Source organism: Coptis chinensis, chromosome 3 (genome assembly GCF_015680905.1).
Source record: "Coptis chinensis isolate HL-2020 chromosome 3, ASM1568090v1, whole genome shotgun sequence".
Lineage (NCBI taxonomy): Eukaryota > Viridiplantae > Streptophyta > Magnoliopsida > Ranunculales > Ranunculaceae > Coptis > Coptis chinensis.
In genome coordinates, this window is record NC_141458.1 from 84,624,658 (window position 1) to 84,692,689 (window position 68,032).

The 68,032-nt window shown below is 39.8% G+C and overlaps 5 protein-coding genes and 3 pseudogenes across 7 annotated transcripts; 5 read left to right on the top strand and 3 right to left on the bottom strand.

The window, feature by feature from the left end:
* The first annotated feature begins 3,639 nt into the window (after positions 1-3,639).
* Positions 3,640-4,239, top strand: LOC147511209 (uncharacterized). The gene has a single exon (XM_086598395.1). It carries the CDS (start codon positions 3,640-3,642, stop codon positions 4,237-4,239), a length of 600 nt encoding a protein of 199 aa, XP_086454521.1.
* Positions 4,240-7,126: 2,887 nt separating this feature from the next.
* Positions 7,127-8,968, bottom strand: LOC147511210 (polyol transporter 5-like; annotated as a pseudogene). Its single transcript, XR_015219277.1, has 2 exons — positions 8,725-8,968; positions 7,127-8,619 (listed from the first exon to the last, which is right to left on the bottom strand). The product of XR_015219277.1 is annotated as a polyol transporter 5-like (transcript).
* Positions 8,969-9,066: 98 nt separating this feature from the next.
* On the top strand, positions 9,067-9,928 carry LOC147511211 (large ribosomal subunit protein eL37-like). Its single transcript, XM_086602960.1, has 4 exons — positions 9,067-9,198; positions 9,283-9,418; positions 9,493-9,594; positions 9,687-9,928. The coding sequence occupies exons 1-4, from the start codon at positions 9,196-9,198 to the stop codon at positions 9,731-9,733; spliced, it is 288 nt and encodes a 95-aa protein (XP_086459086.1). The 5' UTR covers positions 9,067-9,195; the 3' UTR covers positions 9,734-9,928.
* A 6,741-nt stretch (positions 9,929-16,669) lies between these two features.
* Positions 16,670-17,098, top strand: LOC147511212 (uncharacterized). Its single transcript, XM_086598396.1, has one exon. The coding sequence runs from the start codon at positions 16,670-16,672 to the stop codon at positions 17,096-17,098; it is 429 nt and encodes a 142-aa protein (XP_086454522.1).
* A 2,796-nt stretch (positions 17,099-19,894) lies between these two features.
* Positions 19,895-20,233, top strand: LOC147511213 (uncharacterized). The gene has a single exon (XM_086598397.1). It carries the CDS (start codon positions 19,895-19,897, stop codon positions 20,231-20,233), a length of 339 nt encoding a protein of 112 aa, XP_086454523.1.
* A 7,188-nt stretch (positions 20,234-27,421) lies between these two features.
* LOC147511214 (G-type lectin S-receptor-like serine/threonine-protein kinase SD2-5) lies at positions 27,422-31,262 on the top strand (annotated as a pseudogene).
* A 3,991-nt stretch (positions 31,263-35,253) lies between these two features.
* LOC147511215 (P-loop containing nucleoside triphosphate hydrolases superfamily protein) lies at positions 35,254-43,045 on the bottom strand. The gene is made up of 4 exons (XM_086602961.1): positions 42,432-43,045; positions 36,847-36,916; positions 36,133-36,295; positions 35,254-35,779 (listed from the first exon to the last, which is right to left on the bottom strand). The coding sequence occupies exons 1-4, from the start codon at positions 42,901-42,903 to the stop codon at positions 35,561-35,563; spliced, it is 924 nt and encodes a 307-aa protein (XP_086459087.1). The 5' UTR covers positions 42,904-43,045; the 3' UTR covers positions 35,254-35,560.
* A 251-nt stretch (positions 43,046-43,296) lies between these two features.
* LOC147511216 (uncharacterized) lies at positions 43,297-57,781 on the bottom strand (annotated as a pseudogene). The gene is made up of 11 exons (XR_015219278.1): positions 54,514-57,781; positions 48,489-49,218; positions 47,596-47,748; positions 47,400-47,451; positions 46,722-46,995; positions 46,370-46,579; positions 45,832-45,919; positions 45,441-45,519; positions 44,845-44,923; positions 44,638-44,678; positions 43,297-43,633 (listed from the first exon to the last, which is right to left on the bottom strand). The product of XR_015219278.1 is annotated as an uncharacterized LOC147511216 (transcript).
* Between the last annotated feature and the right edge of the window lie 10,251 nt (positions 57,782-68,032).

Sequence of the window (68,032 nt, forward strand, 5' to 3'; positions counted from 1 at the left end):
CAATAGTGAAGGGGACATTGTTGGAGCAGCAGTTCGGAGATTCAAGGCTCAGGAAATTAGGGAAGCAGAAATGTAGGAGCTGCTAAAGTGGCAATTTTATTGGCAAGGCAACTCAGATATGATCATTATGTTTTGGAGGGTGATAATTTGGAAGTGATGAAGGCGCTCCAAGGGTCAATCTGTCCATGGCCTCTGGAAATGTTGAAGTCCTCCATAAACTCTTTAGTTCTGAATTTTAGTTCTTGTAAGTTTAACTGGATCAGTAGGTTTTCAAATGGGGATGCAGACTCCCTAGCAAAATGGGCTAACCATCAGCTGGGAAGTTCTGATCTTCCGAAGTGTATGGTTGACAATCTTTGTGTTCCTGTTCACCTTTAGGTGGTTTAATATAAGTTTAGAAGTTTTACATCGAAAAAAAAGTTTAGCATACATGAATGGCACGGTATTGGTATTGGTATTGGCACCCCACTTCATAGGATTGGCATCTTTTGGCAAAAAAGTAAAACAATAATGGCTATTCCTTATATGTCCTTTTACACCCCACATGCCCGATAGTTCTACGCATCATATTGCCGCAAGATCCCATATCCCATGGCAGGCAGTTGCCGTAGAATATTTTTTATGTGTTTTTTGGTTTTTTTTTGCACTTTAAATTTTGCGTATTGAACACACACAACATGAATGAATTTTTTTTACAGCTTATTTATACACTCCAAGAACAACACCAAAACCATGAAAATGGAGTCTTTGATTGTGTTAATTATTAAAATTCTTCTTCATTAATTTGATCACAAGTTTTTTTTATAACATATGAAAATATTTGCCGTGAGATAGCAAAAATTTTATCAAAAAAATTTCATGGTTTTTATATATAACACATTATATATATATATATATATATATATATATATATATATATATATATATATTAATGTGTTATATATAATATATGAAATTTTTTTGATAAAATTTTGCTATCTCGTGGCAAATATTTTCATATGTTATAAAAAAAACTTGTGATCAAATTAATGAAGAAGAATTTTGATAATTAACACAATCAAATACTCCATTTTAGTGAACACAACCATCTCGCGGCAACTAACTTTTTTTACGGTAGCTATTAAAAAAAATTTAAAAGAAAAAAGAATCCACGGAAACCACCTTCCGTGGGATATGAGATCTCGTGGCAACCCCAATGCCGTGGAGTATTCGATCTCACAGTAACTTCTTGCCGTGAGTGTTTTTCATGTGATTAATGGAGGGGTGTTAGTACATTTGAATTGGTCAAAAGGGTGCCAATTCCATAAAGTGGGTTGTCAATACCGCGACCCTACATGAATATACATAAAAATATGTAACAAATAAGCATCTTAATATACATGTTTGGGTAAACTAGTGTTACCCCCCACTAGATGAGCCAATTAGAATTTCCTCCCACTAGATAGGAAATTAGGGTCTCCCTCCCAAATACACAAAAAAAAAAAAAAAAAAAAATTGGGTCAACCCAATTTGATTTTTTTTTTTTTATTTAAGGGGGACCCTAATTTCCTAGTGGGGGAAATCCTAATTGGCTCATCTAGTGGGGGTAATATTGGTTAACCTTTGGTTTTACATCTAACATACCATAGCCTAGAAGCATTGAATTGGTTGATGCCGAGAGAGATACACCTAAAGTGTACTTAGCTTATTTAAACCACCCCTTCGACAAGAAGGACTTTCAATTGTTGTTGTTTTGTGCTGTTGAGCTTCAATGGAATCAATATCTGCTACAACCATTAACTATTTCGTTGGTTTTAGCTCTTCAACATGCAATGAAGTTCAAAGAGAAATAAACGGTTCTGACTCCGTAGATTGGGAAGCTATGGAAGTTATTCTGACGGATTTAGATTCCCTAGTCTTTTTGTGGAATGGATCAAGATGTGTTTCACGACACCAAGCTTTTCTATTCTGGTAAATGGATTCCCACATGGCTACTTTAAGAGCACAAAAGGATTAAGACAGGGAGATCCTCTATCTCCCTATCTCTTTGTACTCATCATGGAAATCCTAGGGGGGTTACTAAAACAAGCAGCGAATAGAAAAGACATCGAGTACCACTCTAGATGTAAAAGAGTACAAATTATGCATTTGAGTTTTGCAGATGATGTGATGATATTCTGCAAAGGGGAAGGTGCTTCCATTTATGGTGTGAAGGAGGTTCTCTCCTACTTCTCTACTCTTACAGGTCTTAAACTGAATGTAAGAAAAACTACTCTTCTCTCTGGTAGTCTCAGTCCATCCGCAAGTACCACCCTAGCAGATATCCTGGGTGTGGAGTTGATCTCACCACTAGTCAAGTATTTGGGTTTACCTCTCACTGCCTCGAGACTAGGCATCAAGGATTGCCTACCTTTAGTGGAGTTGGTTACAACAAGGATCTCAAATTGGAAGAATGGTTTCTTGACCTTAGCAGGAAGGCTTCAACTGGTACATTCTGTGTTATCATCTTTTCACAATTACTGGGCCAAAACATTCATACTACCAAAAGGTGTGATCAACAAAATCTCTAAGATTACAAATAGGTTCCTATGGGCAGGCCCGACCATGCAGAGTAAGGTTCACAAAGCCATCCACAGTACTATAAGATATAGTAAGAGTGAAGGAGGCTTGAATATTGTGGATACTAAAGTTTGGAATGTTGCTACATACTGTGGTTTGATTTACAAGATTGCAAGCAAAGAAGAAACTCTATGGACCAAGTGGATTTGGGAATATCAGTTGCAAGGCAAGAATTTCTGGACAATGAAGGTACCTTTAGATTGCTCATGGGTGTGGAGATTGATTCTTAAACATAGAAAAGAGGCTCTCAAATTTACCAAGTACATCATAGTAAATGGTGAGCAGACCAGCCTTTGGCACCACCCTTGGTGCTCACACCAACTCTTGTATGAGAACGCAGAAGCTAAGGTAGCATTTCAGCTGCCTGATAGTGCAAAGGTGTCAGAACTCATTTCTGACCAAAAATGGAACTCGAGAGTGCTGAACCTACCATAAAGTGAGCTCAAGAAAGCTATTCTGAACATAGAGATTCAAGATATGATGCAACAGGACTTCACAGTATGGACAGAAACAGCTACAGGCAAATTCTCCACTAAATCAGCATATATGAGTCTCAAAAAGATTAGAGAGAAAGTCAAATGGTATAAACTTGTTTGGGGGAAACTAAGAGTTCCCAAGCGCTCTTTCATTGCATGACAACTGTTCAGTGGTAGCCTCTCCACGCAAGACAGGCTCATGAAGAAGAGGATCCTACACCACTCTCAGTGTTGTTTGTGTATGCAGGGTAGAGAGAATTCTCACCATCTTTTCTTCGACTGTCGGTACACAAAAAAGGATATATGGTCTGAAGTAAAGAGACGGTACACAAAGGATATATGGTATGAAGTAAAGAGACACCTAGGATTAAACCCTACAGTTATGGAATCTAATCATGAGTGGTATGATATCATGAGGATCACAAGAAACAACACTACTGCAGCTAAGATTATCAGAGCTATGGTGTGTGCTGTGGTGTATGGTATCTGGAACGAAAGGAACAACTGAAGATTCAAAGGAAAGCAACACACTGCTCTTCATGTTGCCCATGACACTTTGAAAAAGATGAAAAACTACTTGCAACAAGTTCTCAGGAAGACACCAGATTCTGACGAGACTAGAAGAATGGTGAGCTTGTTGGGGTTACAAATTGTATGGATCCCCAGAATGATTAATCAATGTGTTTGGCATAAACCTAGCTCTTTCATGCTCAATCCCGATGGAACTCTGCAACCACACTGTGCTGGATACGGAGGAGTGATTAGAGATAAAGATGGAAATGCACTTCTAACATATAACGACAGCTCCAAATACAGGTCAATCTTGTTTCAGGAACTACTGGGCATCAAAGCAGCAAGCATGATAGGTATAAGGCAACTGAAAATCAACTCAGATTCCAATCGAGCAATCAGCATACTAAAGGGATTAGAACCAACACCCTGGTTATGTCTTAATGTAGTTGAGACTATCATAGTCCAAATGCAATGCTTTGAGAGGATTGAACTCAACCACATCTTCAGGGAAACTAATAGAGCTGCTGACTTCATAGCAAAGACTTGTAACATGAGTAATCATAGTGTCAACTATAGTATAGGGACTTTTGATCAGAGATTATCTGTAATATTAGCAGATGATGTGAATGGTACAATATACAATAGATTCTGATATTAATGGAGGTTGAGGTCTGCCTAACCTCTAAACATAAAAAAAAAAAAAAAAAAAAAAAAAAAAAAAAGAGAGAGAGAGAAATAAACGGAGCTAAGGTAGAAGTAGTAATCTTACCCCTATTTTGCGCAAGAATTAAGAGTGAAAGACTCCAATGGGCAATATCTATTTATGGAGATTTTTAGTTGGGACAAAAAGTGGATGTGATAGGATGACTTGGCAAAAGTGACTCTGGATTTTACATTTTATCCAAAAGTAGTTAGAACTTGGTCATGTATCAGAAAAACCTCCTGGTCAGACTGGCACGCATGGTGATTGAGCATTCCACAACTACAGATAGGGAGAGACCACCAAGTGCATGAGTCTAGTTTTGTGATCCCATCTCCACCAATATAGGCAACTTAGGATTAAAGGCTTCCTTCAGTCTGTACAACACAATTAGACAACGATAAAATAAAAAATGGTAATAATAATAATAATAAGTAATATGAAAACAAAATTAGACTTGCCCCCCAATTTCAGGGAAATTACACTTGCCACCCCCCCCCCCACACCCCCCAAAACTCACACACCGTCTCAGTCAACGCATTTTGACCATTATCTCATGGTGAAATGTCCCAACTACCCTTTGGTATATTTAGATATTTTAGGTATTTGGGTTTTATAGATCTGCACCCCTATTTGAAAACAAAATTAGACTTGCCCCCCTCCCCAAATTCAGGGAAATTAGACTCCCAAACTCGCACACCGTCTCTGTCAACACATTTTGACCGTTATTTCGTGGTAAAATATCTCAAATATTTTTAATCTCATTGTGAAGCCACGAGATTAAAAAGGGTAGTTGGGACATGTGTGATGATTTTTCATAATCTAGAAACACAAATATTTTGTTAATGATCAAAGAACAATAAAAATATTCTACGTATCCTAGCTGTGAGTATCCTACACTTTAAGCTTAACGCTCGGGTATTTTGTCACTTGAGCTTCTTCACAATAAGATTATCCTTATATAAATATCTTGGCTGTGAGTATCATACATTGTATGATACTTAAAGTGTGTTCTGGTACTTTCTACCCACACTAAGACCATACTCGAGAGTTAAGAAGATGTTGCCACATGTCACATATTCATTTGCTAAAATATGTAAACACATGACATTTCACCACGAGATAACGGTTGGTGAGGAGATTGTCCGAGGTTCAGGTGGGGGGCAAGTCTAACTTTGTTTTCAAATAGGGGTGCAGATCTATAACTTTGTTTACACATAAAAAGGTAGTTGGGACATTTTACTACGAGATAACGGTCAAAATCGTTGGACCGAGACAAGATGTGAGTTTTTTGGGGCAAGTCTAATTTTCTTGAATTCGGGGAGGCAAATCTAATTTTGTTTTCAAATAGGGTGCAGGTCTATAAAACCCTTTTTTCCCTAAAATATTTCTTTTGGCTCATGGACAGAAAAGATCTATATAACAAGGAAGGGTGGTGTGGGGACCGCAAGGCCTCCATCCTGTAGTCCAAACACCTTCTCAACATTTCATGCTGCCCGTGTGATATGGCTAATCCAAGGGTTTCAAGGGTTTGTGCAATTTGTTAAACTAAATCAGTACCATGGGATCTATCAAAAAATCACCCAAAAGTCAACAATTGCGGGCAGGCTTCTAAACTGTTGGGCCTCCAAATTTGACATGGTACTGCACAATTGGCTGGATTTTTTAGGTGGACAGTTGGGTTTTTTTCGTTGGGCTTCTACTTGGATGCGTGTCGGGGGCGGATGTGCGTCAGGAGCATCGAAGGCACGCGTATCTGTGTCGTACGGCATGGGCAAATACTAGTCTATATAACAAAGAAAGGTGGAGTGGGTTGACAAATTCCACCTTATAAAGTGATATGTGGTTGTGCCACCCCCATACTCACTAAAATATTTTTCTGGGGTGAGTTAACAAGTTTTTGTGGGATGAGTTTAAAAGTTTTTCTTACCTCATCCACCCCACACAAAACTTTTATGGATTATTGGGCTCTGGAAACATGAGTATAGGCTCATTTAAAGAAAATTGGGGAGCGGATGCCGATGCTTGCCGGGAGCGCTGAAGGCGCGCGTAACACTGGCAAATATTAGTATAGTATATGGGAAAGAACACGCCTTGAATTGGTGGCTTTGAGGGATTAATTTTAAGTTTATATGAGAAAAAGCTGTTTTCCAACTTTGACTTATTTAGAGAATAAAGATATGCTTAAGAGAATAAAGATACTGCTAAATCGGGGTTTTTTTTTAAAAAAAAAATGTGCTAAGAGTTCAATTGAGAAACAATACTTGTATAAACTTGTTTTGTATTATTTACTCTACAATGAACTTCAAGAAGCATTAACTCAAGCTTCAAACGCATGTCATACATCAAAGAACATACTGCCTTTTGTTTAGAACTTACAAATTATGTATAAATATAATGCAGCATGTGTGCCAACTGTTTCAAATGATCATGAAAAACTTTTTTTACCATTTATTTCCCCAATTAATCGTGTGATTTAGAGTAAGCCTGTTGAGGAACCATGAAAACAGTCTTGGCTCGCCAAACCTGGGGCTGCTGGGCAATCTATCACATACATCAGTATATGTCGCCATTTAACCAACGTTCAGCTGGGTGTGATATTTTATCTGAAAATCCATGTAAGTATCTATCCATTACTGTTGATGTGAGATTATTGGGTTTCAGTCCGCCAGAACGACAATCATTGTCATGTGAGAAACTCAAAAATTATGATTCTAGTCAGTTACATTTGGGAGTTGATCCTAATCATCTAACTGATTACATGGCTAATTTGAGCACTATTAATCTGTTGCTCTCTGTTGCTCTAGGCTCCCAAGGTTAACGTTGGCACACACAGAATATACCATGCATGGTGTCACTTGGTCTGACTAGCTAAATTAAGTCAAGAAGTTTTTCCTTTTTTGTTTCATTTGGTACTGAGAAGAGTGTAGTATAATTCACATCAATGAAATTTCCGAAAACAGGGGAAATGTATGGAATTCATCTTTCCCTCATTTCTGCACTCTCAATATCTTGTCTTCTACTCTCAAATAGAGCATGAATTTCTTCCAGACTCTTTCCTTTAGTCTCAGGCAAAAACAGATAAAAACACAACCCCTAGTGTTGTTATCCCAGCGAGCACGAAAAACACTCCAGCAAAGGTGATCTTCTCTGCTATGGAAAGGAAACTCATAGAAACTGCACCGCTAACCAACCGATTCACCGAAACAGCGATACTCGTACCTTGAGCTCGCAATCTCATTGGAAATATTTCAGATGAGTAAACCCATGTAATTGGCCCAAGTCCAATCGAAAAGAATGACACATCTGCACAAACTGCCACTACACACAATGCTATAGCCCACACTGGTTTTTCTACTGATCTGTGGAGATATATTGAACCCAATCCCAATCCAGTTAACGATACAACCATACCAGAAGCGCCCAATAGCAGCAGAGGCCTTCTTCCAAACCGGTCCAAATACAAAGCTGAAAGCAATACAAATAACGTCTTAAAAATTCCCATGATCACAGTCACAAGAACAAGCTGTTTTCTTTTATGAATTCCTGCTGATCTGAATACCTCTGGAGTGTAATATATTACTGCGTCATTCCCCGAAGCTTGCATGAAGAAATTGATACCAATAGCGGCAATTAGAATTCGTTGCACAGCTGGAGTTGGTCTTAAAAATAAATCCTTCCATACACCCTGACCTTGAAAATTTTCATCACTAGATGTTGATGATGCTAGTAGTAGTTGCAACCTATATTCAGCTTCTTCGACACCTCCTTCTGATGTTTTAACTAGCACTTCCTTTGCTTCTACTCTTCGGCCTTTCATTACAAGCCAACGTGGGGATTCTGGCATTACTAACACACCTAATATAATAATAGTGGAAGGAATTGCTGCAACCCCAAGCATTATCCTCCAATTTATATTTTCAGGCAAATCTGATAAAATGTAGTTGAAAACATATCCAAGTAGAATACCGAAAGTTATGAAAACTTCAGGAAATGAACCAAGTAATCCTCTAGTAGCAGCTGGTGATATTTCTGCGGTGTAAACGGGAGCAATCATGAGTGAATAACCGACACCAATGCCAGCCACAACTCTTCCAGCCATCAAGAATCCAAAAGAAGGGGCTAGACCCATGAGAAGTGCTCCAATTAGAAATGTGATTGCTGCTAATATGATTGTGTAGCGTCTGCCTATCCAGTCTGAGGTCTTACCAGAAGCTAGTGAACCAATTAAGGAACATACATTTAATGATCCAATTAAAATTTCTTGTTGTATAGATGTGAGCTTGAAATATTCCTTGATGTATAATGCAGCCCCACTCATCACTCCGATGTCTACATGTACACGTACAACATGCATAATCTTAATCCATTAAATTCAATGTATACGAAATTGTGGGAGAATTAACATATAAAAAATGTTCAGAGAAATTAACTCACCATAGCCCAAAAGAATTGAAGTGGTCGAAGCCAAAAGAGCAACTGCTAAAGTGAACCTATTTAAACGACCTCTGCGGCTAGCAATTTGTTGTCCGTGTTGAGTTTCAATGTCCCTTTTGATTTCTGGTTCAGCCATTTCTTGGATATAAAAAGTTAGGAAAATTAGCTAAAGAGAGTTTATCTGCTACCTATATATTATAGGTTCAGATGTTTGGCACTTGGCTAATTAGCAGACACTGAGTGACTTCGCTAATAACGAATCACTTGGCAGAGCAGAAAGGCAAAAATTTATAGGAGGGCCGGTTCACTCTAGAAAGCCCAACCCAAGAAACATAAAACCCTGGCCGAGCCCATTAATCGATATATGAGAAAAACCCTAAAGAAAAGCCTTATTATATATATAAACCAAAAAACATCACAACTTTAGAAAACCTCTAAATCTAGGGTTCCTCTTCGCCGTCTCTGAGAGCCATGGTAAGTGAAAGATCCATTCTCATTTCTCTTTGAATCGTCATAACCTCATTTTATTATACTAATGTAATAATAATAATAATATAGGGAAAAGGAACAGGAAGTTTCGGAAAGAGGAGGAACAAGACACACACACTATGTGTCCGTTGTGGTCGTCGTAGTTTTCATCTTCAGAAGAGCCGTTGCTCTGCTTGTGCTTATCCTGCTGCCCGTATCCGAAAATGTAAGTCTTTATATATATTTACTGTTGGGTTTTAATTGGACCACTAAAAAAAACTAACTTATTGAATGTTGAAGATAACTGGAGTGTGAAGGCTATTCGAAGGAAGACGACTGGAACTGGTAGGATGAAGTACATGCGTCATCTTCCCCGTCGTTTCAAGAGCAATTTCAGAGAAGGTAATTATTAGTTATTTTATTTTACTGTTTTATGTTTTATTGTTGAAGGTTTATGGAATGCGTTGTGAAATGGGTTTGGGTGTTTTTATTAGGTACTGTGGCGGCTCCAAGGACTAAGGGTGTTGCTGCAGCTTCTTAGATTGGGAGATAGACTTTGTGGATCAAGCGGGTCTTAATTTGGTTCAGTTATCATTTTGATTTACTTGTGTTTGAATTGAGTGTTGAAGTAGTGTTGTTATTTTTAGATGAAGTTTGTGATGAATCTTGTTATATTGGATGGCTATTGTGTTGGTAAAAGTTTTTGACCACTTTTATTTTAATTAACTATTTTTAATATCCGTTTACTAGATTATTGGTAGTTTGGGTAGCAGCTTCCGTTAGCTACTATCAAGGATGGTAGTGAAGCCCTAATGGTTTTAGTGATTCATATTAGCTATTTCCATTGCCCAGTGGCATTAGTTATGTTGTAAGAGTAAATTATATGGCTCTGAAACTTTATATGTTTATCACATTTCGTGGTCATTTACAAATTTCTTTGAAAGTTATGACCCATGTTAATTGGAATGAAGATTAGGAAGAACTGAGCAGTCCAACTTTAGATAGAACTGTGGGACTTAAGTGTGTTCATTTAGTAATTTCTTAGAGTGGTTTGAGTGTTTAGTAATGAATCCTATTCTGTAAGTGTTGTGAATTGTGTTTCCCACGATGGTGATTTAGGAAGAACTGAGCAGTCCAACTTGAGAGATAAGACTGATAGACTTCGAGCGGGTGTTCATTTAGAAAAATTTTAGTGTGTTTCGAGTGTTTACTATTTTATTTTGAGAGGGCTCATTGAGATGAAATCTTATTTACAATAGTTATGGGAAGAGGACCTTGAGCTTGTGTGTGCAAGGATAAATTTGCTCTGTTATTATGGTTTCACTGATAAATTTGTCTTTTGCATCGGTTCTTTACCGAATAGGATTTTTATTTATTGCTTAGGTTGGTGATGTCCTCTGTTAAAGATTTGTTTAGGCGCACGTAGGTAACAGGAGGCGTGAGGTTATACTGCATTAGTCTAAACTCTGTTAAACCCATTGGGGGTAGCAAACATTAACGCTGAAGAATGGGTTGTCTCCCAGCTGCAAGGCAAAAGGATTCAAAGTTTGGTTCTGATGGTAGAATTGAGCCTTGGCTTTGGCCCTTAGAGGCTTTGCATTTTTGAATGCTTAGCTGTTAACTAATGACCTGTTGTTTTTAGTGGGTATGTCCTTAATATCTTTAGATTGGATTGCTGGAATTTTTAGTAGTTGTTAGTAGTAGTTTTGACTGTATTCAGATGCGTAGTCTGATGCTAGCTAACATGTGTAATTTTTTGCTTGTGTTCTTGACTTCTTGCTGTGGAGTTTGTTATTCCCTGACTAAATACCATGATGCAAGAATCTTATGATGCTCCAGTCAGTTCTGGACTCATGGTACACTGCACTACTACAGTGATAGTGCCATACTTGACATTTTAAATGGGTCTGCTCTAAATTTTCTGGGTTGGGTTACACAAGTTTTTTTTAGTAGAGCTGTAAGAGAACCCTTGCTCGGTAGGATTGCTAGGAAAACGCTTCACTAGTTCTTACTTGTGTTTTTGCCTCAGGTTTGTTATGCTTTTCCTATGTATGCAAGAATTATCTGTGGCTTGCTACATATTTATCTTACTGCTTGAGAAACTGAATGCCTTGTTGCATTGAAAATTTGTTTGAAATATTATTTGGTACTTTTCTTCTGGAGATTGTAAGCACTACAGTATCCAGATCTTGTGACGGAGGTTGCTATCTACCCATTAGGTAAATTTTGTGGAGTGCTAGATAATTAAATAATTATAGAGCAAGCAGCTATGTTGCACTTCCTTGTTTCTTTTCTGTAGTCTGTACGATGTATAGGGATTTGGCTAATATAATCCCATTAAAAGTTGAATTGCATATGGCTCTCATCTCTATGAAGAATGAAGCATCTGTGATTGGAATTGACCCCGGAATTGAGTAATGTCTGTCGTGCCCTGTCTAATATTTTGTACAGATCCATTTCCTTCTATAATGTCGTTCCAGCATTTGTATTAGCTATTACGTTATCTTAGTCCTCTTGGGGTGATAGATCAACTGATCAAGTTGGTTATCTCAGACTATCAAATGAAATAAGAAATTGGTAGATGCTGGACCAAGAGCCATCTTCAAGTTGCAGAAATTACTGGATGGTCGACCACAAGATATCTTCGTACTGGATTAATGAGCTTTATTTGTAGGATTTACCTTTTAAACCTGTAATGAGGTTTCTTGGTGTTTTCTCTTTTCTCCCCTTGTTTTTCGCTCTTATGTTTACCTCAGCTGGTATAGAATTTTACACATAATTGAGTACATAATTTTACACATAATTTAATTATGACATGATCTTTCAACCTTAAGCTTTTAGCAAAAAATAGGTCTCCTGCGGCTGAAAGCAGTGTCTCTTCCCCCTCTTTTCTCTTACTTCAAAATTCAAATTTAAAGCTTTATCTGTTCTCTTATATCAAAATTTCTCATGTTAATGTTCTATCTATCCTCTATTATTAGTGCCCCCCCCCCTCCCCCCTGGCTTGGCTTGTATACATGGGTCTCTTGAGTGGAGATCACTCTATTGGGGATGAGTCAAAAAAAGATTGAACAACTACAAGCTGATATGCAAAATCTGTTTTGCTGCGCGTGGTAGATATTGGTTGCAAGAATAGGGATGATTGTTCAGATGGGAATACCACATTGTTGGGGAAGTTGTATGGAGGTAAACACATATCTCTACAAGACCTTGCGGATGAGCTGCACAGGAGTTGGCAAACGAGAGGCAGTACAAAGATAGAGTCTATGTCCAAAGGATTTTATAAGATGGTGTTTGAGAATGCCGAGGAATATGAATATGTCAGGAATAATGGACCTTGGTTGATACAAGGGTTCATTATATCTTTACAAAAATGGAATAGTATAGAAAGATTAGAGGAAGAACAGAAGTTCAATATGGTAGACTTCTGGGTTCAAATTTAAGGACTTCTGAGTAACAGGATTAATGATGAGAATGTTAATAAGGTTGGGCTAAGTCTGGGTAAAGTTAAGGATGTGGATCTCTTGTGCTCATCAGAATTCAAAAAACCAGTAGCAAGAGTTAGAGTAAGAATGGATATCAAAGAGAGGTTGCTCAAGAGAATAGACCTTCGAACGGAATTGGGAGAAGTTTTTCCAGTATCTTTTAAATATGAGAAAATTGATATCTTCTGTTATTTTTGTGGGTGTATTGGGCATGATATACACTATTGTCATCAACGAGAAAAATTCAGCTTGGACTTGAGGAAGTATGGAGGCTCCCCCAGGGACATCAAGAACAACTTTTCCTTTCTGCTGAGAGCAAATGTGTTCTTTAATAGTGCAGCTAGCTTAGTACCTGTGTCAGCTACAATTTTCGGTACACCACAGAAACCAAAGTTTGATCAAATTCCAGCCAAGAATAAAATCTCACCGGCGAAAAGGAACTGGCAGGGGGCTGGGCTGCTGACAACTCCACCTAGGAGTGCACACGGGGTTGTTGCCTCTGAAGTCAGGCCTATGGTCACAGAGGAGAGAGAGTCTTTGTTGACCGAGGTCAGAACGGATACTTCTGAACATCAGACTGTTGGGTTAGTGACCGTTGGCACCTCTGGCTTGGGGGGCCCAAATTCCTCTGTGGCTGATGTAAGGCCTGGACTCTTGGCCCAAGCCCAAGAGGAACAAGGCTTCTCTTCTGGACCCTTGCTTGGACCTGGATCACGTGAAAGGGTTTTAGTTGTCTGGGACCAGATAAGAATAACCTGAATATGGATCTGGATGTGGACTTGGGTAAGGCCTCTGGTGAGGATGACGCTATCTAGACCCAAGACTCCTCTCAAGTCTCTGGAAGGATCGAGGCTATGAAAGAGGTGGGCTGTGCATCTGTTGAGCTAGGGGATCTAGCGTTGGAGGGTGCCACCTTGGGAATACGAAAAGATCTAGTGCGTGATTATGCCTCGCCGTATAACAGTTTCTCTCCCTTTTCCAAGGCAATTATTTCCTTTCTTGGAAAAAACGAGACAGATGGGACTAAGCACGCCTCTTTACCACCTGGATCTGTTAATCCCATTTTTCGTTTCATTGGATTACCAACACGTGGCAGGGGTTTCAAAACGATGGCTTCTCGAGGTCCTAAAAGGAGTTCTATCTCCAGAAGCGTTAGAGAAGCTCATGTTAGTGTGGGGAAGAAAAGAAAACTGGTAACAAGTGTTGGAAACAATATAGGAAATATGGATGATAATGGGTGGGAACGGAGTAGTATAAGGTTGGCTGAACAAAAATCAAATAAGGCAAAATGAGAGGCTGATGATCTGAGGGCTAAGGGACTGGGACATTTGCTTATTCCGGAAGATGCTCATATCATAACCGTCTCTAGTGACTCTTTGAATTCGAGTGAACCAACAAACTCAAACCATTCTCTGGAGTCGAGTGTTCCATCAGAAGTCTCTGGCCCAGATATACCTGAAGAGGAGATACCCTCGGATGCTTTCACAGATGAGGAAGATGAAGCTACATCTGATGGGTCTGATCAAGATTTGGTGATATACAATACATAACAAGAGAAAGTCTCGGTAGGAACTGCTCCGTTGGATTTTGTTCAAGGTAGTCAAGATGGTTTGGGTTATGACTCTGAGGATAACATTACTCAGCCTTAGCCTCTGGCCATGGATGATTCAACTGTGACAAGATGTCCTTATCTCAAACTTAAGCAGCAGAACATTGGTGAATGCTCAACAGTTCCAAGGGGTTCTAATAGTGGCTACTGTGGTGATGAGAGTTCGAATGATGCAAGTGGTGAGCCATATAGCAGTGGAGGTCTGTGTGGTCCTCCTCCAGGGTTTGCGGTGGCTGTCCCCAAACAGTCGCCGAAACAGCCGCCTCTTTAGAAATGATACACGCTTGGAATTGCCGGGGAATAGGTTCCTCCACGGCAGTTCAAAATCTAAAACATCTAGTAAGGCAACATTAACCTGATATCATTTGTCTGTCAGAAACAAAAATGGGGGAAAGTAGAATTAGTATGTTAAGTGTAGTGGCCCAATAAGGAAGAGTGGACTGGGTCAGCGATACAAGGAGTGGAGTGTAGCATAATAAAATAGGTCGGGAAGTATAGGATCATATCAGCGGAACCCTAGACCGCGGGCGTGGCTCATGTACGGTTGGCAGCGGAACCGAAGGATGAGAAGACAGATGGATGATCTAGATGATAGGGGAAGGGGTATAAAAAGGATGAGAGAGAGAGAGAAAAGAGGGGGCCGCACAGTGAGAAGTAAGAAAGGGGAGAGAAAAGAAAAAGAGAGAGGGACTGGGTTTAGGGTGAGTTTTTAGCTTTTTGGTTTGTATTTGTAGTTTTTAGGTTCATACATTTAGCGCCGTCTGTGGGGACCGGAGAGATTGTATAAGGCAGAAATGGCACCGAAAGTGAAGAGGGGGTAGGCAGACCAAGGAGGGCAGTGGTGCAAGAGCCGACACCAGAGGCGGTGATTGATGAGGAGGGAGATCAAGAAGTGGAACATGAAATTAAAGAGACCCGACTTATGTGAGAGGAGATTGTGAGACTGAGAGAGGAGAACGACGAACTGAGGAAAGAAAAAGAAAGAGCGGAGGAAGAAGAAGGGGAGGAACCGGTGAGGAGTTTGATGATGAAGAGGGTGGGCTGAACCTTGTCAAAAACCCGGTGGCTGGCTTGACCATGGAACAAGTTTAGGAGATGATAGATAATGATAGAGAGGCAAATCGGCAACAGGCAAAGAGTCGTGGGGGAGCGGCTAGCCAAGTGGTGGCCGGACTGAATCACAATCCATTAGCGGACAACATCTGGGCGTTAGAGGTGCTGAAGTATTTCAACCAACCTAGGTTCGAAAGATACGATGGCAAAGGAGACCCGACTGACCACATCCATCATTTCTGACAACAGATGCCTCTCTGGCAAGAGGCTCGGTATGATAGACTACGGTGTATGATGTTCCCGGCTAGTCTGAAAGGAGGGGCATCAGACTGGTATTACCGGTTGCTAGCGGGAAGCATAAGCAATTTCCAAGAGTTAGAACAGGCGTTTATAGATCACTTCATACACCAGAAAAAACAAGTGGTGGATATCGCGACATTGTTCAATGTTTGACAAAGATCCGCGGAGTCAATGAGGGAGTATCTATGTCGATTCAAGGCCGAGACATTGAAGGTCGAAAAATCTGGATGAGAGAACGGTGATTGCATTTGAAAGAGGGTTGCAGCCAGGAATAGGAGTACACCAGTCTATGGCGAAGAATGAGATTGCAACCTTGCATGAGCTATTTTCGTGGGTGGAAAAATATATCAGGTATGAGGACACCATATAGAAGGAGTCTAAGAGATCAGGGAAAGCAGTGTTATCGTAAGAGAAAGACAGGGAACACCGAAGGGTGGAGGCGTCTGAAAAAGAAAGCGAGGGGTATCGCGGGTACCCCCCCCAAGGGTGAAAAGAAGCCGGGAGGGGATTCGAAGGGAGAATCGAGAAAGGAAGCCATACCATGAGATAGAAGTGACACCGCTGACCCTGAGCGAAATATTGTCGTTAATTAAGAACCTGCAGGGATATGAAGGGCCACGGAACACACCAATAGAACTACCTGATAAACCTTTCTGCGCAAATCATCAGATACGAAATCATGAGATTGTCGACTGTTACGCATTGAAGTGGTTGATTCAGAGATTGGTGGAAAAGGGGAGGATGAGGGAGTTTGTGAGGGGCGCACAGAATGAGGAGCGCTTGCCGCGCCAGGACCGAATACTGGGAACTATTAATGTGATTTTTATTGGGGAGGTACTAAGTCATAACGCTCATAGAGATAAGGTTAGGAGAACCACGAGCATCCAGCCATCAGGTCAACGAAGGGACTGATAGGTCACAACCGAGGGTAGGGTCAGCGGAGGACAGAGACAGGATTGTCTTTAGCAATACAGATCTGCGGGCTATGGATTCCCCCCATGAAGATGTACGGATGGTCATCACAATAGCGATGGGCAACTATATGGTGAAGATGGTGTTGATTGACTGTGGCAGTGTAGTGGATTTGTTGTTCAAAGGAGCTTTGGAAGAAATGGGGATTGATCCTAGGCAATTGAGGCCTCCGCGAACCAATTTATATGGGTTCAATGGGAGTATGACGGAGCCCATGGGAGAACTCTTATTGCATGTAACCACGGGTCCAGTGACGATCTTCGCATGGTTTATGGTGGTAGATTCTTCTTCTCAGTACAACGTGATTTTAGGGAGGCAGTGGATTCATGAGATGAAGGCTGTTCAATCAACGTATTACCAAATTATACGATTTCCCACCCCAACGGGCATGTATGAAGTGCGAGGAGATCAGGTGATGGCCAAGAACAGTCATCGGGACAGTGAAATGGTTGATCCGCGGACCAGAAGGAGAGAATTCAAACCCTAGGAAAAGCCAAGCATAGCAATTACAGTGTGCCTCTGTAAAGGGGAGGAGGAGTCAACGGTGGGTCCAAAGACACTCGATGAGATTGAGGTAGTGAATATTGGGGATGGGGAGGAAGAGAGGTTCACGCCGGTGGGGTCCATTTTGCCGGAGGAGTGGAAGAGTAAATTAATACAATTCTTGTTAGAAAATAAAGATGTATTCGCGTGGGTAATTGAGGATGTTACGGGACTAGATCCAGGGTTCGCATGTCATCAGTTACACACGAAGGAAGATGCCAAGCCAGTAAGGCAAAGGATGCGGAGCATTAGACCGAAGTATGTAGAGGGCATTCGGGAAGAGGTTGCGCGGTTAAAAGGAGTTGGAATAATACAAGAAGTGAAATTCACAGATTGGTTGTCCAATGTGGTCACGGTGCCAAAAAAGAATGGCAAGACGCATATGTGCGTCGATTTTACAGATGTGAATTTAGAGTGTCCCAAGGATAGCTATCCCATGCCGCGGGTAGATGAATTGGTGGATAGAACAGCAGGATTCAAAATATATTCGTTCATGGATGCATCTATGGGGTATAACCAGGTCGCGATGTACGGACCGGATCAGGAGAAGACAACATTTGTGGTAGAAGGCAGCACTTATTGCTACACAAGGATGCCATTTGGATTGAAGAATGCCGGAGCTACTTTCCAGCGGTTGGGAGAGAAAATGTTCGAAAGCAAGATTCGGAAAGGGATTGAAATATACATAGATGACATGGTGGAAAAGAACATGTCTGAGGAGGAGCATTTAGAGGGCTTAAGAGAGACATTCGGAATACTACGAAAATACAATTTGAAGTTGAATCCGGAGAAATGCACATTTGGAGTGACCACGGGAAAGTTTCTGGGCTACATTGTTACTCACCGGGGAATAAAGACTAACCCCGAACAAATAAGATCCTTGGTGGAAATGCCATCACCGCAAAATGTCAAGAAAGTGCAGCGATTGGCTGGTAGAGTCGCGACTTTAAATAAGTTTATTTCCAAGTCATTCGACAAATGTAGACCGTTGTATCGATTACTAAGAAGCACCCCAGATTTCTTGTGGACATCAGAATGTGAGGAGGCATTTCAAGAGTTGAAGAGGTATTTGGGCAAGGCCCCTTGTTGTCCCGACCAGAGCAAGGGGAGAAATTATACTTGTATTTGGGGGTCACCGAGTATGCAGTTAGCTCAGTTCTCGTCCGACTAGTCCACAGAATGGAGAAGCCAGTGTATTTTCAAAGCAAAACATTGTTGGATGCAGAGACGCGGTATAGTAGAATTGAGAAATGTGCCCTAGCCTTGATCTTCTCGGCCCTAAAGCTAAAACTCTACTTCGAGTCACACTCAGTGGTGGTGGTGACGAACCTGCCTCTCAAACAAGCATTGAGGGCAGAGAAGTCAGGCAGAATGTTGAAATGGGCAGTGATGCTTAGTACGAGATACAATATCATATAAAAACCGTGGAGAAGGCGCAAGCGGTAGCAGAGTTTTTGGCAGAGTTCCCCGCAGAAGATCCCACTTGGGGAGAAGAGATGGTCATGGAATCGGAGAGGGATGTAGAGCCCGACCTACTAGACCCTTGGGATAAGAGGAATGGGTGGAGAGTATTTGCAGATGGATGCCACTGACGCATGCAGCAGCATAGGGGTTGTATTGGTTACACCTTATAATAACATAATAGAACAGACCATAAAGCTAGGTTTCGCGGCATCCAGTAATGAAGCTGAGTATGAGGCAGTGATAGCGAGATTGAGAATGGCCGAGGACTTGGGGGTGAAGGAACTGACCGTGTATTCCGATTCTAATTTAGTGGTGTGTCAGGAAAATGGAGGGTTCGCTGCCCGATGTCTGCGAATGGCTAAGTATTTAGAGGTGGTGCACAAAAGATCCACCAAGTTTGTGAAGCTAAGATTTGTACACTTGGGTCGCGGTGAAAATAGGCACACAGCCCTGACATACGTGGCTGCAGCCATACTTGGGTCAGAGGAAAGAACGATACGGGTAGGAAGATTGGAGAACCAAGCACAGAGGAGATGATAAAGGTGTGTCAGATCACGGAAGAAAAAGGGGGATGGATGGATCCCATTAAGTGTTTCTTGGCGGGAAAGGAGGTGACAAATAAAAAAGAACGAAGAAGGTGGGAACAAACTTCCCAGAGATACGTGCTGCTAGAAGGTGAACTATACTGAAAGAACATCAATAGGCCATTGTTAAAATGCCTAGGACTGAGGTTAGCATTAGAAGTGCTGGCAGAACTGCATGAAGGGGACTGTGGGAGCCATCCTGCTGCAAGAACTACAACACATCGGCTCTTGACGTAGGGCTACTTCTGGCCCCACATGAAAAGGGACGCCGTGGAGTTCGCTAAGAAGTGTGACAAGTGCCAGAGATTTTCACAGCTGATATTCCCCCCGCAGAACCCTTGCATAATGTCTCAAGTCCGTGGTCTTTTGCTATGTGGGTGATGGATATCGTAGGCCCATTGCCCATGGCAAGCGGCAAAAGGAGATATATGCTAGCAGCAACGGACTACTTCACAAAGTAGATAGATGTCGTACCCTTGCAGTAGGTGAAGGAGACGCAAGTGATTAAGTTTTTATGGGAGAACATCATATGTCGGTTTGGGCTGTCGTATGTCATCATTGCGGACAATGGAACACAGTTCACGGGAGCAAAGGTGACCGAGTTTTTGCAGGCATATAAGGTGAAATAGGGGTTCTCTGCCCCCTACAACCCCGAGGGCAATGGACATGCCGAATCTTCCAACAAAACGATAATGAACAGCCTTAAGAGGAAGTTGGAAGACAAGAAGGGGGTGTGGGCAGACGAGTTGAACCATGTTCTTTGGGCTTATCAAACTACTCCTCGGACGACCACTAAAGAGACCCCATTTGCCTTGGCCTATGGCGTGGAGGTCATGATTCCTTCAGAGATGGTGGCAACTACAATGCGAACCAAGGCCATGGAGGAGGGTTCGAACTGGCACATCTTAGCAGGAGATTTGAATTTGGCAGAAGAAAGAAGAGACTCGGCCTGCATTCAGTTAGAAGAGTATCACAGGCGCTTACAGAGGCAATACAACAAGCGGGTTAAGCCACGGAAATTCCAGATATGAGACTCGGTGCTCCGTTGTATGACTCCCAGCATATATTGTGGTGGAAGTAGGAGGGGCTGGTACTTACAAGTTACGGACAATGAAGGGCAAGTTGATAGAAAACCCATGGAATGTGAGAATGCTAAAAAAGTTTTACAATTGAATGTAATGAAGGTACAAAGCAATGTAATGGAGGTCCAGAGTAAAGGACTAGAGTTGTTTGTAAATATATAATACCACGACACTTTTGTGAAAAGAAATTTGTTTGCTATGTATGATTTCTAAGTAAAAAGGTGGACAGCGGATGCGAGATGTGAGAGACACCTGAGGCAAAGAGAGTGATCCCTATCAGGTTTCTACACTCATCTGAGAGAGAGGCAGCGGAGGGGATGAGCCCTTCGCTGACACTAGAGCTGGAGGGAGCCTGGAGCAAGATGAGTTGTCATTCCAGCATGCTTCGTGGCCTGGTCGAGTCCGTAGAGTGGGATGAGCCCTCCGCGGATGAGAGATGCGAGAGACACCTGGGCCAAAGAGAGTGATCCTTATCAGGCTTCTACGCCCATCAGAAGGAGAGGCAATGGAGGGGATGAGCCATTCGCTGACACTAGAGCTGGAGGGGGCCTGGAGCAAAATGAGTTGTTCCAGCAGGCTTCGTGGCTTGGTCGAGCCCGTGGAGTGGGATGAGCCCTCCGCAGATGAGAGATACGAGAGACACATGGGACAAGGAGAGTGATCCCCATCAGGCTTTTATGCCCATCAGAGGGAGAGGTAGCGGAGGGGATGAGCCCTTCGCTAACACTATAGCTGGAGGGAGCCTGGAGCAAGATGAGTTGTTCCAGCAGGCTTCGTGGCCTGGTCGAGCCCACAGAGTGGGATGAGAGATGTGAGAGGCACATGGGGCAAAGAAATTTGCCTTTACCAGGATGCCCTACTAGTCAAAGGGAGGGATTTACGACAGAAGGGATGAGCATTTCACCGATACTGGCCTTTGAGTCGATTCGAGCGCGGGAGGAGTTGCTCTCCCAGATCGACCGAGACATATGGGCAAAGAAAGCTGCCTCCATCAGGCTACACAGCCCATTAATGAGAGGGATCACGAATGGGATGAGCCCTTCGCTGATACAAGGCTAAAGTCGAACCTGGGACAAAGAGAAAGGCCCTGGCAAAGATGCATCAAAGAAATGCACCGGAGCTAGGCCAAAACAGAGCAATAGAGCCAGTTTCATGCTAAGGCAAATTGTTGGTTTAAACTCATTTAGAAATCAAAAGAGAAGGGAACAAACGCATTTAAACAAACGGAAGTTAAGCCTCATATCCGCGAGGCAAAATTCAAAGTAGCAATGGATCACAAGTTTACATCAAAATACCATGCGAGCAGAGAAATTAATGCAAAGCCAGGAAATACAAGGCTTAAAGAGGAGAAACAAAATCTTAGTTTATTTCCAAAACAGGATCAACAACATTTGCCCCAGCTATCTTTTCACTTGATTCCACATGGTCCACGGACTTCTCTGAAACGGGGGGCTCTTCGATCACCTCGTTGACTGGCCTATCTTATGCAGCGACATTAGGGAGCATGGGTGTAGGGTTGGCGGCCCTTTCAGGGAGAAGTCGTCCCTCTTGGAGGAGTCAGACATGTTCTTCTTGAATCTTCTTCGTCACCCTCTTATCAGCCAGGATTTTGAAGCATTCTTGTAACTTGGTCATGTCCACCTGGTGCTGTGTCAGAAGGTCCGTGGAAGCATCTTTATGTTGTTGTATGAGGGCGTCCAAGTTTTCCTAATGTCGTTGTGCAAGCGCATCCAGGTTTCCTTGATGCTGCAGGAGGAGCGTTTCTCTTTGATGGCTCAAGCGGTCGTTGATGTCATCCATATATTGCTGGTGAGACGACTCTGCGGACTTCAGCTCGTCCTGGGCTTTAAGCTTGGCCAGGTTGGCATCTTCCAGCTCTAGTTGAAGGCGGGCATTGTGAGCCCACAACACAGAGGGGCACTGAGTTCCTTTTCAAGAGATTCTACCTTAGATTTGGCACCAAATAGGTCGCGGATCATGTACGAAATGTCCAAGCTCACCTGATATCATAGAAGTGATTAAAAAAAAAGAGAGAGAGAAAGAGAGAGGAAGTGTGTAAACCTTATCCCAATTGGTGTACAGGGAAGTATGGTGCTGCTTAAACGATCCCCCATCCACATAAGCCAAGTCCTTGGGCACGTGAGCGTCGTAGAATAGGGAGGAGGCCATGGCTGGGTTGTCCAAAGCTGAGTCCGCGGTGGTCACCTTACGATTACGCACTTTAAAGATAGGGCAAAAGTCTTCAGCAGTTACAATATCAGACCCTTGACCGACAGACAAAACGGGTTTTTCCCGACCGTCGTGGGGGGAGATGCGGCAGATTGAGTAATTAAAGTAGTGAGTGCTGGATCCTCGGGCTTAGAGATCCACTGCTTCTTGGCGGGAGGACCATTGGCAGGAACCCTCACCTTGGTGGGTGGAACTTCCCTCACATCATCGTCATCGGTATCACTATCGAACAGCTTCGCTTTGTTGACATCCATGTTATCAGAGGGGGCATGAAGGGAAGTGTATTGATCATCCCAAGTGGAGATAGAACGGTAGGAAGGGATGTCGTCAGGGGCGGAGGAGGTTGGAGGATAGTGGGATTTGAGGGAGGCGGGAGAGTGGGAGGAAGGCCGAGGATGGTGCCGGCTGGAGGAGTGACTGCGTGTCTGTTTCTTAGGAGGAGAGGCTCTGGGTTTACGTTCCTGGGGTGGTGGAGGACGATAAAATGGAGCGGTATACCCGCGGATGGTCTGCAATGTTGGAATAGATAACAGAGGGGTAGCGGTAGTGGGGTGGATGCCCAAATGGTCGGCTTGAGCAGGCCCTAGGCTACGGAGCTTTTCAAAGATAGGACAAGAGATGCTGGAGTAGATCCTGGATTTAGAGTCTGGCCACCAACCTGCAAAGAAGAGCAACCGCTGTTAGTTGGTAACATAGACAGCACATCAGGAAAGGAGGAAAGAGCTACGATACTCACCACGGGTTTGGAAGGCGAGGTGATTAAGAGTTAAGTCGGAAGGAATGTCCACAGACAGAAAATTCCCTGATACATATAGCGGATAGTGATGCCACACTTTGTCTGATATGGTGACACGGAGGACAAAAGACTGTTTCTGGGGGTGTACACATAACGATTGATACCCTACACTAACATCTTTGGTACTTGTCTTGATGTAATAATGAGAATAGATATCGCGGCTCTGAATCTTGGGTTTGCCCGTCCTATTGTAGGAGTTCGCAGCATACATTATCCTCCATAAATTTCATATGCCTTGGCAAGGGGGGATGTTGAAATGATTACATACCTCGACATCCAACAGAGTGAGGGGAAGCTGTAGACCGGCAACTATTTGACCTACAGTTATAACAAGGGACCCCGAGCGGCGGGGAACTAAGTGAGGGTAGTTGGTGACAAAGGACACGTGTTCCATCACTACATCGGCCGGAATACTGTAAGCCGCCCTAAGAGCGTCCAGATTAGGTCTACGACATCGAGATGGGGAAGTTAGTCAGGGGGCAAGGCAACCAGAGGTGGAGGGGACTGCAGGTGGAGTAAGAGGGGGTGGGACGCTATCCCAGCTGACCAGGAAGATGAGGAGTCACCGGCTTTGGAGTCTGACATCAGAAAGGGAGATGAACGGTTTCTAGATGTTGAACTAACTTAAAAACAGTTCAAACTAAAGAAAAGAGAGCCAAGAAAACATACCGAGCGAAGGGAAAAGTGAGGGGATGAGCCTGAAGAAAGTGTCTGAAGGAGAGGAGAGTCACCGGAGAAACCACCAAAGCGCACGCCAGCCAGAGAGGGGTCGGAAAAGAGAAAGTGGGCGAAAGGGGGGAAAGCAGAGTGAGAGAATGAAAAAGAATAAAGTGGGGGAGGAAGGAGAAGGAGATGAGTTTAAATAGGAGAAGGTCAAAAGGGTAATTTCAAGGCGGTGAGGAAACCGAAGAGTCGGCAGATGCCCCAGCAGAAGGTTGACGCGTGGAGGCTCGGGGAACGAGGGGTTGCTGAAAATGCGCGTGATGATTGCCCTTCACATCACACGCATACCGATAAGAAAGAATCTTAGCTGGAAAAGGAGCGAAGCGGTGGAAGTTCTCGACCCTAGGCCAATTAAATGACCGCGGAGTTGAGAAAGGGCATTTGTAATGGCCTAATAAGGAAGAGTGGACTGGGTCAGCGATACAGGGAGTGGAGTGTAGCATAATAAGATAGGTCGGGAAGTATAGGATCATATCCGCGGAAACCTAGACCGCGGGCGTGGCACATGTACGGCTGGCAAAGCGGAACCGAAGGATGAGAAGACAGATGGACGATCTAGATGATAGGGGAAGGGGTATAAAAAAGATAAGAGAGAGAGAAAAAAAAAAGAGGGGGCCGCACAATGAGAAGAAAGAAAGAGGAGAAAAAAAAAAAGAGAGAGAGAGAGAGACTGGGTCTAGGGTGAGTTTTTAGCTCTTCGGTTTGTATTTGTAGTTCTTAGGTTCATACATTAAGTAAGGTAATTAACTATGATAATTATTTTTGTGTACCGGCTTCTGGACTCCGAGATGGGCTGGCTCTCTTCTAGAAAATGGGAGTCAATCTGGAAGTGCTAGGAGCTACTGCAAACCAGATAACAGGTAAACTTTCAGAGTATCATAGTCTTACTCCTTGGTTTTTCAGTTTCGTGTATGGTGAACCTAATGCTAATCTTAGACATAGGCTTTGGATTGAATTAAGAGAATGTGTGCCTTTTATACCTGGCCCTTGGATTTTATTTGGAGATTTTAATGTAATAAGATCTCTGGATGAAAAAGTAGGGGGCAGGTCTATTTTTACGAATTGCATGTTAGAGTTTAATAATTTGTTAAATGATCTAGGCCTGATTGATTTGGGTTATAAAGGCCTTAAGCTTACTTAGAACAACAACATAAAGGTAAAAGATAACATCCTTGAAAGGCTTGATCGGGCCCTAGCCACTACTGATTAGATGGATCTTTTTCCAAGTATGGTGGTTAAAAATGTGGTTAATGCCACCTCTGATCATCTATCCCTATTGATTGATCTCAAGCCTGTTGTGGAACAGGTGGATAGGCCTTTCAGATTCTATGAGATGTGGCTTAAGGATGATTCCTGTAAGCCTGTTATTGACAAGGCCTGGAATGAGATTACTCATGATCTTCCTGACTGGAAAGTCATTCATAGGCTTAAGAATACTAAGAAAAGTCTTAAAACTTGGAATAAGAAGGTTTTTGGCAATATTTTTAGTAATATTAAGAAAATCCAAAAAGACCTAGATAGAATTCTTCATAAAGCTTTCACTCCTAATAATCATGAGAAAGCTAAGCAACTTAAAGCCAGTTTGTTTGATTGGTATGATAAAGAGGAAGTCTTCTGGAAATAGAAGTTCAGCCAGCACTGGATTAAAGCTGGAGGGAAGAACACTAAGTTCTTTCATCTGTCTACTGTTTACAGAAAAAGGAAAAATAATATTGACAAGATTAAGAATAATGAGGGTTGTTGGAAAGAGGGAAGACAGGAGGTGGGTTTAGCTGTTAAAGAATACTTTGATGATATCTATGCTTCTGATAATCCTACTTATAATGATAATATCCTTAACTTGTTCTCCCCTTGCATAACTGATAGGGAGAATGAGATTCTCACAGCTTGCCCCACTGGGGATGATATCTGACATGTGGTCAAAAAGATGGGGCCCTAGAAGCCCTAGGATCTGATAGTTTTCAAGGTACTTTCTATCAGCAATGCTGGGATACCATTGGTTCCTCTATTATTGATTGTGTTAGGAATTTTTTTATAGAAGGGTGTATGAACTCTAGTTTTAATGAAACTTTTATAGCCTTAATACCTAAAATCTCAAATCCTGATCACATGTCTAAGTTTAGACCTATTAGTTTATGTAATTTCTGCTATAAGATTCTGGCTAACAAGCTGAAGGCTCATATAAATAAGATTGTCTTTCTTTTTCAAGGAGCTTTTATAAAAGGTAGAAGTATAGGGGATAACATTGGTCTTGCTAGTGAGATCTTCCATAACATGAAGCAGATGAAAACTAAAAAAAGGTTTGTAGCTCTCAAGATGGATATGACTAAAGCCTATGATAGAGTTGAGTGATCCTTTATAGATAATATTTTCCATAAGTTGGGTTTTAGTGCAAAGTGGAGACTTCTCATCTCCCAGTGCTTTTCTACTGTTTCTTATAGAGTGCTGTTAAATGGCTCTCCCCTAGAGAGTTTCAATCCTGATAGGGGCCTTAGACAAGGAGATCCTCTCTCCCCCTACCTTTTTATTCTGGTGTCTGAAGCCTTATCCAGAATGATAGCAAAGGCTGAGAGCAAGGGGGAGATCCATGGCATTAATATCAGAAGGAATGCTCCCCCCATCACTCATATCCTTTATGATGATAACCTGATTTTGTTCACTAAAGCTAACTTGGATGAAAGTGAAAAGATGAAAAGCATCCTTGAAGAGTATTGCGAAGCTACTGGACAAAAGATCAATTTTGATAAGTCCAGTATTTTCTGCATTAAGAATGGTCATAACATGGATAGTAAGATTTTGGAAAATGAGATTCTTTGATAAAAAGAATAAGTATTTGGGGTTCCCATTGTTCTTTTCCATAAGAAGAAAGAGGACTTTGATTACCTTGTTGATAAAGTGCATGGTAAGATTAAGGGGTGGAGAGCAAAAGTCCTTGCTCAAGCTGGGAGGACTACCTTCATACAAGTTGTAGCGCAGGCAATCCCCCTTTTTGCTATGGCCACCTACAAGCTCCCCCAATCAACTTGTCAAAAGATGGATAGAGCTTGTAGACAATTCTGATGACATGGTAAAGAGGATAACAAAAGCATCCACACCATTGGGTGGGATGGTATATGTAAACTCAAGGCCTTGGGAGGCCTAGGGCTAAGGAAAATAGGTGATATGAATAAAGGCCATGCTGGCAAAGCTAGCCTAGAAAGCTATCAAGGATAGCAACTCTATATGGGCTAAAACTTTCTTAGCTACCTATGGAAAGAATTGGTTTGATATCAAGGTTGATCCCCCTCCTAAGGCCTCTTGGTTCTGGAAAGAAATACATAAAATTGCGCACCAGGGAAATTCTGCCAGGGTTAATATGAAGCATTGGTAAGGGGGACAAGGTTAATGCTATGAAACAGCCTTGGATCCTCCTTAATGATGCCCCTACTAGTCTGGGGGAGATATTACCTGGCAAACCAGACCTTGAGACCCTTAGAGTGCAGGACTTGATGCCTGGGGATGGCACTGGATGGGACAACAATAAGATTAAGAGTATGTTCCCACCAACAATAGCAAACTTGGTGAAACAAGTGGTAATTAGACCCTCTAATCTAACAATGATGCAGTCAGATGGGGGGGGGGGGACCAAGAATGGTATGCTCACTGTCAAGTCTGCCTATAATTATTTGAAAAAAGCAAATTGGCAAGGGGGGGCACTTCCTCTTTTAACTATAAGACTATTAAGAGTCTCTGGAAAACAAACTTGCCAGCCAACACTCATCTTTTTCTTTGGAAAATGTATATGAGCATTCTCCCTACTAGAGATTTGTTGGTTATAAATAACCTTAAAGGGGACTTAACTTGCCCTTTTTGCTGGGATGCCCTAGAAGATCCAAATCACATTTTCTTCCAATGTGAATGGATAAAGTTGGTCTGGTTTGCCTCTGAGTTGGGAGCTAGAGTAGAGGAGAGGGCAGACAAGTTAATCAAAGATTGGCTGGATGTTTTCTTAGAGTGGAGTAAGGCCAAAGACCCTGGTAAGGCAGAAAAGGGGGTGCTAGCACCCATCATCTTGCATGAGACATGGGAGATAAGGAACAAAGCAAAGTTTGAAGGCAAAGCTCCTAACAGAGATGGTCTCTTGAGGAGGGCTTATGCTAAAAGGGATAGCTATCTCCAAGCTTTTAGTGAGAATCAGGGAGTGAACTTCTTTAACTCACCTAATAATGTTTTAAGCTCAACTATGAACTATAAGTCAATCTTGCCTTTGATTGAAGTAAACACTATTGTCTTAAGATTTGATGCTGCTTTCTCCAAGGAAACAAGGGTTGCTGCTGCAGGAGCCTTGCCTTGGGATGGGGATGGCAACTTGGTGTGGGCAGCCACTAGAAGGTTTGAAGGTGGAAGTGTTGAGGAGGCTGAGATGGTGGCGCTGGAAATTGCTGCAAAGTTAGCAAGGAGCATAGGGGAACCTTCTATTCTGTCTTAGGGTGACAGTAAACAAGTGATTCAAAGTTTACAGAACTCTCAAGAGCTGATAGCTCATAACTGGAAACTAGAACCTGTCAGAAATATGATTATGGGCTTATGTCAACTTTTTTCCTTTTGTAAGTTTAACTGGATTGGTCGTAGGTCTAATGCAAAAGCTCATGAACTTGCTAAGTAGGATTATCATAACCACGATGTGAGCCTTCTACCTGAACACATTTTGCAAAGTAGCACTGTACCTTTGATGTTATAATGAATATAAGACATGTTTCTATCAGGGAAAAAAAAATGTTAATGCTATCGCCATCACTGTCATATGCCACAACATACCATAATCACTGGCAACAAGTCAAACTTCAGGTTTTGGCAAACAACTCTAGGAGCATTGTTTGATTAATAAGTAAATTAAAGATCTCTCAAGATCATAAACGTCTTAAAGTGGTCAGCCTATGGACTCATGGACTCTTTCTTATTAGTTTTCAAAGCTACAGTTGAAAGACACGCTAAAGCAAGTGAAAGTTGTAATATTTATTTTAAGCGTTCAATGACTTGAAAGTTAATTTAAAAGTTCAAACACGACATGATGGTAGTGTATTACAGTAGTAACCCACCATCTCTTTTTGTTCTTCAGCCATTCTTTCTTCTGCTTGTACTTTATTTAATCTGAAACTCATTCTTCTTAATAGCAGAATTTATGGATTTCAACTGGAATTTGTATCAAGTTCATGTTATCCTTGTTATTCAACGTATGCCCAACCTTTCGATTATCCAATTGCCAATCTGTCTAATTCATGGACTAATAACCTCTCCATTTGACATTCTGTAAATTTCACTAATGGGTCTAGTGTAAGATCCATCCTTCTACGTGGAAGCTTCGGTCCACGTTTTGCTTGTGGATTTTATTGCAATAGAGATTGAAGCTCTTTCTTATTTGCCATTTTCATTGTCCAAACAAATAGCGGGTCTGGTATCACTTCTCCTTCAATAGGATTCCCACAAGTAGTTTGGTCTGCCAATCAAAACAACCCCATTAGAGAAAATGCAATATTACAGCTCACTAGAGATGGAGACTTGATATTGCGAGATGTCAATGGTACATTAGTTTGGTCTACAAACACTACTGGGAAGTCTGTTGTAAGCTTAAACATGATTGACATGGGAAACCTTGTGTTGTTTGATGACAATAACAGCGCTGTCTGGCAATCTTTTGATCATCCAACAAACGCATTAGTTCCAGGGTAGAAGTTGGCGGTAGGACAACAGCTCACTGCTCGTGTGTCAGTCTTGAATAGGACCGAACTCCCCGAAGGAGGTTTGTTTTCTCGTTTTGTTACAATGGAAGGTCTGTTTGCTTCTATCGAGTCAAATCCTCCACAGATTTATTATAGAGCTGGGGTTAGTGGCACCAAACAGAACAAGGAACCAAGCTATGTCAAGTTCCTGAATGGAAGTCTTGCTTTGTTTATTCTAAATTATGAACCAAATCCACCAGATACTGTGATTCCAGTTCCATTAGCATCGTCATCTCAATATATGAAATTGGGAGGGGATGAACATTTGAGAGTTTTTGAGTGGTTGTCAAGGTGGAAGGAGGTTGCTGATATCTTGACTGGTGATTTAGGCGGCTATAGATATCCTATGGTTTGTGGGAATTATGGTATCTGCTCAAATGGGATGTGTAGTTGTCTTGGAGGAACTAGTAATGATACAAGTTATTTTAGGTTGTTAAATGACAGGCAATCGGGCCTCGGCTGTTCATCAATCACCCCATTGTCTTGTGAAGCTCCTCAGTATCACCGCCTTCTAGAAGTAAAAGATGCTATATATTTCTACTATCCAGACAATATCACAAATACTGACATTGAAAGCTGCAAGCAAGCCTGTCTAAATAACTGTTCTTGCAACGTCGCTTTGTTTCAATATGGTTCAAATGATTCCAATGGAAACTGCTTCATGCCACCCCAACTTTTTTCCTTGATGAATAATGAAAAGGATAAGACCCATTATAACTCGTCAAACTTTCATCAAGGTTCAAGTACCACGACAAAATTTTTACCAAATGCTCCAAAACTTTCGAACCAAAACAAACCGCACTACGCTTATATTGTGGTCAAGCCTTGGAGCTTTTTTTGGTGTATTGCTTACGATAATCATTTCAGTTGTTCTTTTAAGGCTCAGAAAAGTTGTTGAGAGTGACAAAGAGGATTATTTAGATCATGTACCAGGGATGCCTACAAGATTTACTTATGAACAACTGAAACTTGCCACGGAGAGTTTTGTTACAAAGCTTGGACTAGGAGGGTTTGGGTCGGTATTTGAGGGAACTCTGATCGATGGGACTAAAGTTGCGGTAAAATGTCTGGATGGTATAGGCCAAGTGAATAGGTCATTCTTAGCCGAAGTGGAGACAATAGGAAGTATTTACCATGTCAACCTGGTGAGATTGGTTGAATTTTGCGCTGATAAATCACATAGGCTTTTAGTTTACGAATACATGCCAAATGGATCTTCAATAAATATGATAAGCCCTCACTTGGTTGGCAAACAAGGTGAAATATCATACTAGGTGTAGCTAAAGGTCTCGCTTATCTCCACGAAGAATGCAGGCAGAAGATTATCCACTTGGACATTAAACCACAAAATATACTCTTAGATGAAAGCTTCAATGCAATAGTTTCTGATTTTGGGTTGTCTAAGTTGATAGAGAAAGACAAAAGCGAAATTATGACCACAATGAGAGGAACTCCGGGTACTTGGCTCTGAATGGTTGAATTCTGTCATTCTGAGAAAAAGTGAACGTATATAGTTTTGGGGGTTGTAGCCCTCGAGATTGTGTGTGGAAGGAAGAATCTGGACTCCTCTCAGGCTGAACATGCATTTACTTAGCCTATTGAAAATAAAAGCAGAAGCAGACCTCCTATATGATATTGTTGACAAACACAGTGAAGACATGTTCTTACATAGAAAATAAGCAAAAGAAATGATTAAGGTTGCTGTGTGGTGCCTTCAAAGTGATTTCATGGAAATGCCTTCCATGTCAGTTGTCGTGAAAGTTTTGAAGGGCGTAATGGATGTCGAATTTGACCTAGATTATGGTAGCATAGCCACTGTTGGGGTTTATACTAATACCAATCAATTCTCCCACTACACAGATAATTTGTATTTGAACACAATTCAACTCCAGACAAATTCTAAATATAAACTACAACATATACTAACATGTCCAACTCGCTAAACAACTATTAACAACAGATAATAATGTAAAGCAGAATTAAACGCATACCACAACACAAAAATATACCGTAATTCGGCCAATGGTGCCTACTTCCACAAGAGCTAGTTCTTTATAAAGTGGGAAGAAATATTACAATCTCTCCTTTCAGTCTCTCACCTTACTAGATCACTCTTATCTCTTTACAGGGTTGTCTCTCTGTAAAGGTTATCTCTCAATTAGGGCTGGTCATCGAGCTACCCGAGTCAAGTATTGGCATGCTCAAGCTCGACTCACACATTTAGCGAGCACGCTCGAGCTCAACTCGAACTTAACTTCGAGTTTAATATGGGGCTCAAGCTCGACTCGCTCACTTGTACTAATAACTCAAGCTCGACTCAGCTCGACTCGTTTTGCATTACGAGCTCGAGTTCGAGCTTGAGTTCGAACTCGTTTGAACAAAAAAAAAAACTAACAGTTGCAGTCACCCACTGTTTACCTTGAAGTTAAGAGGTGTAATTGTGAAAACAACACAATTTGGCATGAATTTGATGTATACAGTATAATAAAACCACCACATATAAAACCTTTGATGATCTCCTTGCACACAATTTAAAAAAAAACAACAACAACAATCTACAAAAGAAAAAAGCAAACCACCATATATAGTAACAAAACAAATCCTGCTTCATTAAATGAATCCATCATATGTATATAAAAAGAGAGAATACAATCTAAACGAATCAATAATCCTCTCTCCAAAATCTCAAGTAATAAATTCATTAACGACATTACACAATAACAAAAGATAAAAAACAGATCCATAACCAAGCTAAACCCATTATAACAAAAACACTTTTTACAAATTTTGATGGTTTTTGAGTTGAAGAAAGAGAATAAGTATGTTAGAAGAGAAGAGATGCGGCTGTTGAGTGTAGGGTTTGATTGTGCACAAGTTTAGTAGTTAGGGTCAATGGGTTATGTCTTTAAGTATGTTCAAGGCCATGAAAAGCGTATGGGCCAATGGGATAGATTCATGGGCTGTGGACTTGCATATATAAATGATTTGATTGTGTATGGGCTTATAAAACGAGTAGCTCACGAGATACTCAAGCTCGAGCTCGACTCGAGTAGCTTGCGAACTATTCGAGCTCGAACTCAAATTATTCGCCATCTAGAACGAGCTTTAAATTAAGCTCAAGCTTGACTCATACTTTTGTGGACGAGTTTGAGTCGAGCCTTTGACGAGCTGAGCTCAAGTTACTCGTGAGTAGCTCGACTCGATGACCAGCCCTACTCTCAATCTTGATAGCTTTCAAGATTGGGTTTTCTCTCACTTTTGTGCTGCCTCTCGTGTGTTTTCTGGGTATTAGGTTTTGCCAAAAACTCTAACTCTTATTGCAAACTCGCGGTCCACAATTTCTTCTGAAAATAGACTTGGGTGCAGGTCGTGCCTCGGGCAAGACCAAGTCGAGAGCGGGTCGCCCGGATGGTTGACTAAGGCATGAGCGCATGTCGCGCATTAGGCAAGCCCCCAGAAATCAACTCCTTTTCTCTCCTCATGTGAGGGATAATGCCAACAGCCACAACATCTATACCGAAGATAGCTCAGAGAGAAGAAAATTTTGGAACATCAACTCCATTATTGCCATCTATTCTGTCAGGTCCTAGATAGGAAGCAACCCATGGAAGTTGTTCCCATCAGGAATGTTAACGGGTATGTTCTAAAAATGGCTGTTATTTTTTCTATATCTAAACTCTATAACAATTGTTTTGGATAAGGAATTAAGAGGTTAACACTGGTACTTCTTCATTGTCATGTTTGTAAGGAAGTCTACTTGTACTCTTGCCTACACAAGCCGGTTTAAGAAGAAATCTAGCGCCAGAATGAAGAATAGTCGATCCAATGAAGAATAGCCTCAGGTCATGGCGTCATGTAGCAATTGACGATAAACGCGGTGCTATAGAAGACTGAAGAGTCAAATTGTTCGTATTTCGTTCCTGAGGATAATATGGTCTGCAAAATATATTATATAATCGCATGGACTACCAGTGTCTACAAGGAGGCCCTTGAGGAGTGACAGGATAGGATGTTCCAACTGGTTAAGGCCATCTGATCGTTGCCATAACGCACAAAATGACACAGGAAAATAATTCAACACTATCGTCTGCATATTATTGTCGGATCTAAATCCATCTAACGCATATTTTATGTTCAACTTCTTTCAGGGTTTAATGTGGTACAAAAGAGATTAAGAGAGATTATCAAGCCAACTTTATTTCTTCTTTACATGAAAGCCAATTAGGTTTCTCTCCTTTAAACAAGAAAACCAAAATCCAAAAGTCACTCTTATTTCAGTTTAAGGAGAGAAACCTTCAGTTACATAGCTAGGCCGTCAGCCGTCTAAATCATTGTCAGGTCCAATGACTGTCAGTTCCTCGTTAGTCGGTGTCTGAAGCTTTTGTTCATGTTGTTCTCTACTTCTTTCAGTGAAGTAGCAACCTTATCATTCATTTGTGTTCCCCAAACTCCAAGACAACTGGGAGGAGGAACTGGAAATTTAGGTGGGGCAGAAACAGTACTGTCCAAATAAGTAGAGAAACACCAGTATAGATCTAAACAATGAAAACAACCTAGGCAAATATGAGAAAAACGCGAACAAGATACTTCGAAAGGTCCCTTGCCGCACCATGGAAACACCATGACCAGAAAAAGCACCACAGGCATTTGCTGCAGCCAAGTAGACCACATCCTATTTTCTTCACACTCAGTCATCCTTTTCTCGTTTCTTCACACCAGGCATTTACAAAGTTACAAAATAAAATTTGCTTCGTGCACGCTAAAACACGTTACATATTTTCGGAAGCATTTAAAGAGAAGTACTGAAATATACAACTTTCTAAATATCCTTCCTACCATTAGAAACAAAGCAAAAAAATTCTTCTCCAATCTTTTCAGGAGGCAGTTTCGTACTTTAATGTCATATACAATTTGGCAGTAGAATTTGACTATCATAGTCCAGGGGGCAACTGATACCAAGTTACTACGGTCTGATCTTTGGCTTAAACCTGTTAAACATTAGGCATTTGAGGTAATACATATCCTTCTCGCTTTGCTTCTCTCTTACATGTTACTGTTAACCCACTTGCCAACAAACATCATTCTCGGACGGGATGTTGGAAGGCCTTTGTGTTTTTTTTAAAAAATGGTTTTTTTCGGGATGTTAGATCGGTTTTTTTTCGATTTTTTAATATCGGGCCGGGATGTATACCCAAAAATCGGGCGAATACATCGGATATCACCTTTGCAGATGCGACTTCACCTTGTTTATCGGTTTTTGGTGAAAAGTCCAAAGTTTCTAAAATATCGGATATCTACACCGATAATATTTCAAAGATATCGATCAAGGCCCAATATATCTTGAATATATCGATATATTTCGGAAATTTCATTTTTTAAGTTTTAAAAATTGGTCAAAAATCATATCTCGCCAATATATCTTGAATATATCATATAAATAAAAATTTCAATATTATTAACAATTGGTCAAAAATATATATAACGATTTTCGAAATATCAATTATATTGGGATATAAAATATCGGAAATATATATCTCGGAAAAAAAAGGGTTCAATATTCAGTGGATATATATCGAAAATATCGATATCGGTGTACCAATTTACCGAGATATATCGGCGAGATATCAGATATCTCGGCGATATTTTGGGCCATGATTCTGATGAATCATTCAGACTATTTCCTCAAAGGAGGGAGCTGCTGGGTATCTTAGCGCCATAGAACAGTGAGCAAGGACCAAGGGCACAAGTCAGAAACTTGTTTGTCTTTCCTTAATGCTTGAGCCAATAGTTACGGAGCTGAGCCATGTGAAGAAGTATCTCATCCCTGCCTTGATTGGTGACGCTGCTGGTCATGATCCATGGCGGAGTTGCATCGAAAAATTCCCGTATCAAACCCTGAAAATCTTCCACATTTTCCTCAGCTCTCTTCACGCCGTTCTTTTTTCTCTTTCGCTTGTCACATTTTGTGAAGACTAACGTCATTGGAATCTGATGGAACAAGTCTACAAATGTAAGCAGCTGAAGAAGTAATGGGATTTTTCCAAGGATATACACATAACCACTATTAACAGTTTACACCTTAATCAAAACATGAGACTGCTGAAGCACTCTCCCACAGGTTAAAGAAAAGTAAAGAGGGTAATACAAAAAGGAAAAGAGGTAGATGGTAAGAAATGAATAAATGAGAAAGAAACAAAATTCGATCAAAAAGAAAGAAAAATTAGCCACTTCGCGGGAAATGTAGTGGTTCTGTCCCACCTGAGGCCCATATTCTTTCTATCTACCAAAACACAAAAAATAAAACAATTTTTTTTAAATAAAACAAAAACAAAAAAAACTACCTGATTCTGACCCAGCCAACTAGCGTACTCAAGATCTATCTTTTTAGCAGGAATGCTAGCATCTACAAGGAGAAATACAGAAACAAGTGTTGAGCGGTTGAGAAAATAATCCTTAGTGAACTTGCTCCAATCTGTTCGAACTTCCTTTGGAGCTGCTGCATACCTGTTCAATTTATACGTGAATTCCCAATGATATAGCACGGCTCTTCACAGCTTCTGGACAAAAAAGTAACAAAGTTTCCTTTTACGTATAACCAAAGTACTATTCGGCAGTTTTAGGATTTTATCTAGCATTTAAGATTGGACATAACAACTGTATGCAGCATTTGCTAGCTGCTAGCATCACTTAGCTGACCAACTATTCACCTCATTAATATGATCAGTACTGGCCTGGGTGCTCAGTGAGTTAGCTGCAACTATGGACCATGTCCTTGTTTCAGTCCACTTCGTAAATCCAAAATAACTAATGTATATAGGAACTGGGAAGTTTGAATATTGTCACCAACATAAGTCCAAACTTTCAAACTCAAACATCACTGCTATGACAATGAAATATATTTTGAAAATCACAGGCACTTGTCTCGTATTCTGCGTTAGAAACTACAGTTTCCCCTTAATACAATGAGGTATATAGCATGTCAACATCAGAGGTTGCACTCTCTCAAAAGCAGTGAAAAAGACTACATATACCTGTTACTAAGTTTCAGATCTTACCCATATCCAGGCAAATCCACTAGGTACCAACTGTCATTTATCCTAAAATGATTGATGCATTGTGTTTTACCTGCGATTAAAGCCAAAAAAAACATCATAGTTAACTCAAACCTGAAAATTCATGGGATTTATAGTACGACTGAAAAATAAAAGAACAATAAGTTACATTCACAAGAAGATTATGTAGATGTACATGTTGGAGGAAAACTAAAGTGATGCACCACACCACTTTTTTTTTTTTTAAAAGTGAATATTATTGAAATTTATTAAAACTAGAGACAATACAAAGGGAGTGACAGAGAGCCTCACCTATAGCAGCACAACATAACACAAAACAGTGCACCCTCAAGAAAGGGCGCAAAAACTAATTATTCACCATTTATAAGAAGCTCTCAATGGAGTGCCAAGTCCCTAAACCTATAATCCTTCCTCTCTGGATAGATGATGATCCAATACCAAAGGAAAGATATGACCACACCACTTATTTTACCCCTCCTCAAAAGAGCTCAACCTTGACAACAGTGTAAACTGATGTGGAGGTATTGTCGCCTTATAAAAATTGGTAATGCAATAAAGGATTGTTGCACGTGCCATTTTTTCCTCGGTGCTTACACGAATTCGACCCACACAATGTTCATATCTAATGTGTTCTCCAATTGCACAAAACAAAAACTTCAATCACCTCTAATATTTTCAAAGATGAAAGTTAATTGAAATGATTCAAATGAATATTTTCTGCACATTGACCAAGGAAGGACCATTGGAATTCTCTCTGTCCTCTCTTTGCTTGAATTGGACCTTACTGAAAAGGTGCTTTACACTATATACTGGCTCACCCGATCAAGCTCTAGGCGGAATCATATTAGAACAAGACTAGTGAACTTCAGTTTCAGCGTTTGCTTGAGCTTACTCAACTTGCACAAAAGTGACAAAACTACTTAAGTAACTTTTGCCTTCGCTACAATTTCTTGTGAAACTTCACTGACCTGTTAGGGCCTTTTATGCTCCCCATAGACATGTAAAGGAGCACAACCTTCACACCAGATTCCGGCTCTTCAAATTGTCCAGTCACTTATCTGTCCCTAACATCAACAAAAATGCTAGCAATCATCATGACACTCAGAGGTGCCTCAAAACAATGAGTAGCAAACTTTAGGTCAAACTTATAGACCACAGACGCCCCTTGAATAATTTTGAGAGGAGCTAATTGGTAAAAGGTACAATTTTGTTCAACCTTAAGCAAGACGTCCATACATGAATTGCCAAGGGAAAATATTCGTCGCTTCCCTCCCCCTTCAGTAGACAAGGCAAAACGACCCACGTCACCTTTCCTCACTACTGAGCTAATACCCTTAGGTACTTGAAACCTCTTTGGATGAAATCCTCTTGCTTGAGTCGATGAACCCACCAATCATAATTGGAAAGCTTGACACTGAGATAAGAGACTCACCAGGATACCTGAACCTAAGGAAGAACTATCAAAATGGGCCAGTGCTAAAGAGCGACACCATCTTTTCCTCCATAATGCAGTAGTGAGGAATTGCTGATGGACCACATAGTTACTTCTTACACGCAGAAGGTTGTGAAAAAGATCTATGAGCTACACCCTTAACCAAAAGGATGAGCTGGAAACCTTAAAGTATTGGCAATATCATATTCTTCATGAGCATACGCAATGAAGTTCAAACCAATAGTCATTGTCACCACAGGATGACTCTTTTTAAGGAAAAGAAAACACAACTAACAGAAAGATAATCATCCTTCAAGCACATTAACTAGCTAAACAATAACAAGGTCAAAATCCAGGATTATATTCTGCTCGGCTTGAACATCTATGGGAGGATCTCCTACAACCTCACCAACATATAGTTCAATATTTCAAGCACCTCCTTGAAGGAAAACTCTTCTTTCATCTTCCACAGTTAAGGTGTGTGGTGTCATGCCTTCTTTTATGATTTTGTTACACAAATTTATCAGTCACTGGATTACTACCTTCTCTAGTCCTTTCCACACCTCTATATGTATATTTTCAACTGTTCCCTATCTTTCTACTGGTATCCTGTACTTCCTTAGAGCATCTCCAATGGGGGGTGTAAACAGTATGAGATGGAAAATTTACACTCCTATTCCAAAAAACCCCCTTCCAATGGGAGGTGAAAACCGTATGTATTAGTTAACAATTAATAAAAGAGGAGGGGAATTCCCAACTTAGATACAAACTGCTAAAACCACCGGGCGTCGGATGAAATGAAGTATGGACATATAATATATAGATAGGTTACTTGAAGTAACATGCAAAACTGTGAAACCTTTCTCCCATCCGCATCAAACTTATCTTCTTCCCATTTATTTCTTTTATACCCATTTTCAGCATGTAATTGTTCCTCAAAGTTTCACATATGTGGTGGTACAGTTTGATTTCTTGATCAATTAATTGTATGGTCTGAAAACCAGTGAATAGAGGAAGATGTGGTTTTGTTGAAGTGGTGAGATGTTTATCAGTGAAATATAATGGCAGCCGTAGACAGAGAACAAGTTCAAGAGAAAATGTCATTAAAGCTGATGTTCTTGCATTTTGATCACCGGTTACGAAATCCTCGATGGGCCGTTGTCTTGAACCACACCCTTATTGCTCCTTCTCATACTGAGCAGCCATGAACAATTTCATCATCCGACCTGTTATCAATGAATCACATTTTGATTTTGTGAAGTTTGGTTGGTAAAACCGATTGAGTTGGATTTCCGTCTCTCACTGATGAGTGTGACGATCAAGGTTTGGTCTTGGGAGTTTGTGTTGAGGTTCAAAGTAGAATGAGGTCAAAGAGTCACCCTTTCTCACGAAGAGCCCCCTTTTCATCAAGGTTGGAAGTGGTTCCCAACAGGGAGGGTTGCTGTTCCAAATGGTCGTGGTCTCACTCCAAATGGGAAAGTCATGAGTTCTCAATTCATCCATATCTATGTGCTGTGAACTTGTTGCTGCATATGGGTCTATGTTCAAGGTGGAAGATGCCACGAGTCTTTTCAACGGGGTTCCGGATTTTTCTACAACATAGGAGTTTCATGTGAATCCTAATTCTGTGGGAACGAGATATTAAGTGACGTGACTGTTTGTACATATCTCACACGTCATTCGAAACCACATCCATGATCAAATTACAAACTCTTAAAATTTCTCCATTGGAGAAGCCTCAGTGTGGAAATATACATATTATACAGTAAAGTGAATTAGGGGATGTAAAATCCTAATAGCACCTATGTGGAAGTGTAAACTTACACCCCCCATTGGAGAAGCCCTTAATGTTGACCTTACTTACCATTCTCATATTGCAACCCTTTCATTCAACTTCATCTTTTCAGATTTCTTCATTCAATAGACACTCAAAGTATTGCTTCCATCCACCAAGTATTTCCTCTTCTTTCACTAATTTCTTAATTATTTATGTCCTTAATCCATCTAATTGTTCCAAGTCTTTTATCCCTGACTTTTGCCAATTTACAAAAAGCTTCTGTGTTTAACTTCTCATACAGAGACTAGGGCTCAAATTGTGAAGAAAAGGAAACCAATAATATAATTTATTGAACTGAGCTTGTGGAAAAGTTGCTTATAAACTGATTTTGACTCATGTTGCTGGTAAAAGAAGTAAAATCTAAGGGTAGTCAGCAAAAAATGAAAAATTTATTCTGACAGGGAAGTTAAGAAGATAATATCCTGGAAACCTGAATGGGACCTAGATCAGAAAGTAGCCTCAACAAATGAAAACTAGTCTAACAAGAAAGCTAAATTTCTAAAACAAGTGTATCTCTTCTGTGGTATTTTGTTGTTGCAACTCCACCTTACCTTGTCCAATAGATAGGTTGGGTCATGGCAGTACCAACTATACGGTATCATCAACACAGACTTTTCCAACTTCCAAGCTGACACACCTTTCAAAAAATAATTTACTGCCCTCATCAAGTTCTGTAACTTGCTTCCATCACCTCTCACCCATTTGACAGAAGTTTCCATATCCACATATGCTTTGATGCAAAAGGAAGGATTTTTTACTTATAGGTTTTTCCAAATAAGTTTCCTGAGCTCATCTTCAGCTCCTGTTAAATACCACATAGTCTACCTAAGTGCATTTATTCTTTCATTGAACCTTTTACACTTTAGTGAGGTTATGATACACCCAATAATTGACTTCCAAAATCACTCTAAAAGTTGTTGTCCAGTACGGTGCCAAGTTACCAAAATTTCACACTGAAGTAAATACAATGAACAGGTGTAAATGCTGAGTATTTGATTAAGCATCATCTATGCCGTGTTATCTCCATATTAGTAGTCTATTTCCAAAAAAAAGAAAAAAAGTGGAGCCACAATTTACGCCAGGTATCTAAGTTTACTTAGTCTCTGCCTGGTATAATGTATAAACCTGCAGGGCAAAGAGCATTTTTGCTTTGGCGCCATGATCTTTCTGAGAAAAATGCTCAACCACATAACACAGCAAATAAAATATTATTAATTTGCTGGAATGCAAAAAATGAAGACATTTCACAACTCTCTATATTAACAATGTTATTAGAAGAATATCGACTTTGTACTTCCCAATGAAGAACCCAGTTTCTAGTAAATTTTGCACACAAAAACTGATTTCCCAGTGACTTGTTCACAATGTAATTCTTTCTGCTCATATGAACAGGAAAAGGTCCATGAACTTTCCAGTAAAACCAGTGTAGTAAAGGCGTTAAAAGCACCTAAAAGGCTAACACCTTCCTTCAGGCCTTAGGCAAAGTATGCCGAGATGCAGCTACCGATCGAATTGAGGTGCATAGTAATAAAAAAATAAATATATCAAATAAAAAATAAAATAAATATTAAATATGACATGAATTATTATTCTTGATTTGTTTAGCCAAACTTTAAAATTAATTTTATGTGATTGTAAACATAAAACCATTGTAGTCATTTAAAAGAAAAATCTTAAGCAATAAGTAAAGAGCAAAATAAAACTCAGATCTCTCAATACAATTTAGCTCAACTTCAATAAACTAAAATAATGAACCGATAGAATTGAGTCAAATGAGTTTTTCATAAAATAAAACACGTGATTCAATTTTAGAATCCCGTAAAACTTCATTTAAAATTTAATCTATCTTTGTGTTTTCTCTCAATCCATACAACTTAACATAAACTAGTCAAAATTAAGTTTAAAGTGTACTCCACAATGAAACTTACTAAATTTGTACAATTTCTTATATCATACAACAATTGGATCGAGTGTAAATGTGTCACGTATAGCAAAAATTGTAAAAAAAAACGAAAAAACTGTAAAAATTGATAAGGCTTACTTGCTTTTGACAAAAGCATAAAAAGCGCACGCCTTATATTACCTCTCGCGCCTTGGTCAAGGCGAGGCACTAAAAGTGCGCCTTGCGCTTTAAGCGCGCCTAGGTGCGCGCCTTGACTACAATTGTAAAACAAACCCAAGTTTACTTCAACTTTTTCAGTAACAAATATTGTTTACATATTGCTAATTAAAACTAAAATATCCAATTAACAATATTCCAATACAAATAATTAGAAAGCAGGGAATGGGTATACTAACCAGGCTTCTTAGAGGTAAGTGCAAGCTTTTTCCTCCTAACAATAGAATTAACAAGCGAAGATTTGCCCACATTGGATCGACCAACAAACGCAAACTCGGGCAAACCATCAGAAGGACATTGCTCAGTAGTCGTACTACTCTTAACAAAATCAGCTTGCTCAATCTGTGCACTACTAGCATACTTACTCAAAACAATATTACTACCCTTCAATATCCTAGTACTCAACAAAGACCCAGTGTCGGTTTCTGGTGGAATGAAAAGCTTTTCAAGTGATATTTCAACTTGGGGCTCTTCAGAAGGTGTTAAGAGTGAGTGTGAAGTGGTGAGGGTGGATTTTGAGGCATGGGAAAGAATGGAAGAAAAGGGTACTAGTGTTGCTTTGGGGAGAAGTAAGAGATGAGAGTAGAGAGAAGAATGTGGGACTGAGATTATGGGAGTGTACAAACGAGGTAGGTTTGTGAGAAGCATCATTTCATTACGGGTTTTAAGATTGTGAGAAGAAGATAAACCCTTGTCAATATCGGTGTCCCATAATATCCAAGTATTTCACGATATGTCACGGCAGCCCGTTTTAAACTTCGCACTTGTAGTAGACTTGTTTCCATAATGTAATGGTCATTCACCACCATTGAGTGAACACTTTACTAGAATTACTGCATAGAAGTGGGAAAGTGAGCGTAACAAGGGTAGGAGATGAGAGGAGGAGGAAGATGAAGAGAAGAGCGGAGAACAAAGAGAATGAAAGGTGGAAGATGAAAAGAGAAGCATAAAAATAGATAAACTATAGGGGGGGGAGACAGCCAAGAGTCATTTTACACCTCTCCAAAAAAACAACTCAAGAACGTTCGATACGCTCACTACAAATTGATAATTGGGATGTACAATACCCGACTTTATTTGCATTCAGAAATACAACTTACAAATGATACTACATTGTTCTTCTTTATAATGCATTCGCTTCTATTGAATCTATTCCACTTCCATTTTTGAACATTACAAAATAATAATAATCTGAATCTCAAGAAGCAGTCCTAGGGCGTCGTACAGGAGCATGCAGAGAAGCGAGATACGCAGCATCAATTTTGTCCATGCCCCTAAATATATGACCGAAGGGTGGCATTTTTATATACTTCCCAGAGCCAGGGACAACCTTCAGTTCGTCATTCTCCTAAGCAATTCTGCCTCTCACTTCAACCTTTCCCTACAAATAAGCAACTTAAAAATTAACAGAGTAATACAAGTGTACAACAAAAGTAAGTTGGGATAGACAAAAGTTACAAGCGCATGAACTGCGAGTCAACCAATATAGAACGCATGACTTATGACTATATGTAACCAGTACCTTCTAGAAAGCGTGAAATAATTGTATCTCATTGTTCTACCCAATAAACACAGAACCTATCATCTTTAATGACTCATTATACACTGTTGAGATATATAGTAGGCATATCGTTATATTTTGTAGTGAGACCAGTCACTCAGAATGATCTATTAAGATATGCCTACAAATCTACAATATAACTCAACAGACACCTTATGCTGTGGATACCCTTTACAAGTGAACCTATCTTAATTCTGGAACACTAGGTGTTTCTGTCTTTCCGAACTGTCACAGTCTAGAGAAACTAAACTGATGTGTAAGTTCTAGATAATGGAAATCAACAGATCGTCGGGATATGGTATTTTATATCTCCAATGGTCCTGCAAGAAATTGTTAAATCACAGACATGGTAGAGTATTGACTAGATGCATTTTGTGTCTTGGAGTCTGGCAAAGTTTGCTCAGCAAAATCCGCAGTTGTCTGTGACATACAAGTACAACCCTGTGCAAACATAATTATTTCTTGGTGGTTAAACTACATGCTTACAATTTTAATCAAAGGCTACCTTTTCCAAAACTTATAGATCCTAAATGGTGTTTGTCACATATTTTTATGAGGGTAGGAAGGTTCAAAACAAACTACTGACTAACGGACAAACTTAGTAACAGACAAACTCTATCTGGTATGTCATGCAGAGCTAATAAAGAAGCCAGAGTATATGCACATCATTCAGTAATCGTTACTCGCACAAACTTAGTAACAGAAATTTGACCAGACTCCTGCACTGCATCAGATCATTTGAAAGAGTAAGATTAACAAGAGTAGAAACATCGCCAAGCATTTTCTAAAGCGAAGCTAGCTAAAAAAGCACGACGATAGCTTACCACCATTGTGTCCCAGATAAGATGCATTCTCTCTTCGATTCCTGAAAATTCCAGATGGCCCAGTGAATTAACAAGTTGACTAACCAAAGGTCAAGTTCAATTATCGGCCAAAAAAAACAGTCGACCGAACAAGGTGTCATTTCAGTTCTCCTGTGCAGCCTAGTAAACTTTTTAGTTACTCTTTAGGTAGCAAGAATTGGAAATTACCATTAGGAATTTTCCGAAAATCATCTATTCCAAGAGCCTTTTGTGTTGAATTGTATGTACAGTGATCAGTTCCTACAAGCTGCACAAAAGAAAACGACAAACTATTAAAAAATTTCCAAGCCTGTGCAGCATGCTTACATATTAAATGCAATACTGTGTGAATCATAAGACAAGCTCAATTGGAAGGAGAGAGAGAGAGAGAGAGTCGTGTTAGTAAGCCTACTACTAATTTCATCTTATACAGTCATATACACGATAAATCATTACTAAGAGAAGTACAGAACTATACCAGAGAAAGCAGTTAGTAATTTTAAGATGGGACTACTCATCTAAGAACTAGATACACTAATGCTTCTCACAGCCTAAGGAATTTCACAGACATCATATTGACACTAGATATTATATTTATAATAAAGAATATACATGGACAGCATATACTCTCTCTTGTTTTGGTTTTGTCGTGATCAAATATTTGTGGAATATCTTTCCCCTGAGATATTGGACTTAATGCCCTTTTTCTACTAGATATTTTTGAAGCCAAAAAGATACGAGGCAAATGCGCTTAATTTCAAAATATCAGCCAAAGAAAATGTAACCTGCAAAATTCCGGTTGAAAGGGCAGCTTGAAGTGCTTTTCCGTGTCCAAGTTTCCTTATTGGAGAACTCGTGACATACCTGGAGCAATGAAAATCACGGGTTGTTTGGAAATACTTCAAATACGTAAGTGCCTTCTAGCTTAGTTGGTAAAACCTTTGGGTGGTGATACCAGAGGTCTAGGGTTCGAACCCCGCTACACACAATTGAGTTACCGATCTCTTTAAAAACAGGCTTGCCTACACATTTGATACCAGAGGTCTGGGGCTCGAACCCCGCCAGCATCAAAGAGTTACTGATCTCATTTAAAACAGGCTTGTCAATCAAAAAAAAGAAATACTTCAAATACTGATTAAGAAACAATAAAGAACTTAAAGGTATATGGGTTCTTGCTTTGCTACAGTGGTGAAATCATTGTCCCAAAGCCAAGAATCATCCAGAACCAGTCCCGACACTATTGATTCACCAACAACTCTTTGTCCTGCATTTTGAAGTTAAAGAATATTAGTGATTTCTTACATCAAAGTCCCAGAGTTGTCTATAAAGTGATTTGCATATAAACAAGTGCCGAAGGCATGCCTAAAATAACTAAGTTTTGGAACACATGCGAGTTCCAAACATGTATCAATAAATAAAGCTCCTCCAAAAACATCTGCAAAATGGGAATGATTTAAGGTGAAAATCTTGACTACAATTACATTTGCAAGCCATATCTTCACCAATCTGAAGAACATTACAAAGCTTAACCTCAACTCGTTTCCAAGTGATATAACATGCTTCTATTCGTAAAATCATGGTTCAGGTCTAATATCTGTTAACATGTGCATATTTCACATCCAACTCAAAACAAAAGACTCACAACCAATACTTCATTGACGTCAATAAATCTAAAAGGCAAACTCAGAAAATCAAAGACAAAGGACCCTCTCACCAGATTTTCAGCCCTTGGCTATCTCTTCCATTGCATCAATACTCATGACACGGACTACATAAAGGGGTGTATCAACATCATCTCCATTCTCTGCATGAACCATAGCCAAGGCACCAAGAGACTTGCACTTTTTGAAGCCTTGCAGCAGAAGTTCATCGCTGACCATAACAACCCCTTTGTAGGCTAGAAAGAACTTGAAAGAGTTGATACCTACAAGTCAGAAATGGAACCTTTAGACGGTGTACGGTGTAATCAAGAAAAAGAAAGCTAGATTACCCAGCACGTACTGGTGCTTCAGCATAAGCATGGTGACAAAAATCAAAAGTACACTCTAACAGCTAACCATGCTAACCTTTTTCCCTGACCATGATCTCCATGTCTCTTGCAACTACTTCATCTCATTTTGTGATGGCCATATGGAAACCATAATCCGTGCATGATCTTTGTGCTTTTTTTGTATAACCTTCGAAACCCGCAGATAGACTTCCATTTACTGGTATAACAAAATCGATGTGCATTGTTGTTCCCCCAGCTAACGCAGCAGCCTGACCATTGAAGAAATCATCAACACTCTCAGTATTCTTGTACTTCATCCCCAGGTGTGTGTGTGTGTGGGTCACTACCTCCTGGTCTCATCAGAAACAAATAATTCTGAACTCTAGCAGGGTAAAATTTAATTTTTATTAAGTACATAATTTAGTAGATTGATTATGCTGACCAGAGATAAGAAGACTTAAACCCTTTCAATATATATTAAGTACAAGTGTACAACTCATTGGTTTACATGTATAAAGTAGAAGTAGGAACATATGTAGGAAAGACGGCAACATCAATTCTCTGGTAACGAATAATTCCTAGGACACCTCATGTCCATAAGACGCATTGAGGAGGACAAATCTGTTATTTATAAGCAAATAGCTATAGCAAAGTTCTAACTAGAACAATATGACATAAATTTCTGCTATAAAGTTAATAATATTCAACTTGTTCTCCTATACCTCAGAGTTCAAAAAAAAACAAAGAGATTCACCTGGCATGACATATTTCTCAGTTGCGTCGAGAATAGTTACATCATCACCGACCTGTAAAATGCAACTAAATTATATCCACACTAATTGAAGGGAATCAACAAATCATTGCTAACTTAAGCAAATGCAAGAGTGCCTTACTAACTAAACACTCTCTCAAAGGAACACGGACTAAAATAACCTTATTTATTACAGTACCTTGATGTTAGGTTGCATAGTGACTATAATTCCATTCTCAACATAAACATCAGCAAGTTCTTGATGATGAGCATTCACGACAGTCCCTCCTTTGATCCACAACTTCGACAACGACGATGACCCACACTCAAAATCTCCATAAACATCACAAACCTACACAAACCAATAATCAAAATCAAATACCAACATAAAAAACTACCCCTAGACTAATTACTGAAGTTTAATATACCTCTGGTATCTGGTTTGATTCTGAGAGTTGGATTTGGAGAAAAGCAAGGAGAATAAGTGGTAGGAAAAAGAGAGTGGTACATTGGTATGAGCATCTCGAGGAGACTAGTTTGGTACTAAAGATTTGTGGAAGTGGTGTTGATGAGGAACTATCAAGGGGGGGGGGGCAGACAGCAGCCAAGAGCCATTTTACACCCTCTCCCAAAAAAAGGCAACTCAAGAACGTTTGCATACGCTCACTTGATCATGAAGATTTTCCTGGTTACCTAACGTATACTAGGTATTTTCAGTTCAAGTTATTTCGAAATCACAAGTTGTATTGTAGTTCTTGCTTCCCTGGATACATGGCAGTGTCCTAGGCTCCAATCATTTTGTACAATAGGCACTAGCAGTCTAGCAGTATATAAAGAATAGAATCAATAGACATAATTTCCAGTTGAAGGGCAATTAAAAGAGTATTCAAAGAATATAAATACTAAAACGCATACATCCTATCCATATATGTTCCTTATACTGTTACACATCCTTTTTGGAAATAAGTAAAGTCTAGATAAACTCTAACTTTATTCTTTTTTGTGCTGAAACAAGAAAAATTTTACTCACTGTGAGACAGTCAGTAGAAATGTGAGGATTTACAGAGTAAATGCCCCTAAGTCCTAACTAACCATAAAGCTACTTGAGGTTGGTGGCAGACCATTCACTTTCATCATACAGTGATACTTATTGTGCACAACTGCACCAGCCTGAAAGCAGAGCTCGACAACTGCTGGTGCATGTCCATAAAAATCTCGTCCTTCATTACAGAGCACTAAAGGGTCCTGAGGCCGTCGCCTCCAGACAACTTTTGGAGGAATGAAATCATCCACCTCTGCCTTCTTCCACATGTGGGACCCCCGCCAACTTTCGTGCTTAAACACCCCACAAAGACGAGCCTTGTGTCCAGAAGGACCAACATGAACTTCCGAGCAATGTTTGCAAACCTTGGCCGGATAAACCAACAGCAACCTTTGTACTCCTGATCTCAGATTCTCCCATGCTTCCAGAGTTTCAATTGCCACAGATTGCAGCTCTTGCTGCGTACGTGAATCAGCAGCAACACCATTCTCATTTGTGTCTGATGCCCAGTTGCAGGAATGCAGATTTTCCTCATAGATGTTGGCTCCAGCTTGACAGCATAGTTCAAGGGCTGCAGGAATACGATCAAAATCAAATCTTTGGTCATGTTTGATGAGGTCTTGAAATATATTGTGGAGATGAAAGGCTTCTACAGGAACAAGAATATCATTCAAGCTCCCATCTATCCATTCATGGACCTGATTCTTGGCACGTCGCCTGAAGCCATAGCAACTCTCAATTAGATGTCCTTTCTCTCCAATAAACACTTGAGGACAAAATCTGCAATGACAGAAAAGAATATGAAATCTGGCGCCTACTCCCAGAAATTTAACCTTTACATCACAGAAGAACTAAAATTTTAAAAGAATAGAAACTCGCTAGGCGATATAAACTGAGCTAACTGTTAAATACTTAAATGTTTATTCGGCAGATCAACCTCAAATTTTGAATAAAAAGCTCTCACGAAATTTTACTTGACATTGAGGTTGGGACAAATTTCCAAGAGTTATTTGCGTGGTATTAGACTATCTTCATCATTCTTGTCATAACAAAATATAGGAAATCCCAAATGATACTCAACACCCATCTTTAACAAGTTATAATATCTGGAGTTAGAAGGAAAATATTAAGACTCCAGAAGAGAATGTAGAAATTACAAAATCAGAGAAGTCAAAAAACATTACTAATCTTGGGAGTTTGTTCAAATACAGTTCGATGTCAACCAAAGTTTCTTGCGATTGGTTAAGAAATCTATTGAGAACACTAGAGATATCCAAGGAAATTTTCATGATAAGATAAAGCATGCATTCTAGTCCTAACCCGGTGTACTGGTTACTTGGTCTCTAAAGCTTAAAGGTGACTCTTCAAACTAATGTATCAAACCCAAGTAAAATGAATAGCGGCGGTGCTCAAAATTAAATTGAAAGATGAACTTCAAGTAGTTATCCACAGGGGTGAATGTAACCATTAACCATACCAAACACAAAAACAAGAATACAAAACGCCAGTTAATAAGCTTAAGGTTGTTCCAAGTATGTTGTTGACTCTTTGTACTCAGTCTCAGAAGACTATACCCGATTGCAAACCAAATATTGTCGGCCCACCACGAAATTACCATAATTTTTTTTCTTGATCTGGTTAAAAGAGGTGATATGTGACATTTAATAGGACCAAAGATTACATAAAACCTGACATCTTCTCCTTAAAGGGAGACATTTGAGGGAGGTCCTCAAAAACAAACCAACACATCTTATCTAGTCAACTCAAAAGAAACATACAAAGAAGGCTTGCACCATACACTGCACACAGACAACTCGCCCTCAGAGTGGAGCTATGAGAGAATCCCAGTTCACCATCATATCAGCAAAGAAGAAATTTCTCCTGTCTTTATGCGCTCCCATCCAAGACCATAGGATTCCTTTGATATCCTTAATGATTCTATCAACCCTCACACCACCATTATGGAAAATCACATTGTTCCTTAAGTTCCATAACCCCCATATGATGGCACATGGTAGTAGACACCATAATTGATCTGCAAAATCATTTGACATTGGAAGCTTGGGACACTTCTTGAGCAGTTCACACACTAATGTAACATGGGAGATGGAGAGATGAGAGAGATAACCCCATACTTGAAGTGACACCGGGCAGCAGAGAAAAATGTGCTCAATACTCTCTTCACACAAGCGGCACAACACACATCTGCTGGGGATAATCATACCTCTTTTACTCAGGTTATCGATCGTAAGAATCTTTCCCCAAAGAGTACACCAAACGAAGAATTTAATCTTTGAGGGAGCTTTAATTCTCCATACAATCTTATATGGTAAAAGAGGGATAGGAACCACCCCCTCCCTATTAAGATAAACAAATTGAGCGTACAACGATTTGATTGTGAAGTTTTTTTCCTTTGGCCACCTCCACTCCCATTTATCATCACCACCGTAGACTTTTGCGTTTGCCAGAGAATTATATAGAGCAGCCAGGGAAATAGCCTCACTCTCTCTGAGGTTCCGTCTTCTTAAGTGAGGATTCCAAAACACCCCGTCTCCTTCAATGTTCATATGACTCTCCACTGCACCTTCTTTATTGGAGGCATATTTATAAATGTTGGGGAACTTTGCAATAAAAGGAATATCCCCACACCACTTATCAAGCCAAAAACGAGTGTTATTACCCCGACCCACACAGTGAAGGATTCCGTCGAAAAAGAGTGTTTTCGATGCAAGTATACCCCTCCATAAACTGCACCCATAAGTAGACGTCACATTCGGCGGTTGTCCTTCCCTCTCTTGATAGCCATATTTATTGATAATGACCTTTCTCTATAAGGCTTCACTTTCAGTACCATATCTCCACAGCCACTTGGTTCATAAGTTTGAGTTTTCGTAGCCCTAAGCCTCCTTCCTTTTTAGATGTACATACCTTATCCCAAGCTAACAGATGGAACTTCCTTTTCTCTTCACATGATCCCCACAAGAAATCTCTCATAATTTTCTCTAGACGGTTAGCCACACAAGAGGGAATAGTCAGCAAAGACAAATAGTATAAAGAGAGATTTGACAACACACTCATAACAAGGGTCAACCGAGCACCCTTAGAAAGAAGCTTTCTTTTCCAGCCACCTAATTTAGTTTGGAAGGACTCCACCACCGGGTTCCATTTGTACTTTGCTCCAATAGGAATGCCTAGATGCTTACAGGGGAGAACATCTACCTTGCACCCCAATGTCTCGGCCAAGTTGCTTATGTTGTTGACATAACCCACACTAATGATTGATGACTTAGAGAGATTAATTTTCAGTCCAGAGACTGCTTCAAACAACAGGAGAATGGATTTTATAGTGAGGATGCATTCTGGTGACGCCTCAATTAGGAAAAGAGTGTCATCTGCGAACTGAAGAACACCGACCTTTAAAGTGCCGATAGCAAATCCCTTTAGCAACTCTAAGTCCATTGCCATATTAGTTAGCCGAGCCAAAGCTTCCATTACCAAAATAAAGAGAAACGGCGACATCGGATCGCCTTACCTAAGGCCTCGTTGTACTTTAATGTTGTTTTCTGGCACTCCATCTACCAAAATCGACAAGTGCGCAGTGGACACATGTTTTTATACATTTCCTCCACTTCACACCGAAACCCATTCGCTTCAGAATATAGTCCAAAAACTGCCAATCAACATGATCGTATGCCTTGGTTATATCCACTTTGCATAGAACCACCTAGGCGCACTCTTGAGTCGATACATTCATTTGCAATGAGTGCGCTATCAAAGATTTGACGCCCTCCAACAAAGGCTCCTTGATGGCTGGAAAAAAGCTTAGGCAGTACACCTTTTAACCTTGTAGCTAGCACCTTAGATAAAACTTTATAAATACCCCTATTAAGCTAATAGGCCTGTAGTCACCCAAGGCTAGCAGACCTTGTTTTTTTGGAATTAAGGATACAAAAGTAGTGTTATTTCACCAGTCCATGAACCCAGTATCCTGAAATTCTCTGATAGCCGCCAACATATCCTCCTTGAAAATATTCCAAAACTTTTTATATACTATCATGGGCAACCCATCAGGGCCCGGGGCTTTGTCGTCACGTAGTTCTTTAAGTGCTCCAAACACTTCTTCTTCAGAGAAATCAGATTCCAAATCTTCTTTTTGGATTTCATCTAACTCATCAAAGACCAGCCCATCAATGTCCGGACGTTCGAGGTGTGGGTCTTTGTAGAGATCAATATAGTAATCCACAATGTGCTTCCTAATCTGTGCATTGTCTCGACTAACATGCCCCTCAATTACCAAAGAAGCAAGAATATTATTTTGGTTTCTCATATTCGCCATTCTGTGGAAGAACTTAGTATCGTTCTCTCCGTCAGTTGCTAATTGAGATCTTGATTTTTGACGCCAACTAATCTCCTCAAGCCTTAGTAATTCTTGGAGATCATTTCTAAGGTTGGTCCTCTCAACTACCTCATCGTCAATAAGAGGAGAATTCTCTTCCTTCTTGTCGAGATTCTCTACACCCAAGATCTTGGATTCAATTTTCCTGTCCACCCTCCCGAAAACTTCCTTGTTCCACACTTTAAGCTTAGATTTAAGACTTTTAATCTTAAGGCACCACACAACTAGGTTTCCCATTAGAAGAAAAAGATGTCCACCACTCTATTTTTTGACCCAGAGAAGGATCCTCCAACTACATTAGTTCGAACCTAAAGGGTCTCGGTTTTCTATTCACCTTGTTACAATCGAGCATAATAGCTCTATGATCCGAAGAAACTTTGGCAAAGCAATCAGCCTCGCATCTCCAAAATGTGTGTCCCAGTCTACCGAGGAGATAAATCTGTCATGCTTCGACATAATTGGGTTTTCTTTGTTATCCGACCATGTATAAGATGCACCTTCCATAGGGTATTCCACAATTTCATGCCTATTTTCGAACTCTGCAAAATCCCTCATACCCTTTGTAAGTCTTGTCCTCCCTCTCTTCTCGAATTCAAACCGAATCACATTAAAATCATCGCCTATACACCAAGGCAAATTAGACCAGGCTCTAATATTATCAAGCTCTTCCCATAAATGTTCTCTGAATCTCTTATCACTCGGACCGCAAACACCTGTAATGAGGCACTTGAAATCCTCAGCTATCAAGGAACAAGAAATGGACAGAGAGTATGCCCCTTTAAGACGATCTTCAACAACAATTTTACTTGTATTCCATGCCACAATAATTTAACCAGAATGTCCATAAATACCGATCGCCGATACAAAATCCCACTCCCATAGAGGTTGCCACATTCCACTTTCTTCAATCACTCTAGCATTTGAAATCTTCGATTCTTGGATTAACATTACGTCACATCGAGAAAATCTAGAAAGTTGCTTCACACTCCCTTGAGCCACTAAATTACATAACCCCCTCAGATTCTATGACACCACTTTAATCGTCATTAACAAAGTCTAAGTCCCTGAGCACATCGTTTGACTGCTCATAATTAATACGTTCCAAATCGTCTTCGGTATTATGTACAGTTGTTTCCTTCTGCCTCAAATTTGCTTTACCCCAATTCATTTAGGATATTGGACACACTGTCTCTACCCATCTTGAAAGTGCATCCCAATCTGTCCGCAATAGGTATTACCGACATATTTACCCATTTTCCCACATCTTCAGCATTTTCGCATTTGCATAGACCCTCTAAGAAATTCCCTCCCTCATCCTTATTCAAGATTGTAGACTGTTCAGCCTCAAATCCCATAGGAAACTCTATAGATTGACTTGAAGATTGAGGTTGTATGCATTTGGTAGTGGCCCCAAGAACGTTTGAGAATGATGATTCTGTATTCATATCGAAACACAATGCCGGAGTTTCTTTATTGGAGTGAGCATGGGGAATCTGACCTCTTACAGTGACCCAGCAGAGACAGTGGCATGATGAGGACTAGGAGCAGGAGGTGAATTACCATAATCTCTCACACCTTAAACGTTTCTATTATGAGCAAACAAATTTATAACTTCTAAGAAACAAAGCAAGATCACATGCATTGTAATCAGTACATAGTATTAGCTAACAACAACTTACTTGCAAGCCTTGACAGGAATATATTTGAGAAGAGTAGAAACACCTTGGAAGAGAATAGCTCGGGCATCAAGAACAGCATAAGCAACAGGAACCATACTCTTCAATGGATATTTACTACTCCTATTTTCAATTCTCTTATGAATCATTGGTCGTAACTTACTCCAGTTTATTTTCGAACTATAATAACATTTAGATTGCAACAAGTGGGCACTCAACTCTTTCAAAAGATCACGCGAAACCCGTTGCGTTAAAGCCATAGTTTAATATTGCAACAACAACAACAACAAACTAGTCACTTAAACATTTGCTCAAACAGTTTTTGTAAGTTAACTATGAACTTATGAAGAGTTAAAAGTTGAATGAAGCGAGATGGGCTTATAATGAAATCTCCAAATGGAGAGAATAGTTAGGGTTTCAAAGGAAGGATCGATTGAGAGAAGGTTTTTATAATGGGGAGTGAATTTTATATTTTGTTGGAGGAATTTTTTTTTGAGAAGAGATGATATCGTTTTTCTGTCAAACGATACGGCGGGTGTTTGATTAATATTGGATTGTTATAGTTAGTTTTTTTTTTTTTTTTTTTTTTATAAGCAAAAAGGGAATCACTCCCACCGAAATGGAGGGATTCCTCAATGGACTAACCACTTACACAGGTTAATTAGGGATTTTGCCGAAGCTCTATCCAAACAAAAGAACGGAGGTGCTCGACCTCCCCTAGATGCTAGACTATGGGCTACAATATTTAAGGATCTACTGATATATATAAAGTTTTACAATCATCCAACTTTAAAGAAATAAAATAAATATCGTGAGTCACAGAGACCGCTCCCCATAATAGCAATCCTAATCGCTTTTCCATGGCAGCAACTAAGTTCATACAATCCGTCAAGATCATCAGTTTCTTGACCTTCATTTTTCTAGCTAGTTCTATTCCTCTAAAGATAGCTTGAGCCCTCTGCCTCTTTTGGATCTCTAGCTGTAGTCTTGTCGTGTCCTACACCAATGCAAACACCATTATTATTCCATAAAGCAAAACCTGGACCGGCATGGGAAGTTGCATCCATCCATGATGCATCTGTTGAGACATAAAACCAATCTTGGCCTATATTAGGCCAAGATTCAACTAATGCAGTTTTAGTGCATTTCATCCTTATATTAGATGTGATGAATGACGAAGCCTTAATAAGAGTGCATGCCATAGAGTTATGGCAATCTTTGTTAAAAATGATGTCATTTCTATCTAGCCAAATCGAGTACATAATGGTGCCCATAATGCTAAGCAAATCAATAATACCAGGTTTTGATGAAGTACTATCAATAAGTTTGCAGATAATAGAGTAGAGGTTCTCACCTGGATCCCAGTTTTCAGTGCTAATGCACAGGTTAGAAACATACCAGAGTCGCCTGATGATGGTATAGTGGAAGAGGGCATGTGCAGTGGATTTGACTTGATTACTACACCTTGGGCAAATAGCAGACTTAATGATATGTTTAATGTGAAAATTCTCTAGAGTAGGCAACCCATTTTTTACTGCTTTCCAAAGGAAGATCTTTACCCTCTCTGCTACATTTAGTTGTCATATGAACTTCCAAAACTGAGGATTATTCCCTTCATTGTTATATAAGTTCCTGCTAAGGTACTTGTACACAGATTTGACCGTGAGTTCTCCGTTATTATCGCTCAACCATCTGATAGTGTCTTCGTGCCTAGTTTGGCTCAACAGTATTTTCATAATCTCATCAACAACAGAAGGGATGAAGAGGTTATTTATGATAGTAGTGTTCCAAGTTCGATTGGTGGGATCAATCAACTCAGCTACTGAATTAATGGCATTAGACCCTGGGGGGGCCTATGGGCTTTAGAGTGGGTAACGTAGGTACCCAAGGGTCAATCCAGATATTGATATTGGACCCATCGCCAATGTGCCAATAGAGATTTGGAAGGATATCATTCTTCACTTTGATAATACCTTTCCAGATTTTGGAAGCATTCCGAGGGCATTTTGCCCTGAGTAAAGGTGTGTTAGGTGAGTATTTCCGTATGAGACTAGATGCCCATCTTTTGTCTGGCTCTTTGATAATTCTCCACAAGAGCTTAGCAATCAGAGCTTTATTGTGGTTTAGAACAAGTCTTGTGCCCAAACCTCCAAGAGATTTCGGTTGACAAAGCTTATTCCAGCTTATGAAGTGAGTTTTGTTCGCATTGTTTTCATTCTGACCCCAGAAGAAATTGGAGTTCATAGAATCCAGTTTTTCACAGGTCGATGTCAGCATCATGAAAACGGACATGAGGTGCGATGGTATCGCAGAGGTGATCGATTTTATAAGAGTTACTTTTCCTGCTTGCGAGAGTGTTTTAGCTCTCCATCCTTCCATTCTTTGGAGGACCCGTGTTGTGATCTCTTGGAAATTTTGTTTGCATTTTCTCTAGAGAACCAAAGGAGCACCTAGGTACTTGTCTGCTGTGATGTTCTTATTGATCTTGAGGATTCTTTTGACAAGTCTCTGGTGCTTAGGTGGAGAGTTCTTGCTAAAAAAAGATACCAGACTTCTGGAAGTTAATCTCTTGTCCTGAGACTCTCTTGAAAGTGTCCAAAATATCCTTAAGCTCGTGAGACTCCGCTATGTTGGCCCTGCAGAAGATAAAACTATCATCAGCGAAAAGCAAATGTGATAATGGGGTATCACTCCTGGAAATCTTTATCCCATGGATCAGGTTATTTTCCTCGGCTTTGGCGAGCAACCTGGAGAGGACTTCAACACATATGATGAAAAGGAAGGGAGATAATGGGTCCCCTTGTCGTATGCCCCTCTCTGGCTTCAAGAACCCTATCGGGGATCTATTCAGTTTGAAAGAAAGAGAGGTGGTAGAGATGCATTGGCAAATCCAACTCCTCCATTTTTCACAAAACCCAAAAGCTTGTAACGTTTTGAGCAAAAAACTCCATTCCACTCTGTCAAACGCTTTACTCATGTCAAGCTTAATTGCCATACATCCTATAGCTCCTTTCTTCCTCTTGAGAGTCCCAATGATCTCATGGGCAAGGACAATATTGTCAAAAATTTGTCTCTCTTTAACAAAAGCACTTTGAGATGGTGAGATAATCATGTCTAGCAAAGGTTTGAGATGGTTAGTGAGGATCTTTGTAATGATTCTTAGACAGACATTGCAAAGACTGATCGAACGAAACTGTCCTAGGCTTTCGGGTCCTTGGGTTTTAGGGATGAGAGTGATGTTGGTGTGGTTGAGTTCAGTAAGAAGGTGGCCAGATGTCATGAAGTTTTGGATAGTATGGAGAAGATCAACATGGACAATGTCCCAATATTTTTGGTAAAAGAGGGGTGTGAAGCCATCCGGCCCAGGTGTCTTATTAGGGTCCATAGCGAAAAGGGCGCTCTTGATCTCATCAAGAGTTATCTTTCTAGCGAGGTCGTCATTTTCATCTTCTGTAATGACCGGTTCGATGATATTAAGATCATCAACATGAATATTTGGATTGGACAAGGTGAAGAGCTTCCAGAAGTGCTCCACAATGGTATCACTTATATGTTTTCTTCCTTTGACCCAATTTCCATTAGCATCTCTGATCTTGTTGATAGATATGCGGTTTCTGCGGACCACAGTAGACATGTGAAAGTAGCGCGAGTTTGTTCCATCACTGATAAGAGCCCAAAATTGTAGTTTTAACCCCTTAACAATCATACTTTTAGACCAATTATGTGAGTAATAATTAAGAGTTAATATCGACACGTGTTTTTATGCATTTCGGGCTTCAAAGTCTATTATAATGTAAATGTGCCACTTTAGCGAGATAAAGGAGCAAAGGTCGGTTGCTAAGGAGTTCTGTGAATAAAGGCCAAGATTCAAGGAGACAAAGCCTTTGTAAAGCTTGGTCAAAAGTGAAAAGTCAACACGGGTAAACAATGACAAGTCGTGAGAACTTCCGAAGGCCGTATCTTTGGACTCGGATCTCGAATTGGGAGTAGCTTATGTCAAAACGACCGCTCGAAAAAAGAGCTTTCCAATGGTCCAAGCCTTGGCCCAATCAGAGGAGCAGAAGTGGACTAAACATCTACCGAAGCCAACTGCATTTGAAAAGCCCATTTTGGACTAAAGAAATTGGGTTTTGGTCCGATTTTCCGCCCAAAACATGGCTCCAAGCCCATGCACGATTTTTGGATCTGGAAGTATAAAACAAAAGCTTGACTCTTTGTTAATGGCAGTTAGGTTAGGAAGCTAATGTTAATGGAGTTTAGGGTTAGAAAAAGTTAGATCTAGATTAGTTAATTACTTAGTTTTCATTCCATTAATTAGTTTCATTCTTTGTTTTAGCTTAGTTATTTAAATCATTGAATATCATTCATTAGATAAATAAAATAGTTGTTATTCATTCAATCATATCTTGTTCTTATTGTTCTATTAGATAAATAAAGTTAATTAGTTCTCCATAATCTAGTTTCATTTTCATTTATTTATTAGCTTAAATCCTTAGATTTACTTATTTGTCATTATTAGTTTAATTCAATTATTGCATGAGTAGTTTCAAATTGAGTTTAACCAAATAAAGTTCAAATCTTTATATTATGTCTTGTTTAGATTCAATTGTTGGGAATGGTAGAATAGAAAATTCACATCAAATCATTACTCTCACCATTGTTCCTTTTGGGTTTGATTAGTTGAATTCAATTTAAGTCTTGAGGGTTTAAGAGTGAAACGAATCCTTACTCATTATATTGCATGATCATGACTTGAGAGTAAGAAAAATTGATTTAAACGTAAGAACGGTAGGATTACGTATTAGTGTTGTTAACATGATATTAGGATTATACTATTTTTACATTTATCAAATGGCGCCGCTGCCATCTTAATCTCGTTCTAGACAAGAATTCAATTGCTTGAATCCATGGGGCAATCCCCCATTCTCTACCCACCCACCCTTTTAATTTTTCATTCTTATTTCTTGAATTTTCGAACTGCTCATTGTTTTCGGGCATAGGGCTGCATGGATTCACAGAGAAAAACACTGGTGAAGGTATTTCTAAATTTTCGAAAATTCTGAAAATTTTCATACATAATATTTAATGTGTTGTTGATTTACTGGAATATTTTCAGATTTTTCAAAGTTGGTTTACCTTGTGAAAAAAATACGATCTTTACAGTGCTGCATTTCAGTTTTCACACCGTATGTTCTTGAAAAACAGACGAGTAAGGTTACTTAGGCAGTTCTAAAAATTCTATAATTTTTACAGGAGTATCTATCCTAAGTCAGTAGTTTGTAGTAAAAATTTGATGAGTTTTTATTTGTTTTGACCTCCTAAATAGTAGAGTGTTCCAGTGTGTTTCTGCAGTGTTGCAAACACTTAATATCTGGAACACCAGCCAATAAGGAGAGGTTGTAGAACTCCAATTGCTCTAAATTTTTTACAGGAACAATTAGGATCTGTCAGGAGTCTCCAGTAAAAATTTGGCAATTTTTGGATTTGTTTTGATGGGTTAACCATTCGGTTGTTTGTATTGTGTCCGAAAACCGTTTTGCAAACTTTGAAGGGCTGTAGAGGGACTTTCACAGTTCTGATTGATCTGAAATTTTACAGGCTACTTGATAGACGTCTTAGAAAATTACTGTACAAATTTCAGATTTTTTGGAGTACGATAAAAGGCCTAAAACTTGAAAACTCTGGATCGCGACCTGCGCCCAAACCGAGCGCGACCGCGCCCAAAACACTGGACTTTCGACAAAACAGAGGGCACCCGCGCCCAAACAGAGGGCACTCGCGCCCTCAAGGGAAAATTCAGTGTGAACAGCCCAATTTTCATAGGTAAATGCAAATTTTTATGTCTTCAAGTTACTCAGTGTTTCTAACTTGTTAAATACACCGAGATCGCTGTGATACAAGACGCTTATTCAAACGCCAGAAAGCAAGGAGGCATTCGTGTACTTCCTTCTTCCACTCCTCGCCTCTTCGTCAGAGGAGTTTTTTTAATTCTAGTATAATCAGGCTTGTTTTTCATAGAAATAAATACAACACGCCTATCTAGAATTTCACACACTACACTTGCATCAATGGCTAAAGAACAAGAGACTCCTCTCTCTCGATTTTTATAAAGCCCTAAACGATGGCCCTAAGTCGCGGCATCGTTCTTGTAGACCTAGTGGGGGATTTTCGAATCCCCCTAATATATTTAACTTGTTACCGGTTTTTCATGGTTTAGACCACGAGAAGCCTTTACCAACACATGTAGGATAGACCAAGTTCTCACTACATTCCATCATCTTAGCGTAAGTCCGAGATCAAGTTAAACTTAGAGTGTTTCCTTTCACCCTAGCAGCATAAGGCGGGGCCTTGGTTAACGCCCAAACGCCAAACTCGTGGACTCATGGGCTCAACTTGTTCAATTGTTCATGGAACAATTTTACCCACCACTAAAGACAGATGAAATGCTTTACAAGATTCATTTCTTCACCCTTTAATCCTCATGAATCCTTTTCAGAGGCCCGGAATCGCTTTCATCGATCTTCTCATTGAATGCCCAAGATCATAATCTTTGCGAAAAGACACGCTTTGTTCGCTCTTTCTTCAAGGGCTTTCACATTATCATAAGGAGGTTCTAGATATCATGACTGGGGTAGCTTTTTAGTAAAGGAGCCTTGGAGGCTTATAAATTCTTAGAAGATCAATCTAAGAAGAACAACAATTGGGGAGGAAACGATTCCTCCCGCCTCCTCCTTCTTCTCTTGAGGTTAAACATGATCCCGAAGCTTAAAACTCTTATCGATGCCCCTCACTAAAAAGGTAGATGCCATCTCGTTCAACAACAACCCACTCGGGCCATGAACATTAACTCTACTCGTTGTAATGTCATTTGTAGTCTTGAGCATTCCGACTTCTATTGTCCTCTTGTCTATGCACAAATACCACCACAACCATCACACTTCAACCGCTTAACTCAACATCAAGGACAAGGGAACTTAGGTGACTGAATAGAGGTTTAGTACCCATAACCCAGAACTATCAACATCAAGACATGAACGCCAACAAGCTTTTAATTCCAATACAACCATCTACGCATTAAAGTAGTAGTGACCTTGTTGAGAAACAAAATCAAATTATGCAACAAAACTCCAACTTAATGAAAGATCAAAGATGATCAAAACTCTAATATGATGAAACAAACGATGCAAATGATGCAGTCTTTGTGCCAAAAGGTTATTGACATGTCTTCTAACCAAAATAATAACCAAACCCGTGTTTCCAAGTCAAGCAAAGGCCTAATCCTAAGTCAACAAACACCGCCTTTGAAATAAAACAAGATTTACTATAATGGTAATATAAACCAAGGGGACCTACATGCGTCACTACCCTTCGCTCGTATTTAGTAGTTGATAACCAAGTGACTATGCCTAAAGATTACCCACAAAACTAAAAATGATGCCATACCAAATACTATAATAGAAACTCAAGACCCTACAACCGTAGAAAGTACCCGGTTAAACCACAACCAAAAAGGGAAAACATTACAAGACCCAATAATAGAAAGTGAAGACCCTACACCTGTAGAGGTTCCAAGATGGACACCTAGTTGGAAAACGGCTAGAGATAAAGCAAAGACTAATAAAACTTTTATCCCTTCGCTAAAAATAGCGATAAAGCACCATATCCCCAAAGACTAGTCAGGTTTAAAAAGGACGAGAATTTTGATGAGATTAGGGAAGTGTTTAAAAATTTGACTATAAACCTACTTTTCTAGAAGCTATAAAAAGTCTACCTAGACACGCTTAAGTTTCTAAAAGAGTTGTGCACCAAGAAAAGGAAAACCAACATACCCCCACTAAGCATTCTTAATCGAACAATATCCCTATTTATCCGAACATAACGGAATTGTTAAGTACAAGGACCCTAGTCGCCCCTATCAGATAATGCACCTTAGGTGACACCTTCATAACAACCGCTTTATTAGACACGGGGGAAGTGTTAACTTACTCCCTTTTTATTTATATAAACAACTAGGTCTAACAAAACTTCAACCAACCAAAATGACTTTGCAGGTTAGCCGATCGTTTCTATTAAGTATCCCAAGGGTGTAGTTGAAAATATTCTCGTTAAAGTTCAGGATTTTTACTATCCAAACCGACTTTGTTATTCTTGACACGGTTGCTCATGATTCCATTCCCATCATCTTAGGGCGCCCTTTCTTGGCAACCGCCAATGCCCAAATTAATTGTCGGGATGGCTCAATGACTCTTACTTTTGGAAATCTTTTCGTAGAAGTTAACATGTTTAGACAAACACAGGGGACAACTAGGTTTGCCTGTAGAAGGGAAGTGAAGTCCATTGAGAGTTTTGTACCTCACATTAGCGCGGCCGACACTTTAGTCCCCACACTAGTAGATACCCCTCTTATGGAAGAAGACAAGGATCACAATTTCTACCCTAGACGTAGATAACATCAAGGAGGATTTCCTTCGACTCTTTTGCAACCCTTCTTTTGCCAATGAAGTTCTCTCCTATTGACATCCATTCATCTCTTGACGCCATGACGGAAGAAGAATTTTTCGCCTCTATCCCGTTGATTCTTCTTACCCACCTATTGAGGAATGTCTTGCATATCTCAAGGCCTCTCATGATATAGACCTAAGAACACTAGTTGAACACCATTCACCCACCTCACATCCTCATGTCACTCATTCACCTTCCATCACGCATGTCCCTCGCCCTCTACCTTTTCAAAGAACCATTGAGTTTGTACTTGACCTTGGCGTTTTCTCCTATGCTTCATAACTATCTAAAACCAACTAGTGAAGAAGTAACACCCAAGGACAAGCCACCGACACTTTTTCATTTTTTCCATTTTTTCCTTCTCAAAATTATCCACATCCCACGATCTTCCACAACCATCAATTTTCTCATGTTCATTTACTTGGCATCCCCTTCGTAGGAGGACAAAGAAGAAACCAGATGCTCGATTAGGGTTTTAGATCTATAAGGCTTTACTCTCATTCCACTAAGCTACGCCATAGGAAATCTTGGTGCTTAATTTCGTTTGATGGTGCATTCCATGTTAATTATTTGTGGAAAGACCCACAACTTTTTAGATTATTGATATATGGGAAACCGCATGTAAATACATATATATCACTTTAAGTCTAGAGAATCGACTTTAAAAGACCTGACGTTTTAAAACAAATTTTACAAACCTGTTTTCAAAAATTTGTTTAGGGGGTGGGGTGTTTGGTTTTTCCATGCTTGATCACTAAACTTCCTATTCTTATCCCCACCTCGCTCCCTTTAAGAGTAGCTAGATTTCTCTTTGTTTGTTGTTTTGATGTTGTCTTTTATTATTTTTAGTAGATAGGATGTTACGTTGTTAAATTCAGAGTTAACTTTGAATTTGGTAGTTAAATGTTGTTTGAATTTCAATTTTAATATAATGTTGTTCTTTTCAAATTGTGCATGGATTTTATTGTTAATCCCACCTTCCCAATTGTTTGGGGGTGGTATTATTTATTCTATCATGATTTGTAGAAGATCCTCCATTTTAGAGTTTGTTTTGGAGTGAAGGTTGAGAATATTGTCGAATTGGCATACCTATGATTAGATGTGGTGGTATGATGAAATCTAAGAGAGTTTAGAAGTTACTAGTCTAAATCCAAAGATAAAAAGATATTAGGGTTGTTATAGAATCAAGAATATGAGTTGTTTCCGTTTTGGTTCGAAATTTTATTGTTTCCGAAATTGCCTTAAAGCTTTTTGGCAACCTACCGATTCGTTTTAACAATTCAAAACCTATAAAAACTTCATTCATTCTACACTCACAACCCACACTACACCTAACTTCCATCTCTCACCTTTCACTCCCACGTTTCCCGTTGTTCTTCACCATTTTCACAAATCAGCACCTGAGGCCGCTTCTGTGAGGAGCGACTCGCCTACACATTTTTCAGAATTTTTTCAGAATTTTTGTACAAGGTGAGCGACTTCGCTCAAACACTGGAATTTCCAAAAATCTTCAGAGCGACTCGCTACCAAGTAGAGTGCACTTCCATCCATAGACCGTGAAATTTCCAGGTTTTCCGCGGGTTGTTCCCGGGTGATTTCCAACTGTTCCAGAGCGTAGTTTTGAGATGACATCTCCTACAATAATACCGGAACAGTCTTTCAAAGATTTGTTTCAAAGCACTACTTATGGTGCTTAGTTTCATGAGGTGATCACACACGAGGCCGGGAACCGCTTTTATGGTTCTTGCTAGCATTTGTTCTTGGACTTGCCATGCCCGCTAAAATACAAGACCCATGATGCTATTGGGTAGATAATATGCATGTCTACACTTATGACTTTTTGCATGAGGCTTATGGGTCCCAGGCATTTTCCGGTAGAGGACCGCGGACATATAACGTAGCCCTTGGTAGCTTGCCCCTTTAATGTGATACGGTAATGTTCTTTATCATGCTAAACATATTGGGGAGTTGCATTTTTCTTTCCGCGAATGATGCCACTTTGGCGATGTTTTCCCTTGCTTTAGCTGAGGAATGCTTGCTATATGACCTTCCTAAGACCTTAATGTCTAGTTTAGCATGAGCCCATAGCATGAGGCATAAGTATCTTCTTATGCCTATATTAGTTTGCCGATTATACTATGTTTCTTCCCTATTTTTGTGCCCGCTTTCACGGACTGGGTTGGGGGGTCGACATTGTGAGACCCACCAATTCTATTATTCGATCTTTCCGTGTAATGACTTGGCAAGGGTGGAGGATACAACCTCATCAGGTTGCACCTTACACCCCATCCCACCAAGTGGCTTTTAATGTGTTAGGATCCGTAGATGATAAATGGCGCAAGCTTGGCAAATTATAATGGCATGGCAGATGCGAAGGAACCTCATTTCTTTATAGAAGAGGAGGATGAAAGTAAACTGGAGTGGGAGGTAAGCTTTTAGTTTCAGGTTAGTGTCCGCTTATGTCCCAAGCAATTTAATTCTGTTAACCCCATAATGGGTGGAACTCTTATAGAGTCGTCGCTTTTTTTATTTCCTATATTAGTATGTTCTAACCTTGTTTTGCAGATGTTCCGAATTTTCACGCGATTTCCATGGTATTTTTCTACCCTCTTTATTTAAATGCTTTGAGGACAAAGCATGCTTCTTGTTGGGGCATAGAAACACGTGTAATTAAGGCATCCGTTAGGATATAGATATGTATAATATGCATTTGTTTTCAAGTTAAAAATTTCAAAAAATATAAATAAATAAGTTTATGTTATACACTTAGGAATATTGGTATTGTTTTCTTTTTCTATGCTCTTAACAATCTAGAAGTCTCAATGAGCTTTTTGCATCGTAATAATTGTTAGAAACTTAGGTTAATATGTAGGTAATAATCTTTGCATCTATCTATAAATATATTACATGAGTATCTATGATTGTTAGTAGTAAGTTTTCAAATCTAGGCTAGAGAGTTATTATTCTACAAACTCGTGGAGAATATAGCCTAAAAGCCTTATATGAAATAAACATTTGAGAAATGACACAAGGGAGAAGTAAAATCCGGATAGAGAAATCACACATCCACTTGCTTGATCACTATGTCATATCCTAAGCGAGAATTTAGGCCCTCTTTGGATCGATATAGCCAAAAATTCAAACCTATGAATTATTTTCCGCTAGTCACCCTCCCGAGCCTTTCTTTAGCCTTCCATAAACCACAATTTCTTTTTACCTTGTTACAAAACAAAACAAAATAAAAAAATTCAACTTACCCAATCTAGAATAAGTCCGAGAATAGAATGAGTGAAGAAAAAAGAAGAGAAAAAAATCTGGTAAACAAAAAATTAGTTAGTTGCTTTTAAAAAGAAAAGAAGTTTCCATCCAAGGAAAAGAAAAAAAAAATAAAAATAAATAAAAACTCCAAAAATAGAATAAAAGGGAGTCAAAAGCCAAAGAAAAGAAAAAGAAAAAATATGGCTAAGGATGGAAACAAAGTATAGAAGCAAAACAAAATAACAAGGTTTTTCTAAGTTACATAATATGAAGACTCTATTATCTCGGACTTGTCCTTTTGAATATCCATTTCCTTCCTTCTTAAACCATCTCCTAATCCCCAACACCTAATAAAGACCTCTAGCTCAATTAGGAATAGGTTAGTGTGATAGTAAGTGGCAGATGTGTTTGATCGACTCCGCTTCCTTGTTGTCATTGAGATTGTAAGGTAAAGTGTGCCCCACCGCGACAATCGGGAGTAGCTTAAACTCGAGCGTAAAAAAATCGAGTGGTTTTTGTCTTGACATTTATGTGAGGACCTACTTAAGGACGCTTATTCGAAGTTTTAAAACAAACCCGCTAGGCATTTCATAGTATTACTCATAGTATATATATTTGTATCATAGATGATTGATTATTATGCATATATTAGTTTAGGTTTTGACTTGGTTATTCTTATTCAATTGCTAGTGAGATGTATAGATAGTTGAGACATGAATGAGGAAATAATAGTTTTATTTCTTAGTCGTTGTAGTATAGATGAAGTTTGTGAGTACTTTCATCGAAAACTCTCACGAGGTTATAACTCGGCCCACTAGGGAATTCCTAGTGGTTTAAGGCCTTGTCGTGATATGGTCAATGCAATCGCACTCAAATAAACGGTAGAGTAGATAGAACTCCATTTTTGGTCACTTATTCTAATTTCTCATCTTTGCTTGAGGACAAGCAAAATGTTGTTTTGGGGTGATTTGATAAGAGCTCAAAACTGTAGTTTTAACCCCTTAACAATCATACTTTTAGACCAATTATGTAAGTAATAATTAAGAGTTAATAATCGACACGTGTTTTTTTGTATTTCGTGCTTCAAAGTCTATTATGTGCAGAAATGTGCTACTTTAGCAATATAAAGGAGCAAAGGTCGGTTGCTAAGGAGTTCTGTGAATAAAGGCCAAGATTCAAGGAGACAAAGCCTTTGTAAAGCCCGGTCAAAAGTGAAAAGTCAACACGCGTAAACAAAAAAACAAGACAAGCCGCCAGAACTTCGAAGGGCGTATCTTTGGACTCAGATCTCGAATTGGGAGTAGCTTATGTCAAAACGACTGGCTCGAAAAAGAGCTTTCCAATGGTCCAAGCCTTGGCCCAATCAGAGGAGCAGAAGTGGACGAAACATCTGTCGAAGACAACTGCAGTTGAAGATCCCATTTTGGACTAAAGAAATTGGGTTTTGGGCCCGATTTTCCGCCCAAAACATGGCTCCAAGCCCATGCACGATTTTTGGATCTGGAAGTATAAAACAAAAGCTTGACTCTTTGTTAATGGCAGTTAGGTTAGGAAGCTAATGTTAATGGAGTTTAGGGTTAGAAAAAGTTAGATCTAGATTAGTTAATTACTTAGTTTTCATTCCATTAATTAGTTTCATTCTTTGTTTTAGCTTAGTTATTTAAATCATTGAATATCATTCATTAGATAAATAAAATAGTTGTTATTCATTCAATCATATCTTGTTTTTATTGTTCTATTAGATAAATAAAGTTAATTAGTT

Bases quoted from the DNA above. Each gene is read 5' to 3' on its own strand.
- LOC147511209 (XM_086598395.1), top strand. From the start codon at position 3,640: ATGAAAAACTACTTGCAACAAGTTCTCAGGAAGACACCAGATTCTGAC.
- LOC147511211 (XM_086602960.1), top strand. The intron at 9,419-9,492 runs GTAAGTCTTTAT...TGAATGTTGAAG, and splicing joins TGCTGCCCGTATCCGAAAAT to ATAACTGGAGTGTGAAGGCT. The intron at 9,595-9,686 runs GTAATTATTAGT...TGTTTTTATTAG, and splicing joins CAAGAGCAATTTCAGAGAAG to GTACTGTGGCGGCTCCAAGG.
- LOC147511212 (XM_086598396.1), top strand. From the start codon at position 16,670: ATGGGCAACTATATGGTGAAGATGGTGTTGATTGACTGTGGCAGTGTA.
- LOC147511213 (XM_086598397.1), top strand. From the start codon at position 19,895: ATGAACAGCCTTAAGAGGAAGTTGGAAGACAAGAAGGGGGTGTGGGCA.
- LOC147511215 (XM_086602961.1), bottom strand. From the start codon at position 42,903: ATGATGCTTCTCACAAACCTACCTCGTTTGTACACTCCCATAATCTCA. The intron at 36,296-36,846 runs GTAAGATCTGAA...TAAATTGAACAG, and splicing joins GTGGATTTGCCTGGATATGG to GTATGCAGCAGCTCCAAAGG. The intron at 35,780-36,132 runs GTAGTTTTTTTT...TTGTTCCATCAG, and splicing joins GTTGGCTGGGTCAGAATCAG to ATTCCAATGACGTTAGTCTT.